The sequence below is a fragment of the Ambystoma mexicanum genome, chromosome 3q, assembly GCF_040938575.1.
Source record: "Ambystoma mexicanum isolate Mex_15411 chromosome 3q, UKY_AmexF1_1, whole genome shotgun sequence".
In the NCBI taxonomy this organism is placed as follows: Eukaryota; Metazoa; Chordata; class Amphibia; order Caudata; family Ambystomatidae; genus Ambystoma; species Ambystoma mexicanum.
The window spans coordinates 330,911,156-330,983,244 of NC_090926.1; positions in this window are offsets into that span (position 1 = coordinate 330,911,156).

Genomic DNA, 72,089 nt, shown 5'->3' on the forward strand with positions numbered 1-72,089 from the left:
ACATGTTCTTCAAATCATATTGAAGAACAAGGTGCATTCCTTTGTCAAACAAGGCAAGTGACCTCACAAGCAGTATATTTTGTTCTGCATTATAAAGTCTCAAAAATAAATTTCCAATACGCAGAGGAAATTATTTAGGCTCACATTACTTGACATGTTGGTATTCCCATTCAAAAGGGGTAAGATACAACTACAGTTCTATTCTTTTTCTGTAGCATATTTCTATAAGGATTTATATATTTGTCAGATTGGTTTATTATGTGAATGTTGTACTTTACCAGTACTCTCTACAACACAAAGTAGTCTTGAAAGCCAAACACTATCATATTTTGACCTACTATATGTACAAAGGCCTACATAGATATGTGGTCAAGCACCTGTTTGTTTGTTTGTTTATTTTATTTCTATAGCGCTCCGGACCCGGGAGTATAAGGGCGCTTAGTACAAGTTACAAGGCACAGTACATGGTAATAAGCAGTAATAGTAGAGCAGCAGATATATACAGAATATACAGACAATAGAGATGATAGCAACCAATAATGACAAAATGAGACATGTGCAATATGTACAGTTTATAGCTAGGTCTAACTTAAAGGTTGACTTTTTGTCAGAAGCCACCCAATGGCAAGTTTCCTGAACGACTGGAAGGATTTGGAAGACTTAATATTCAGAGGCAGGGTGTTCCAGAGTTGGGAGGCAAGGACAGTGAAGCTCGAGCCTCTGGCTCTTTTAGAGGTAAATCTAGGTACTGTAAAACATAAGGTATTGGAAGATCTTGTGGTTCTGATGGAAGATTTCATACTGAATTTGTTAATAAGGTAGGGGGGGCTAGATGGTTGAGAGCTTTGTAAGTAAGGCAGAGGGTTTTTAGATCAATTTTATGTTGGATGGTGAGCCATTTGCATGTAGTTCTAGTGGCAGAGATGTGCTCACGCCTGGGAATGTTTAGAGCTGCCCGTAGCGCATTATTTTGAAGGACTTGGAGTTTGCTAATTATCGCTTGGTTGGCACCTAAGTAGAGGTTATTGCAGTAGTCTAACTTAGATTGTATAAGAGCTCTGGCTAGCGTGATACAGCTGTTAGAGGAAAGAAATGGTCTACAGGCTCTGATTAGTTTTCCTGTATAGGCAGTGGCTGAAGAGGTTGAGTTGACTTGTTTAATGAGGTTAATATTGGCATTGAGATAGAAGCCAAGTGTTTTTCACGTTTTTGGCGACCGGGATAGTATTGCCATCAATTATGATGTTGGAGTAGTTGGGACTTAGTTTTTGTAAATTGTTCGGTGAGCCAACAATGAGCAGTTCAGTCTTCTCGTCATTCAAGCAGAGGCCATGTGTAGCCATCCATGCCTGAATGACAGAGAAGATTTCATTGATCCTGGCTACATCAGTATTGTAATTGCCCAAGATGGTGAGGAGTATATGGGTGTCATCCACGTAGTTTGTGTAGGTGACACCCAGACGGTCCAGTTTATCAAAGAGGGGCTTTGTAAAGATATTGTATAGGGTCGGTGAAACACATGAGCCTTGTGGGACACCGCAAGTGATAGGGATGGGGTCTGCTGCTGCCACCGGAGAGAAGACTCTCATGGTTCTATTGGCCAGGAAGGACTGTATCCACGAGACAGCAGAGGGGGAAAAGTGGGCGGCAGAGGAGAGGTGGTTGCAGAGTATCTTATGGTCAACGAGGTTGAGGGCTGCTGAGAGATCTAAGAGAAGTAGGATGGCAGCCTTACCCTTATCTTTAATTTCATCAATCTGACTTTTAAGATCAATAAGGGCAGTTTCTGTTCCATGTTGAGGCCGGAAGCCAGACTGACGCAATCCGAGTAATTGGTTGGACTCTAGGTAATGCTGAATTTGCAAGTAAGCAACTCTGTCAAGGATTTTTAACAGGAAGGGAACGGTTGGGATAGGCCTGTAATTTGTAGGGATGGCTGGGTCCAAGGTCTGTTTTTTTAGTAGCGGAAGGACCCATGACTGTTTCAAATTATTGGGTACCGAATTGGTGGAGAATGACACGTTTATGAGCTTAGAAATGAAGGGGGCGAGGTCTCTTGCTGCATCTTTTATAATCTGTGCAGGGCAACTGTCCCCTTTGCAGTTTGATGGTTTGAGGGAGGTTATGATTTGTTGCACTTCTAGTACGGTTACTTTTTTGAAGGTGAAGCCATGGTTAGTGTTAGGGGTGGTGGGTGGGCTAGGGATAAGGGGGCTATGGGTGGGGCACTATTGGAAAGTTGTAGTCTTTTATTTTCAATTTTTGTTTGTAGGCCAGTGATTTTGTTCGCAAGGGCATCTTGGATACTAGTGCACCAGAGTTGGTCCTTCACGGACATGTCCGGAGGTGGATTGGGGTTTTCTAACTCCTTCAGGATGGTGAATAATTCTTTGGTACTGGAACTACATTACTTATTCTTATATTATAGGCTTCCTTTTTTGTGCGAATTATTTATTTTTTATAAAGGGAGGATGCATTTTTTGAGATTGAGTTTGTGTTCCTCTGACGGGTTCATTTCCCAAAGGGTTTCCATTTTGGACTTTTTATTTCTTAGTATTTTAAGTTCTGGTGTGTACCAGGAGTTAAGATGTTTTTGGGTTTACCTTTACGTAGTTTTAGAGGGGCAACAAGGTCGATAGCTTTGGTCATGGCGTTATTGTAGGTGTCTACTAGTAAGTTAAGGTCCGATGAGTTGGGGACCATATTTAGAGTGGGTAGAACCAGTGGGATGAGGGCTTCAGAGGTGATGTTCCGCTTATTTCTCGTCAGACATGCTGGTGCAGGTGGGCACTGTATATGGTGTGGGTTATTAGTGCTAATGTCAAATGAAAGTAGGAAGTGGTCGGTCCATATAAGTGGTTGGGGGTCCTTGCAGATAATGTTGCAGTTGTAGGCAGCGAGCCAGTCTAAGGTTCTGTCATTCTGATGTGTGGGTAGGGTGTTAAGTTGAATGTAGTTCTGTTCACAAAGTGCAATATCAAGGGAGGATGCTGGAGTGTCGTGAGGATCGTTGTATCCCAAGTTAGTCACCTAGAATAATATTCTGTGATAAAGGTTTAGATTTTTCAGCTATGAGGGAAGTTATATCTTCCTCGAAGGAACCTATGGGACCAGGGGGTCTGTATATAAGTTCCAGGGTAATGGTGTTCTTCGGGGTGGTTTGAATTTTAATGGATAGGTGTTCACAGGAATTTAGAGGAAGGGAGGTCACAGATATAATGTCAAGCGAGGATTTGAATATAAGTGCTACACCTCCTCCACGGGCATTAGGTATGTCGGCCCTGAGGATGGAGTAGTTGTCTGGAACCGTGAGGGTTAGAGAGGGACCTGCTGCGGCATGAAGCCAGGTTTCTGTGGTGGCGAGGAAATCCAGGTTTGCTGAACGGATGATGTTGGCAATTTCCGTAGGGTGGGCCACAAGAGATTTAACATTAATTAAGGCTCCTTTTGAGAGGCACAGTGTTTGCAATGATGTTTTTCTTAGTGGCTTTAGTTGTAGGATTGTTGGACATTTTGTTAAGTAAAGTGGGGAGTCTATAGCCTAGTCTGTCATTACGGGTCATGAGGTTAGGGTAGGCTGTAGGGCGATCTTCTAGCATATTGCGTGAGTTCTGGACATTGTCAGAATGGTCATCTGTGATGAGGTTAGGTGGAGGGTTACCTAAAGTAATGCTGATTTTAGTACTGTGGTCTGTAGGTGCCCTGTGGGGGAAAGGAGGCCGGGAGGGCAGGAAGGGTGTGGGGCAGGGAACGGAGTGGTGTCTGGGACATCCAAGCTTGGCGAGTCCATTACTAAATGGGATATAACTATTTCTGCTACATGGCGTGCAATCGGGCATAATGCAGAAAGGGAACATGATGAGTACTAGCCAGGCTGGCATAGTTCAGATATGGATTCGGGGCGGGATACTAGAGGGATGGTGGATGTTATTGGCTATGCTAATGCTTGTAAGCCCTGGGGCAGACAGGCTAGTTAGAGGTAGCGCTAGATTCGGAATTGAAGCACACTTGCAAAGTTTGATGCTTGCTCGTGGCACAATCAGATGTGGTCTGTTAGCGACCATAAGGCACAACACAATCAAATGTGGTCTGTTAGCGACCATAAGGCATAACACAATCAAATGTGGTCTGTTAGCGGCCATAAGGCACAACACAATCAAATGTGGTCTGTTAGCGACCATGAGACACACAAAGATTGGGCTCTACAGGTACACTGGCGCTTGCCTCAAATGTAGGCGGAGCAGGTAAGGAGCAAGGCAACGTGGATAGGGTGAGACATGGCAGTCTGAGTATTGCACGGCGCACATGGCAATGTAACATGCGGTGGGTCACTAGAACAACTAAATTCGAAAATCACAGTGAGTGCTGGAAAAGCATTTTTCAACAGATGCGGTGGGCCACTAGAACACCTGAGTTCGAAAATCTCAATGGGGGCACTAGAACATCTAGATTTGAAGATCACCATGGGTGCAGGGAGAGCATTTTACAAACAGATGCAAATAGCCTACTAGAGAGCAAATGGGGCAGTGTGGTGTGTTAGTGCAACAAGGGAGACACATCAAATTATACGTGGTAGGCATCAATCAGGCAAGAGGGGGAGATAATGATACTAGTGTCAACAATGTAGACATGCAGTCAATGTATAACTATATATAGGTGATAGATAGCAATATGAAAATATTGAGGTGCAAGTAGACTTCACCACGTTGTACACGAGAGCCAAATACAGGAATCAACAGCATCATCAAGGGTGTGTATTAGCAGGCTGAAGTGTATCTATTAGCTTAAATGCAGGATGAGGGTAGATGCATCAGAGTTCAGAAAATGTTGTGAAGAGGCTAAAGAGTAGTAGTCTCAGCAGTGCAACGGGCGCAAAAAGTTACCTTAGCAGGCATCTGTGGAGGGCCAGGGGTTCTGGCAGACGGCAGAGTTTGAGGAGGGCCGGCTGTGCCTGCCGGCAGCCAATCCGGCTGAAGAAGGGCAGGGCAGCCAATGGGCGGTGAGCAGAAGCTGATGTGGGCCTGGCTAGGCTCCGAAGGCTTCCAAATTCGTGCGGGAGTCCATCTTTGAATAGGAAGGTACCTTGTGTACCTTGATGGCGTCTGCAGTGATCAGGGCAATAATAATTCAGTTGTGAGGGCAACGGCAGGGGAATTTCGTCCGCAGCATCAGGGATGAAATATCAAGGCTGTGGGGTGCTTCAGGGCGCCGATGCGGGGGCGGGCGCTGCGCTTACAGCGCTTCGTAGAAATTATGCGGGGGTCAGCTAGGCTTCGTGTCGGCCGCCGAACTGCTCCTGCAGTGGCCGATCCCGATGGAGGAGCTCTAGCTCCTAGGCATCTTGCAGTATGAAAGACCACAGGCTGAGAACAGGCATCAGCCTTATTCTCGTGGGCCTTGTTTGAGGAGGGCCGGCTGTTCCTGTCGGCAGCCAATCCGGCTGAAGAAGGGCAGGACAGCCAATGGGTGGTGAGCAGAAGCTGATGTGGGCCTGGCTAGGCTCCGAAGGCTTCCAAATTCGTGCGGGCGGCCATCTTTGAATAGGAAGGCACCTCGTGTACCTTGATGGCGTCTGCAGTGATCAGGGCAATAATAATTCAGTTGTGAGGGCAACGGCATGGGAATTTCATCCGCAGCATCAGGGATGAAATATCAAGGCTGTGGGGTGCTTCAGGGCGCCGATGCGGGGGCGGGCGCTGTGCTTACCGCGCTTCGTAAAAATTATGTCTATAACCTAAGTTGCAGACTTGATTCAAATCCCAGCTTCGCCACTTAACTAAATAGTGAGTTCATAGGAACATGTTTTTGACTCACTGTACCCATTCTGCCAAAATTTGAAGTCACTAGAAGAGATTCAATTGACATTGTATGCTATTCAAGAGAGTCTTTGCCCCTGATATTGATCAGGTTACATTAATATGACTGACCATCTCTATTTTGCAGATCCCAAAGTTATTTGCCTCTTGTTTACTCGACACATCTTCTTGTAATTAAACTTTCCATTATTCCCTCGAGTATCAAAGACTAATGTCATTCCCTGCGACTTCGTTTTATGGGATGTCACATCTGTTGAGGAATATATATAAATGCCAATTAGGGGACCCCGACCGACCGTAGTTTATTTCCTTGATTGCCCATGTTAGCCCCCACCCACAAACCTGCCGTTTCTGAATAGGATATGAACCTGCAACTTATACTACAGCAGATCAGTGTCCTGCAGGGGTTCCCTAGTCAGCTGACTAAAGAGGGGCCATTTTCCAGGTCCCACGGATGGGAAAACTGTCAGTACATCTTTGCTACTTTGCTAGTACTTTTTCTGGCCCGCAGGATTTTGTTTCGCTTGACAGGCAGAGCTGCAGAGCAGATCGAACTTAACACGTCCACCTGCTCTTCCCTCTCGGGCTGCCAAATCCACCAGGTTTCCCACAAGCATGAATTCTCATGCTGGCGGAAAACTATTGCACTCCTATGGACTCTTCCTGACCTTTATACTTGCCAAATGCAGGCAGTGTCCATTGGAATCCATTGTAAATGCCTTCTGCACTTGTTTATTGTGGGAGGCATTTACACTTTTCCATAAAAATGTAGTGAAAAAGTGAAGAGTAAAGGCGACTTAGTCTGTGTACTACACTTTACTTTTCCACTAAGTGATGGAAAAAAAGTAGAAACTTGCATGGAGGGGACCTTCTGCACCGAAGTGCAAACCACTGGGATTCCTCCTGTCTACCCCCATAGTAACATCTTTAATGTGTGGCTCTATCAGTTATTGCACTCTTGTTATTCTACACAACTCACATCTAATGGCACGATTTTCCCTGGGCCTCTGTATTACATTTTTGACAAGGGTAAACTTTCCGTCCAAACCTCCCACACCACTACTACCATCCCCATGAAGCTCCTAGCAGGCCTCAGTAACTTCCAGGCATCACCTTGCTCTCAGAGGAGCCAAAGCAAAATCCACTCTCATTTAAGAGTGCTGGTAACTCGTCCCCGCTTTCCTGTGTATAGAACCTGGTGGCTGTTTGGGGCCTAGGCAGTAAGTAGAGGAGTGTGTGCTCTCCTGTTCCTTAAGGAAGGAACTTTGATACCATTGACCGCCACGGGTGTTGCTAGGTCTGGAAAAGATCCGGGGCTACGCTAATTTTGGGACTGTCGGGACTGGGGGCTAGCTAGCCTTTTTGGTTGTAACCCCTGAGCTTTTATCCGGGGCTACAACCAAGCGACCTGGGCCTACAGCCCCCTCAGCAACCCCCTAGCAACGCTTCTGTTGACCGCACAATACTCACAAACAGGTTTCTCACCCTATGTGTCAAAGATTCTGCCCTTAAATGGATCACCTCTTTTATTTCCAATCGCTCGCAAATCATTCTCCTCCCACCTTTCTCCTCTGCTCCTTCACAAAAGGGGTGCCATAAGCAGCCCCCCTTTCTCCCCTCCTCTTCAACCTCTACCTAAGCCCACTGCCAGCTCTCATCTGCTCACACCACCTTACCTGCTACAACTGCGCACATTACAACCAGATCATTTTCAAAATTCCCAAGACTCCAGCCTCCCCACTTCACGACCTTGCCTCTTGCCTTTCGGATATCGACCTATGGATGATGACCAACCAACTAATCCTAAACCTGGGCAAATCAGAAATCCTAATATACCGCAACCCCAAACCTTTACCTTGGGCAATTGCCCTGGGAGCTCCACCTGCCACCTCCACCTCCTTGGATGCCCCATGGACGCAGAACTGTCTCTCTCCAAACACATCAACTCTATATCCAGAACCTGCCACTTCCACTTACCGATCCTAAAACAAATCTCTCCCTACCTCTCCTACCCTCAAAAAAATCCCACAATACTGGCCATCATCATCTCCCACCTAGACGATGCCAACTGTCTCTATCTCAGCGTCCCAGCACGCCAGCTCAGGAAAGTGAAACAAGTCAAAACACAGCAGCCAACCTATTCCTTGTCCTCTCGCCCAGAGAACGCAACTGGTTTCCCACAAGCACCACCAGCTGAATCACAGCCCTTCATATATGAAATGTCACAGAATTGATTAGTCACCACACCTGGCATGTAGGGGAGGAGAGGCAAAACGCACACAAAGTGATTGTGATAGAATCACCGCCATCGCAGTGGGACAGATTGGGATGCACTGCAGGGAATTCTCATGGGAAGGCGTGTGCCATGGCCATGTCTCACGCCAGTAGGCCCTGTGTGGGTCCCTCGTGCATCACTCCCAGAGGGCAATCAAGAACTAGTCCCAGAATCTCTCTGGAAGGATTTGATGGATGGGCAGGTATTGTGCATGTATCTACTATAGGACGGCACATCCATGGTAAAGGTAACAACTGAAAAGGTTCAATAAGCGCATAATATCAGGGTAGACTCGACACGCTATCCTCCTAGAAGAACCGGAAGTACAAACTGTGCTCCCTTTGTTGCAAATAGTTGGAGCAAAGACTCTCGCTGTCACTAACTGTTTTGTTGCAGCCACAAGAATCGACAGAAGAAGCCAATACCTGAGTGGGATCACAAACTACAAATCGCCACCAAATCTGCTAGGTACGTATAACGCACCACTCCGTTGGACACTGGCATCTGGACTTGGTCCACTGTGGGCGGTGCCACTACCAGCGCGTTGAGACTATAAAAATGGTAAAAGACGCTATACAAATGTCACGTACAATACAATACACCAGCTGAACACCCCTATACAGTGCGGGAACAGCCTCAAAGCCTATCCCTAATGTGCCAGATGGCCTGTTTACAGGCCTTTAATGGCCATTTACCCTCGTGGAGTGTCATCTTTATTGTGAGTGTTTCCTTGGACCTAGCTAGCTTGACATGCATACTTTTACAAAATTGCCCCTAATTTATATCTCACTGCCTTCCCTTGGCTTATTTAGTAATTCACTACATATAAGGGTACAGGCCATTCAGTCTGCTCTGGCCGAGGCCACTCTACATTTTGTTCCCCATGACTCATTCTGTACACAGCCAATTCCTGTCTCTGACACCTCCATCAGCAGTATGGGATGCAAAATGATCACATGGTTAGTAGGCCCCATAACTCCCAGGCTCTCTTGAGCACAGCTCAAGGCCATCACTCATCCACAACATGACTTAACATAATAACTATATCACATTAGTAATTACCTCCAAGAAAGTTCTACTGGCCAATAAGGGAAGCTCTCGCTCCATCTCTTGTTGACATTTTCTTCTGGTCAAAATAGCAAAAACCATACATTTAACCCAACAATCACTATCACTCGGCCTTATGTTTTCTTTAGTTCCGTACGTTTTCATCTCTCTGGCTTTTCCCACTCTTCCCCTTTCCCGCTCTCCTTGACCCCTGTTTGCATTTCACGCCACAGACCATGGTCTGGCTGCCACATTGAACAGGGTCACAATTTGTCTCCATAAGGCTTGCCACTTTACGGGCACTAGGGTGGTGAGGTGGACAGTGTAAGAGACACATAACCTTTGCATTAGTGTCAAATTTTAGTCTCACGCCAAACTGTCAAAAATGCACCTTTGAGGCAGTGAAATGCACAATCAAGAGCATTGAGTTGCACCACCTCACTTCCTAACTACGCGCCTCAGGAGACAATTGACACTTGACGGTGCAGCTGCTCAAAAGGATGTTGTACTAAGATTGTCTTTACCAGAAGCCACCTAAATATCTTGGTAATCAGACACTTTTGTACAGCACCTTGGAAGTTACCGTACATGGGAGTAGCATATGGGCTTTGTTGGGGAGTTGGGATATACCGGCCGTTCCACCACATAGCGCAGTGGTTTACCCCAACTTTGCTATGAAGGTAGCCATAGAATGAGCAGGAGTTGCAGGTTGTTTCTTTGTGATAGTTTAGGGCACGTGTGACTGAGGAGCAAAACTGACTGCGCGCACACCCCACAAGCGTTGCCACAGTACTGCCGTAGCACTGTGCAAGCCCTGAGTATGTTTAATAGACCAATTCCGATTAATGAATACTGCTAGCACTGGTCTTCAAACTGAGTGGACCCGGAGTGTGTCCAGGTATTGGAGGGTGATCTCTTTAACAAGGAAGCATGGTGACTGCTTTTAATAGAAAATATAAGGACGTCTACCATACCTGCAGGCCCCTGTAACTCTGACAAAGCTTGGCTGACTGCCTTAAGGTGTCATTGAGGGTTTCAGCTCTCCTGTGGGGAGCCTTTCTTTGTTCTGTTGTGCAGAGGGCAATACATTTGACTTGATAATCTGCAAGCCACAGACGCTACATAATCCAGCATTCTGCACCAGACGCAAGGCACAAGTTGGGGATGGTGGCATATCACGGGGGAAGCCCAGTAGAAAGACTGCAAAATTGTGTTCATAGAGAGTCAACAAGTGAACACAACCACATATGTTTAGCATTTTGTCGATCTAAAACAGGGCTGCAAGCGGGCCAGGGCTAGCCAGAGCTCAGTCCCAACAGGGCCTAAAATGTACCCTCGAGCAGGATCTCTGCCAGAACGACTTGATTTCTGCATGCTAAAAGTCAACAAAATGATGAGTCAGTATCTATCGCTATCACTCATTTTAGAATCACCTCATCAATTTTCGCCATTTGGAGTTAGATCATTTGTTTCTAGTAACATCATCAAAAAATAAGAATAAACAATTTCCTATAAAAGGACTAAGGTCCTATAATTGACTTTTTGTAAATTTCATTTTTATATAAAAATTGTGTTATTATTGGAGATTATTTGACTGCCAAATAATTACATTATATTTATCACACCTTTCAAAATAAATGTTGCTCTCCTTCACAAATGAAGTGGTGCAAACTGTTTACATCTATTAGACTTCGACTTTATTTACAAAAGCCATAGGACTTCTAAAGGTTCCTTATGATATATGATATGATACTTATAACGCGGCTATAAACAAGTTAGCTACTGTGATTCGCAGTCACGCCAGATACTTCTTAGGCGCTGCCAAAATACATAGGGCCTCATTACACGGTAGGCGGTAAACCATGGCGCTATTAGCACCATTGTTCATGCCGGTAATTTACCAGTACCGCCTTGGAGGAAAGGGGAATTACCGCCCTATTCCAAGGTTGGTGGGGCGGTAATTCCTCCTTCCTCCATTGCCCTTCCCCATTCCAATTTTTGCCCCACAGGGCATAATGGGAATGGGGAAGGCGCTAATTATGGTACCGCAAGTTGCGGTACCGTAATTAGCACCCTGGTCCCTTTGCGGGTTGGATTTTTAACGCCTGCAAAAAGCAGGCGTTAAATTCCCCAACCCACAAAGGGACCTCGTAGTAAGGCGGTAAGGATTTACTGGTACCGGTAAAATACCGGTACCGGTAAACCCTTATCGCCTACCGTGTAATGAGGCCCATTGTTTTGCAAATTATTAGGGCCCCAACTCCGTTTCCTATCCCACTTAAAGCACTGATGTAGGGAACACAGAACTAGGGAGATGTTCCAGTCTGCGAAACAAATCAGAAATTTTTGAAAGCAGTCCTACCTGTATTAATAATTGGTTAGTGTGTGAACATATGTGCGCACTAGGAATACAAAGGATATTGTACCAAAACATCAAACACTTTTACTGCAAAATACCAATAACATGGGATTTTTAACATCGAATGTAACCGAAATTAGAACACCCTAGCGGGTGTTTCACAATCCTGATTGATCAACCTGCGAGCAGATTGAATACAAACCGCAAGTAGTGTTTTAATTTAATTACTTACCTGTTACAGCTGCCGGCGCCCACATAAGCCTGGAAAGTTGCTGCCTTGGTCTCAATGTAATGTCGCAACAGAAAGCGTTAACTTTCCGTTCCGAATTACACATTGCAAGACCAACGTGTGCAATGGAGCCACTGCAATCAAGGCGGAAGAAACACTTTGTGCTTTCCCTTCACCAGGAAAGCATTTAAACAAATGTCAAATTGCAGAGGAGGATGAGCGGCATGTTTGTTTGAAAGGAAACGTGGCATGTATGATTGTTCAGCGCAATGATGTGAGGGGCAACCTTGCCCTCACCTCTTCACGAGATTTGCTTGTTTCCTGCACCTTACTATGGGACGGCTAATGGAATAGGAGAGAAGAGAAATGTACATTGAGAGTAATTATACATGCTGTGTTTGTTTGCGATTGTTTTGTTGGTGTGTTGAAGTGTGCAGTAATTGGAAATGTAAATTTTTGTAGGGTGAAAAGACAAAAAAACAGAATTTACCTTAAGTGAAACACTGGCCAGGCATACCCACACCTGATTTCTATTGAATAGCACACCTGTAAGTGCCCGGTAAGTGCAAAGCTGTTTGGCTGGGATATTGTGTCAACGAATGCTATACACACTTAGGGGGAAATCAGGTATACTGTAGGTAATCGGGGAGCAAACCTGACATATCTTATTAGAAAACAATAGACCATAAAGGCTCCCGTACCTAATCTGGGTTTGGACATTCAATTAACTGGTTGAACACAAATTATCACACTAAAACATGATTCAGGACAATAGTGCTTAGAAGTTCATGGAAAATACAACCTAACTTCATTGCTAATTCTGCTAAAAACAATTTTAATATAAAGCATATAAAGTTAAAAAACATACACATAAAAATTAGTCAATGAGTTGACAATAAAGTGACCAGTGCTGTTGAATAAAGTGCTGTGTGCTAATCACCAACAAGTGCTAATAAAGTACAAAATACATAGTATAGCTAGACACTTACAAGCATACACTTACAAGCATATTCGAGTTCTAAATTAACAGATACTTAATTACAATTTTGGTATTGAAGCTTGTAAGAGAAGGCAACCTTTGACGTGTTACAGTAAACAAAAAAGAGCCACACGAAATACAACAATTGAGACCTATCTTTTTCAAATGTCTCATCAAATGGTGATTTGGTTACAAAATACTTAAAATACACCTTGGCGGGTTTTAAATCTTTGCTGAGGTACGTAGTGTTAGTATCCACATTAGCCCTACATGTTTCGTTCCTGTAGTCCTTGGGATTGGTTTTAGGAACTTCTTCAGGGGAGTGTGGAAGCTGAGAATGAACACGTCCTCAGCTTAAGTCAAGATGAAAGCTTGATAGAGCAGAACTTGTTCAGGCTGTTACAGCAGCGTAGAGTCCTTGTTCGTATTTATAGAGGATAAGTCTAGATTGATAACTGTTCAGAAACTCTTGTTCTTAATACTTGTTAAATGTACCAGGCCAAACCGTCTCTTTAGTATTGGTAAATAGTGCTTAGGTACTGCCCAGATTCATAGTGTTGCAGTCCCCAGGGATGTCCTTAAGACTTCATCTTGTGGCAGAATCGTGTTTCCTCTGTCTTCTGATGTAGTGATGGTGTAGACCAGTTTGGACAGACTGGAAATTTTGAGGACTAGTAATATTCTAGAGTTAGGCAGTAGCAAGGCTCTGCGTCTACAGTTCAGCTGGTTCGGACAGCGTTGTGGTTTCTATGTGTCTCTTGTTAACGAACGCCGTCTGCAAGGTGAAGATGCAACAGTCACCCTGCATGCTATTGGACTCTCATTCAATCAAATCTGCCTCTTCTCTCCGTCCACCCCCTGCAGCTCTGCCTACATCTTTGCCGTCCACGCACACCGCGCACGTGCACCCAGAAGTGCCCCGTAAGTGCAAGGCTGTTTGGTTGGGTTATTGTGTCAACTAATGCTAACCTCGCCGTCTGCAAGGTGAAGACCTTGCATTGCCGTAACAGTCACCCTGCGTGCTATTGGACTCTCATTCAATCAAGTAATTACTGGTGGACTTTCAACTCTGTTACCTGCTTCCTCTGTTTCCTGCTGATAGTTCACGAATTTACTTTTCCCTTTGCCTCCGTTCACGCTCTCGTTCTAGATCTGCCTCTTCGCTCCACCCACCCCCTGCAGCTCTGCCTACATCTTTGCCATGCACGGGCACCGCGTGCGCGCATCTAGAAGTGGCCCGTAAGTGCGAGGCTGTTTGGCTGTTCGGGTGGGCGGTGTGGGCAGCGTAGAAGCGTATCTGGTATTGTAAGCCATATATTGACTCGAACAAGGAAGGAAAGTAAGTTATAGCCAGTGTATCACTGTACATTATCTCTACACACAAGCCTAATCCACTATGACCACCAGTACGTTGAGCAATGGAAAATGTTTGTCTAATGTTCCCTTAAAAACTCGAGCATCCTCTAACGCCATGATTAACACGGTTCCACATACTCCTTCAAACATGTTAACAACTGCCGAAATCCCGCTCCTACCACAGGTTTCTTTTGTCTTAGAGGGCGATGTTGTGACCATTCATAATGTCGACTCATTAGACAGCATTACATCGAATGCACCTCTGACCACAGATGCAATGAACTCACATAAACAGCATTTAATTTTGCTACCTCAAACGCACAATCTCCATAACATCCCAATTACTGACAACTCGTTGCTGGGTGCAGAGTGTGACTGCAATGCTTTACCGGCTGCAGACACCTAACTAGTGGCTCCAGCAATTATGGCCGAATTACACAAGTGAGTATGCTTGTCAAATGGACCTTCAACACCGGTATTCAAATCCCAAGTTTTTCGTGAACAGGTTCACTTCCACCAAACTCCTATAACGAATCATCCAATACCAAGTCCAAAATAGGAGGATGCCATTCTCAAGGACAAGAATTACAAGCAGATCAATGCTAGTTCTCCAACCTTAGAGGCTGCATCTTTGATCTTAGAACCGCTACCCTTACATTCGCCGGTTGATCTAACTAATTCCACCTCTGAACATGTTGTGGGGCCCTCTTCTCATCCCTCTCATTCTAATCTGCCATTTTATCCATTGGAGGATTCTTTAATTGATTTGAATGAACATGAAATACAAAACTTTCCTGTCCTCACTTGCATACTAAACTTTTTGGACAGGGGGCATGAACACACGCATCTAGCCATCAACTCGCTCAACTCTTCTACTTCTGATATTCTAAGTAAGTTGAGTCGAATTGAGGGCTTCATGCTGGCACGTGAAAATCTTCAGGTAGCTTCATCACTTCAATTTTGTAATCATACACATGCCATTGCTCATGAGCAGGTGTCGGCTCCCAAAAACTATAGAACACAAGAATCGCAAACTTGTACTGAACTAGAGCACCTGGCGATTCAGCCAAAATTGTTTACAGAAATACTCAAACAATCATTGACCACCATCAATGGTGATCATGCGTCACCGGCCATCGATTACATGATGGTGGCAAAGTTGCAACACAATATAATTGTAGTTATTGAAAACATTCTTCTACAAGCAAATCTTGTTCCCAGTGACCCCAGCCATGAGGTTTACTTGACACATGATATCAAGGTACTCTCTGAGGCTGTCACCCACTCACCAGATAGTCCTTCGGCACTAACGGCAATCTTAGAAGTCTGAGGAGACACGTTTGACAAATGGTGATAGCAATAATTGTAAAGAAAACCAACAAAATGTATTCATCATGTCACGTAAAGTCAAAAATCATATGTAAGAGCAGTTAAAAGGAGAAGACAAGCGCTGGCTAGAGCGACAACTGAATCAAACACAGAAGGTATCACAGTTTGCAAATCCAAGAATCAGCCCTTGAAAAAATAAAAGGTCATAACTCCATAGTCAAAAAACTTGCCAACATGACTCATGAGGATGCTAGTATTGACCTTAATCAACTTGATGTGGAAAGTAAATTGCATCTTGACCTAAAGAATCATGAAATACCATTGACAACTAAGATGAGCTCTAATTCAATTGATACCTGTACTTCGTCTGATATAAATATGACGAATGATGGTAATCCACCCTTGCCGCAGACCAAGGACTCTCTGTCTAAATTAACAGCTGTAAGTACTCCTTTAACTCAAACGCAGTTGATTAAATACTTTCAAGCAACTGTAAATAAGAAGACATGTTCGTCTTCTCAGGCCTGTCTTCCAACTAATTCCAGTATTAAATCTCCTAGTCAGGAGATTATAACTGAAATATGTAATGTTCTACCATTTGGCATAATAGGAGCTGTTCCTAAACCCAATCACTTATTAAGTATCGAAGTCCTGCCATCCAAAGAGCTACATTCGACTTCCCTTATCTTGTTTGGGCATGACCAAAGGGTGTTTACCTCTACAGGTCAGTCTGTGAATATTGACGATGGGGCTGTGGGAACTTGCCCAAATCTGCAGGCTGGAGCACAAGTCATAGCTACTAAGTTTGAAGATGTCTCAACCGACATGAAATTATTGTTGGGTTGGCAATTCAATCTGGGTACAAATGGCCCAGCTAGCCTTAATCGATCAGCGCTGATGAAAACTTTCCATCTAATTCCATCTCTTCATAGTTTGATTTCAGAGGATGTTGAATTGATTTAACCTCCGGTCTCAAGGAACAATCACATGCTATGTAAAGTAGAAATGTATATTATAGCAAAATTAATATGGGATCACAAAATAGATCTGGCAGCACTTGGCTATTAACTTTTTGCTTTGAAGTCTGTAGAAGACAATGTGTTCTTCATTGAGTACCAACCTCCAGTGGCGTTAGCGCCTACTCAGGCAACTGCTCCTGACCACTAAGTCCAGGTAATCAATAACGACCAACTTGATTCATTTTCCAATATAATAAAGGGATTTCCATGGCTTGAGCCCTTGATCAAATCGTTAACCAACACCAATGTCCAGGTCTCCACCTCATAAAATTCAGATATTTAAATTTGTTCATGGAATTGCTGTGGTTTTAATAATTATTATAAATGGTTCAAGTCTTTAGCTCTGGACGAATATCCATCAATTATAATCCTTCAGGAAACAATGGACCTAAAAGACATCACTTCAGATGTATTCACAGCGTATACTCAACGTGCTGAAAGAGGGTGGGGAGACCATTTGGGGGGCATGCCGTGCTGATTCAGAATAAACTACAAGTCTCATTCAAGTCATTCATTCGTCACCACAACTTTTAGTCATAGAAATGTCCCTGTCTTCAAGTCCGGCTATGACAACTTTGATCATTTCATTCTACTGGAATCCTGTTTCCACCCCCATTGAAATTATAATATTTAACTTGAATGCAGTATTAATTGATGCTTTTCTTTTCAAACCTAATCTTGAGATTATTATTGGTGGCGATTTTAACTTGTCTTTTAACACATATTCCAATCATTCAATTCAGAACTCACAGTTTTCTGAATCCCAGGCAAGAGGACTGTCTCGGATTCACTTTTTCGAGGACTGGGACATTCAGATAATTCCTTCAGCTCAAAAAACTAAATGTTTTACTTGGCAGAGGGCACACATAGGTCTTGCATTGACTACCTTGTACTATCGACTGGCCTAGCCATGAAAGCAAGTCCACTCATGCTAGTCCATCCGGGGTTTAGTGATCATCTTCTGTTAAAGTGTACCTTATATATTCTTTGCTCAACACATGTTACTGATACCACACTTACTTTACCAGTGATTGATAGACATCTGCTATCTATCAGATGGCATGCATCAACTTGCAGGAAGTTGAACAGCTTGGTTAGCCGTGACCTATGGATACCAACAGATTCCTGCCTGGGGGGGTGCTAGTAGCTTGGAAATTGATACCTGGAATTTAAATATCATTCGCAAACATCTAATAGAACTTGCTAGATTAGACGGGACGAGCACCCCGCCCACTCATACTAATCAGTCTAATAACGTTATCAGAGCATTGAAAAATCACAAAAACTGCAATAAGATATTTGAACAGCTCAAATTGTGCTGATATCGATTATGCTGCCTTAAAAAAAATTTGCACAAGATATAAAAACAATATTAAAAGAATCTAATTTGAATCACATTTGAAGGACAACCAAAACATGATTAACTTGATTTGTAAAAAAAATACAAGAGACATTTGGGCTTTAATCAGAAACCCTAAATCAGGCCTAAACCCTCTAGAGATCAACAAATCAGCATTTTATGCCTTGATTTCTGGTGATACCTGGTCGCAGTACTACAAAGCCAAATATACTCTTCCACACGGATTTTGTGATTTCAATGCACAGGAATATTCTAAGCTTATGCTACCCTCCTGTCCATGGGTAATAAAAGACATTATTTGTGCCCTAACCAGGCTTAAATATTCCAGGGCAACTGAGCCCAATGGTCTTCCACCATGTGTTCTGAAGGATGACCCCCATTTCAGGGAACCAGTTCTCAAAAGGTGATATGACATTATATTTCAAATGAAGACTATCCCTGATTCATGGTTGACATCTATTATTATTACCTTGTATAAAAAATGACCGATGGATTTGCCATCTCACTATAGACCCATTGTAATAATAGATGTGGCTCCCAAAACTTTCGCTTCTCTAGTAATTCAAGAACTAAATCATTACATTACCGCGCACAGAATCCTCTCACGCTATCAGACTGGTTTCAGGGAAGCAGTGGGCACGCAATTAAAATGCAACCATTCTAGCACATTTGGTGCTATCCGCCCGGCAAGCCACAAATCGACCCATTTACGTGGCATTTTTAGATCTATCGTCGGCATTCAACAGTGTCATTAGAAGCATACTGTGGGCCAAAATGCAAAAATATAACATTCCGCCACATCTCAGAGCCACTATTGGCCTGTTACATCATAATATGAACTATCAAATCAGAGTTGACCAGACCGGTTTTCTAACTGACAAAATTCCAACAAAAATAGGAGCTAAGCAAGGTTGTAACCTTGCGTCAGTATTGTTCAACCTCTTTCTACCGGACGCTGACTCCTTATGGGTCAATCAGGACACATTTCCGGCAAGGTTAGGCGATTTGCGCATAAATTGGCTCGCCTTTGCGGATGATGTGATCTTATTTGATCGGACACCGTTTGGCCTCCAGAAAAAGTTGCCCATTTTTGCGGGATTTTGTATCCAACACAATTTGAGCTCCAATACTGAAAAATCACACATTCTTGTGTTCTCAAAAAAAACAAGAGGTGTTTTTTATAACTGGACCTTAGGGTGCAAATCGATTCAATGCAGGATAGGTTTAATCTATCTGGGTTATAACTTAAACATCACAAATTCATTGACGAGATGGTATAATTCTTTATCCATCAAAGCAGCTCCATTAATAGCACAAATGAGAATCATCTGTATTAACTTGTGCACATTTCTGCTCCTTCCCTTGATAGACTTCTACTTACTCAAAGTGGAATCCATCCTCCTTTAGGGATTAGATATCTGTCTATTGGACATAGGTGAACATCCAAATAGGATACAAGGAATAATCTGGAAAGCGGTATTACATCCCCCCAGAAGCCTGCCTAATGTTTGCATTAATCAATACAAGCACCGTCAAATTCACTTTATGAGGACTTGGCTGACATTTTGGATAAGGAGTCTGCTATTTCAATGGCACGATTCAAAACACAAATGATGTCTGTATTAGCCTTGCTGGGCGTGGCTGGATATGACCTACTTTCACATCCAGGAATAGTGAAGAAAAAACTCTTCCAGTTAGAATGGGCGTGTATCTCTGAGCAACTAGGAAACTATTCAAAACGTATTGAATATGCCAAATTTAGGCATAAGCAAAGTCCTCGATTATCCTATCTCAAACTCTGTCCTAGTAACCATGTTAGACAACTGTTCATGAGGTTCAGACTAAATCTCTTTTACACCAAGGAAGGAACCAAGCATTTGAAAAATACACAATCAAATGTAACAGATCAATCTTGTCGCTTTTGTCAGATGTCAAATGAAATAGAACCCCCCAACCTTAAAACATATAACCTTATACTGTCCGTTTTTTGGAAATCAAAGGTTGCTTGTTTTGGGTTGGTTTATGGCGAATAGTTCATCATTTTCCTTAGAACTATTGTGGATTTCTTGTATGTGGGTGGAAAGCAAATCCCTGCTTCTTGCACTAACACGTTTCTTAGGGCTCATCCAAATCAGTCTCACTGAAACATAGAAAGCAATAAAATGAAAAAGAACAAAATAAATGTTGTCAGGTGCGCACATATGCTGTAACTTGTGATATTATGTCTATTCATTAAACCTTCCTTCGTATGTATTCCTCAGAAACATAATCAATTGATCCAAACTGACAGCAATCAGACATGTGTCTTCTTATTTGGGCGTTAGGTGTTATATTTGTCAATTCTGTTAGTGTCAAGCTTTGGCACATCACGTGCATCTGTCTTTTGTTCTTGGGACTTGATTATATATTTGTGTTCATGTTTCAAATGGCTATATGTTTAACTAATTAAGTGATGGATTATTAGGTACATTGTATTGTTTTTATTCATTCTAATTGTTACTGTGTTATGACATGTTTTCTGCTGACTAGTCAAAAAATTGACTGTTTTATCTAAGAACTATAAGGCAAGATATGTACTTGTTTATTTTACAATGTTCAAACTAACTGTCTTCATTTATTGTAAAGGTGCTTGCATCAAACACAATTTTAATTTAAAAAAAAAGAAAAATAGCATACTCTTCCCACCCAATCACTTTCCACCACCCTATAAAAAAAATGGGACATGTTTAATTGAAGTACAAAAAATTGCAAAATGGTAGACAAATGTATGCAACATTTATTGATCATTTTGCAATTTTGTGCACTTCAATTGAACATGTCTCATTTATTCTACTTTAATTAAACACTGAGGGTGTTCTAATAGCTTAATAGACCTGCAGCTCAGGCCGTACTGGGCATTATGGTCCCTCATATCTTGTTAAAGGTATTAACTCGGTCTTCAGGGCCCATAACGCCCAGTATAGCCCTTACCCCTCCCCACCACTCCTCATGAACAATGGGGAAGTGGTAGTCATCATGGCTCTGCAAACCACACCCCAGTCTCCCGAATGTGTGGTGGAAGGGGCAATGTAATTGTATTGTAACCACCACATTCCGAAGCGCCTCTTCTTGAATCGCAGGTTCTTTCGTTTAAAATGATTTTATTGGCCTTGCAATAGAGGGTGCATGCTCCAACCCGGGGATGCTTTTGCCCAGGACGAGCCCTCTGGTGTCCCAGGTGGAGAGATGCTGAGCCAGCCCCATCAGTGCGGTTGGACTGGGACAAAGAGATACGCTGGGGCACCAACAACAAGCAATGACAATGCTAACTGTTTGGGCTTTTGTGTAGGCTTGAGAAAGGCACTTGCCAGGCACAACCATAGTGGTATTTATTGGCCATTGATGGTAGCAGGTGCAGAATGGTGTGAGTACCTGGGCATCTAATAGCAGAGACTGGCAAATGCCTAATACTTATGCACGAACCAAAACGGTTGGCTTTGCTAATGCTTGTTTTTAGCAGGACTTCAGTGAAGGACACCCGAGTGCTTATAAATTGAGTGGCTGAATGCAGACCTGGTTAAGACATTTTTATTACACCAGTAGTGGTTTTACAACTCCAATTAAGTCATTAAATCTCAGCAGACTTCTTTGAATAAACACTGGCAGGCACTTCAAGTGCAAAATGTTATGGTAAATAAAGCGAGCTCAAAGAGTTCCCATGAGGAGATGTTTTGGGCGGTGTGGAGTAGGAACTTGGTGGCATTGGCCATACCAATTAGTATGGCCATGGCAGTCAATGAGTGGGCAAATAACCAAACAACACCTACAAGCTGTGTGCCCCTCCTTATATGCCATTTCTCCCTAGCTATACTCTAATGCAATAGTTTTGGCTTATAGGTGTCGCAAGCAACATCTAATAGAGCAAACTGAAAATATGCCCCTGCCACGACCCGTGAATGGCAATTCAAGACTTCTTGAGCAGTAATTGGGTGCTATACTTGAGATAATAGATGGCAAATGGTGCATTTAAAAGCGCATCAACCAGTAACGGCCAAAACTACCAGCTGCACAGAACCTCATGTCATCAAACTGGACCACATTCTGGATTCTTGGGCACTGCCCTGTTCTCCTACAGGGCAATTGAAGACTACCCAAGGCCAGTGGTCAAAGTAGATGGGAGCGGTTGGGAGCAGTGCTGCTCTACTTTTTTAAATTAAGTTTTACTGTTCCTATACTTTTATTTTGAAAAGAAACAGTTCTGGAATTGTTTCGTTTTAAAATGAAAGTGTAGGAAAAAGTAGAAATTTGCACTTCAGGGCACTGCATTGAACATTCCCTTAAACAGCAGCGCGTTGGTTTGGTTGCTTGTATTGCGTGTGGAAGGAGCTTGGCGATGGGGTTTGTGGTGGTCGGGGTCAGGCTAGCAGGGAACATAGTTCTACTACTTCTTTTCGCACACTTCGACCATTGCCCAAGGCTGGCAGCCAGGCACATCAGAGGATATATCCCAAGTCACACGCAGTGCAGTATTTAGGCTTTGTGCTACCCTAGGACCAAATAAGTGCATGCGCCCCCCCAACTTTACTCCACCTCTGCCACACTCGGCACCTTCACCAGATTCCGCCCCTTCAACAAACTCTGTCCGCGTTGTCCAAAATATGCCCCTTTACCCCGATGTTGTCCTCCATTTTGGCTCCATAACATCATATGGACGTTTTTAAGGTTGCAGGGATTAGAAAATAATTGCTTCTGCTCTATTAATTCAAGCCTGTCATCTTCTATGATATGTTAGTTGAAGGTGTGTTTTCAGATCTCTTCTGCTCAAGATTTGGAGAAGGCACTGTGTTCTAAAGTTGAGTGCACTAGAGGTAATTGTTACGGCTTATTGTCTACTTTCGGTTAGATCCGAATACAATCTTTTAGAGGAAGCAATAAGAACGTAAGCTGTCTGCCAACTGGACACAAGTGAGAGAAGGTTGGAATGAGGAATTTTGGTTTCAATGCTAATATGTGTTTTCTTTCACAAATTGCCTGCTGTCACTCTAAGAGAAGCACCTAGACTGGTCTGTAATATTAATGCAACATAAGTACATTTCTGCATCCGTTCTTGTCAAAGAGTAATGTTTACATCCAAAATATAGGTAAGTGTTAGAGGAACAGCTTATAAAAATGTGGAATAAAAATAACTCAACCCCCTTCTCATGGTTACAGCTCGGGCGTTAGCAAGGGGCAAAATGGGAATAAAGTAAGTTCTCTGCTGCAGCCGATGTACAGGGTCGGACTGGGACAAGAAATAGGTCCGGTCCCCCCCATAAAAGTGGCCCACCCCTCGCCTCACGACCCTTGAGCCCACCCCAAAGTGACATCCCGGGAAGCTATGAAACATGACCTTTCACCCCTTGGCAAAACAGGAAGTGGCATCAAATAGCATTGGCCCTAAGTACACTAAATCACTGTGAATCCAAGCAGACGTCCAAGGCCAAATGATAATATGTTATTGTATAGCACTTACGCTTAAGCTCTTTTTTTATAGAAGAAATATGCATACAATATCACCCAACCTGTGTTGGTACTCATTTATTGACCTAAGAAGGATGAAAAGCTTTTTGAAGAAAAAACAAATTTGAAAAGAATATATATATTTTTTTCCATTTTATTTTCTTTCAAACTGGCCCATGCATGGCCAGAAACCGGCCCCCACTCCGCAGGGGCAATTTCGGCCCCGCCGATGTACCTCCAAACCCTTGGGCTGGAACACCATTGTTTGTAAACTCTGCCTTGGCATAAACACCTCAGAAGAGTAAAGACAGTTGGAGAAGGTTCTTGGAATCTTTGGCTGTGCATTCTCACAATGGAGTAATGGAGTAATGGATAAGGGCAACCATGAACATTCTTGTGTGGGAAGCAACAGCATTCTTTGTAGCTGCACAATGCAGGCCCCTTTTATAACAAATGAAGCAGTACATACCGTTTACATCATTGCTGTTTGTTCAAATGTTCACAATACCCAACACTCCAAGAGTAAAATTGAGCAATGGATCGGTTCCAGCACAATATTACATTTTTGGGTGTGGTTTAGGCTATGGGTCTTGCCAGCTTGCGTTTAAGGTCATTTAAAATGTTTGTTATCTCCATAGAGTTGATTGGACTGTACAATGCATGGGAACATTTTGAGATGTGTGGGTATAGATAAAGATGTCCTGCTGTTGTTTGAAGTACTGTTTCACAGTACAAATCCTTCCTTGTATTTAAAATATAATGAATGTAAAGATTGCTTATACCCATCACACTTAAGCATTGTGTGACATACTTTGCAGCTGGTTCTCCTGGTAGTACTGAGTACAGCAGAATGTCACCAAAGACCCACGATAAACCCAGCACAGATGTCATTTGTCTGCTTCTTTAAAGATGGTTGAGTATATCTTTATGCGGCACCTTTACAGCTGTGAAACAGTGTGTACCTTTGGCACATAGTTTTTGTTTTCACCCTTCTATGGCTTTGGGTATCCTTTCACAGGTTTCTTGATGCACTTGCACATTCAATGGAAATTGAAGAGTTTTATATTATTTGGGTAGGGTACGGGAGTCTATGGGCCTCATTACATGGACGGCGGTAAGGGTTAACGGTCACCGTTAATGGCAACGGTGACCGTTAAGCCTTACCGCCGTACTACGAGGTCCCTTTGCGGGTTGGAGGATTTAACGCCTGCTTCTTGCAGGCGTTAAAATCCAACCCGCTAAGGGACCTCGGAGCTAATTACGGCACCGCAAAATTGCAGTGCCGTAATTAGCGCCTTCCCCATTTCCATAGAGCCCTATGGGGCAGAAATAGGAATGGGGAAGGGCAATGGCGGAAAGGGGATTTACCGCCCCTCCAACCTTGGAATGGGGCGGTAAATCCCCTTTCCGCCAAGGCGGTGCCGGTATTTTACCGGCATGAGCCATGGCGCTAATAGCGCCATGGCTCACCGCCTACCGTGTAATGAGGCCCTATGTTATTTTCTTCGCATTACACCCCTTCCCATTATGCGCTTCTGATCGGTTCTCTATTGGCATTGAAAGGGTTTGATGCACTATCGAGGTGCACTACTGTCTGTTGTGTTCTTCCAGTTTATCAGTGTCATTAGGCCTCTTTACAAGTTTGCCAGTATCCTGGCGGTAAATCCGCCAGGATACCGGCAAACGGAAATACTGTTACCGGCACTCAGTCCGGCAATGTTACTGCCAGATTACAAGTGCTGGTAAGTAGGATTCCATGGGGAGATTTGCCAGTACGGTGGCGGAATCACCTCCAGCCCGTAGCTGTAGGTAATTCTTCCACCCCACCGGTGCGGAAACATGTCGGTATACAGTAATACCGGCGCGTTAATTCCACACTGGCAAAGTTGTAATGAGGCCCATTGGCATTAACGTACTGTATGTTTTGATCATTAGCGCTCCCACTTCTGCCAGTGCTGGACATCTTCTTGGGCGAGGCATTGTCACTGAAAGACACCATCAAGGGGGAGAAAGTGCAAGGGTCAGACCAACCTACGTACGATGAGGGTGGAGGTGCAAGGAGTGGATCTTGATGATGAGAATGATTTTCCGCAATTGTCGACATGCAAGTCATGTGAAGAAGGACTTTTGAGTGCCTGAAAAGAAGAATCCTGGCTCTGGCAGGGAGGACTGTCCCCCTGTGCTCCTGGATGCAGCTGATGGCCTCATGACGTTGGGTCACTTAAGGAATAATCTGCAGAAGCCAAGGAGGATGCAACAAAAGGAGCACGTGGTCTGGCTGCTTAGCACCATCATATACAGGGCTCACTGTCTATGATAGATTTGCAGTACATCAATGAGAAACGGTCCCAGAATAAAGAGCCCATGACCATGATGTGCACCCCACCTTTCCATGAGTTGAATAAAAGAACTCTCGATTGGCATGGCCACACTGCCACCCCCTCCCCATACATGCCAATCATGTTAGAGCCCCATCCTCCCCTCAACACCCTGCCCACCCAGCCTGACTTGTGCCCACTTATACCACTCCTCATGACAAGCCTTATGACACCTATCTTATTAACAGCATCCCCCATTGCAGTTTCATGCACCGCAGTCCTGTCTATGATGCATCAGCACCTCATTATCCCCAATCCCTCCTTGGAACCCGTGGCCTGTTCGCTCTATGGTGTAGCACCGATCCCTCGCCCCGCAACAGGGTTCCAAGGAAGAAGAGCACTGGTGCGCAGTTTCCCAGCTACCCACTCCAGAGGATGAACATCCCTTGAGCAAAAGGCCAGCATGTTGTTCAAGCATCTGGTCGCCTTTCAGCAGTTTTAAGAATGGTATAAAAAAAAAGTCACCTTTGATGGTTCAGACTGCAAGTCATCCCTGCTCTTCATGTGAGGACTGCAATGTTGCCCTCTGTGAATGCAAGCTTCACGGGGCATCACAACCAGCACATTAAGCATAAATACATTCTTGTGCACTCCTCACTGATACGACTGTCAAGTTGTGTCTGCCCACTCACTTTCCTCCCCCCTTTCACCTTTAGTTAGGCAAGGGTCTCCCACATCCACTTCAGGCGAATATGATTACCCTCCCTGACACCCCACTCCTCTCCACCAGCCTCACCCCCCCAGATGAGATGAGAACTGACTGATTTCTTCATGTACTCGGTTATTTATTTATGCATTCCTGTTGAATCAATAGCTATAAATATAGAAGTCGAAAAAACAAACTTAGTTTCTTTACATTTCTGTCAACTGGGGTGGGGTGCTGACCGTCAGGAAATGAAAAAGTAATGCTAATCCCTACACATCAGCAGCATGATACAGTACTGGTATGCGCGGGTATACGCATACCAGTGGAGGTTGTGGGAAGCATACATGTATTTTACATTACAACTCCAATCAGCCCTCCCCACTGAATATCCTTGGAGGTGTTGATTGGGGTTGTATTATAAAAAGAAATTTGGCAAGTAGTGAAAAAATGTGGGCATCGCTTAGCTAAATGCCTGCAACTCGGGGGAAATCAGGAAATAAAAAAGTAATGTCAATTAACATTACTGAACATCAGAGGCACAGTACATTTCATGTGTGTGTTAGTGTTAAGGCGTATTTCTGTCAACTCTGCTGATAGATTTACAAGAACTAACCTTAAGCTGGGCCAAGTACACCTAACCCAGAAAGGAAGCCACCCCTTCCTTAAAGTTAGTGGCAAGGAAGAGCAGTCAGGCTGAACTCACACAAGGGGGAATAGGCTAACAAAAACCACAATCAGGTCACATAATTATCCATAGAAAATAAACCACACTTGTATACTGAGAAATATACACCATACAGTTTAGGTACACATAACACAAAGCAAAAATACCAAGTGTATGTATTACTTATTTATGTATTTTATATAGCGCACCAAGCCCGAGGCATCTGGGTGCATTTCTTACAAAAGACATGTGTTACACAGTTACAAGCAGAAGGGTGCAATATGTACAATACATAATTACACACATGTATGCATAAAAACAGTAAATTGGCATAAAGGACAGCCAACTCCTATACTCTATTGAAGGTCCACTATTTGGTTTTAGTGACAGGGATATTACATATAGAGAAAGGGGACAGGAAGAGAAGAGAACCAGAAATTAGAACACACACCAATGATGGTCAAATAGAATCCCAGATGTCAACGCCATCAAAGTCAGAGTATTTCTAGACTTCTCGGATATAGTATTTGGAAAATACAAGTGTGCACCTCACAGTCAACGTAAGGTCTAATGGGGGCATTTCTAGAGGACAGCCAGGGGTCACCAAAAGACAATGTACACTTAGTCTGGTCGCACCAGGCCATTACACTTCACAGGGAAAAATAGATACAGTGTCACTAGTAAGAGGTACATTGAAATCAGGCATTCACATTAGCAGAATTGGAAAGCAAGACTTTAAAATACATATACAAATCACAGGTACAAGCCACATTTCTAATCTTTGGCTTAAACCTCACTCGACTCAAAATGAATGCAAAGAATCCATGTCCAGGGGCAGATAAGAGACCCCAAAGTCACTTTAGAAGAGTTTTAATTGAGAAAAATATTCCCCATAGAAATCAAAGGGACAAATTAAATAGGGAATCCGTGTGTACAAGGAAAAGCCAGGTAAGTCCCAATTCTACCCACAGGTGCTTATTCAATGCAACAAAAGCCCAGGGAATACCAGAGGAGACCCCAATGACGAGCTCCTTGGTTAGGGTCACACACTGTTAGCCCCAGGAGAAGACGAGGTACAGCAGGAAGAGCCCCACTAGAAGTAAACATGGGAACTGCGGTTGAGACACGCATGCAAAAAGCCTCGACCACGGACCAGGGGGAACATTGGGGGCAAGTATAATAAATAACCCACCACCTCAGGGTACGTATGTAAGTACTCGCTGTGCTGGTTCCTGCATTCGCTTCCAGAAAGGGGAAACAGCCTGGTGAGTACAAAGTGTGTTTTCCAGGTGCGGTTCACAGGATCCGAACACCAGGGACACGAACCTCGGACTAATGACAACCCAGATGGCAGGAAAGAAGAACAAGTGCTCTTCCTAGGAGAGAGGCCCTTGTATGGGAGGACAGGTCAAAGAGACCCCCTCCCCTGCAGTCCCCTCCTTGGGATGTCCATGGCTCGTCAGGGGACCCCCTGCCACCAGGGCCCAGGTGGTGGGTGGACCACTGGCCGACACATTGACCAAACGTACTGTAATAGACTAGGCCCAGGAAACCATTTTGAAAACCAGAACGCCATCTTAAGACATGACTCCATGTGCGTTGCAGCACGGCCCCCACCTCCAGAGAATCCTCGCCTACCCTGTTGCCCTCGCTCCTTGGCAGATCCTCTGAAAGCCCGTTCCCACGAGCAGTCGGACATGAGCTAGTGTTAGAGCAAACACTGTATCTTTCACCTTCCGCAGTGCATCATTATCCCCAGCGTGACCCGGGCAGCAGGGCTGGCTTGGCAAATAACTGTAAACTGTCCGCGATGAAACAAAAGCCTTAAACCCAACACCAAGAAACTGCTCATACATATATACATATATATATATATATATATTACATTTCAATGGTATCCCTTCTGCACGACCCCCGTGGCAAAAATATACAAACACTGTACGAACTGCAGAATGTGTCATTGTGTGACCACATGGTCACGATACTCAAACCCCCTCAGTATGCGCACACACTTAGGACCCCTGGCCTCCTACTATGTGCTTCTCCAGGGGCAATGTAAAAAGAGTGATACGGAGTCCTGATGCCATGACTACCCTGATGCTGCTAGAGTGCACAGGAACACAAGCGTGACAGTATTGTGAGCTCTTATAAATTGTTTAATGAGATACATAGAATGCCATCAAATGTGAATGTACGAGTTGAACGTGTAATATTGCTGTCATCCGTATTGGTCTGTTGCTCCTGCGTGCTCCACCAACCCAAATGCTACCTCACGTATCGTGTTAACAATGTGATGCTAAAACTGCTAATCTTGCAAATACTTACCCTGTGGTGCCTAATGGAGCTGTAGATATAGTTAACGAATTCTGAAATGAATATGTACTGATGTAAATACTATACATGTGTAACCCCTTAGCCATTTTTACATTATACATTATACATTATTACATTATAGGAATCCCTTCATCTTCAATGCAATTCAATACAATGTGCAGCTTGCGAGAAGACTATCATCGCGGGCATATCCAAGGCCACCTCCCCTCCCTTCCCATTGTAGCCTGCCACAGAAAGCAAAAGCCGAGCTAAACCGCTTCACCTCCCCCAATTCGGCTGGAGCCGCTTCAAGCATTTATGATTCCCCCGCAGCTCACATGGCCACAAACAGCCACCTGAATTATTTAGAGCCCAGCAGCAAAATCCGGCCATAACCAGAGGCCAGAGGTGCCCCCTCACAGGTCCCACGACCCACCAGTTCACCCCAAATTAATGACGCTTGTAAAAGAAGACACCTAATATTGCACCAACATTGTGTAAAAGCATACGTCATGACTTCTAAAGAGGCCCAAAGCTCGGACAGCTTACCCCGTGCCCTGAGACCCGACCCCGTGGCCTATGATACCTCGTCAACAGGATAACAGCATCCCTGTATTGATGTATCACCTAAGTACCCCACCTAATGCGCATTCCTCCTGTGTTGTATTAACCTGTAGAATAACCTATTGTAGGATTTACAGGGCAACTGACATTGCAGCATTGAATGAATGGGGTGTGCCTGGCCCTTAGGGCAGAAAGCCAAGAAAGACGTCCATCAATGACACTGACCACGCCTGACCAGACAGCACCTCCCGGATGAGCCCAGCTGACCTGCCCACCCCACGTTGACACCCGGCAGTGTCCACCAACCACGGAGCGACGCATCACAGCTGCACATATAGTAAGTCGATGCCACCCAATCCCCATGTCTATGTGCCCCCTATAGTGTGTAGGTGCCTATGACACTTTTTGTAAATATAAACGCCTGTCTTTGCGATTGTCAGACAGAGCGCTCTCGGAGTTTGCAGAGTCCTTTGCATGCCCTATTTTGACTTAGATAAAGCCTCCCTTAAGCTCACCCGCACTTGGTCCTAGCTTTATTCCCATTCGTGGGAGAGTCCATTCTTGCCTCTCATTGCAGGGGAGGGTCGTGCTATTTGGGGACGCGCGCCTTCACCCTCAAGCCATAAGCAAAAGTAGTGGCCAGGATGGCTGAGAAAAGGCGGGAGAACCCAGTAACCCCCAGTAGGTCTACATCTGCTCTGAATAAAGGGCGGCAATGGTCACATTGCTTTTAGATGTATTGTGAGATCCATTTTGTGTAGATGGGGACAGTCCTCTCCCTCTTTCCTGTTAGACAGGCGGCGAACCACCAATGACAGCAGTACTGCATCCATTCATTTATTGCATGAAAAATATCTTGTGTCCTTATGTGTGCTCCATATCTGTTTCTGTGTGTTACAAGATATCATTGGTACAGCGGAGGCGTGCTTACCCGTAGAGGGTTCCACAAATTGTTCTAGTCCCTGACTGTACAGCCAATTAATAATGAATAGGGTTTTATAGCACATGCCATAGCATGCAGCTGATCACAGAACCAAGGGCAGCAGCACATTGTGCAGCAGGGGGTTGGACCCGCATGATATGTGGGAGCCTGCAACAAATGTGCAGTTCTGCATAATAGTATTGAATCTAGCCACTTGTTCAATGTGCACCTGTCCTTGCCTGTGGCAAAGTAATGCTGCGATAACGTTTCCTTGGGCACACTACACCCTGGACGCGTTCATCACGCTGAATATGGGAGGTGCAAGGCAAAATGAGTGAGTCTCATAACAAACTGCTAGGCATAAACAGTCATTATCCATGTGGCACAAACTAACCTTGCATACCGGATGGACAAGAATTGTAAATTAAAAGGGTGTGTAATCACAACTTTGCAAGAGAAATAAAGCCAAACAGCACAAGACCACAAAAACTGGGTACTTTGCAGGGGGTTAACACATGGCTCTACATAAGCCGAGAGCCCGAAGTCTGTCCTACTATAGTATGCAAAGCATGAAACACATCATATTCTAAGACACAAAACACACACTGACATATCATGTGCATGGCAGTGGGTGAGTGAAGAGAAGAGAGTTGAGAACAGAAGAGATAACCTGGTCAATAGAAGATGTTAGATAGCACTGTTGCTCGTCTTGGGAATGGCCAAGCCCCAGGTTTCAATTCAACAAATGATTTGTATTTTTCATGTAACATCATAAACAGTGCTGGTTGATAAGGGGTTAAGAACATAGACACGTTGATCAATGGAAGGACTACCTTCCCCTGTTAAAGGAGTGCACAAAACCCCTTGGCTACCCAGCCGTGAGGCTAATTGCTGCCACAAGCAAACAAAAGGTTAAACTCTATTTTGCATATGTTTTGTGCTACTGTACTAGTCAGTGGGTAAACAAAAGCAACACATTAAAATAAAGAGGCAATTTAAAAGACATTAAAGGAGGTCAGATTTGAATCCACCACCCACTGATGTTCCCTTTTTCAGAGGTGAGCATCCAAACCCCTTTGCAGCTAACTTTGAAGCATGTGGAAGCATGCATAATCTTTAACAAAGCTGGACATGTCACTGCATGTCACCATGCACTTGGCTGGGCCAAAACCTTCTATATGCGTATCGTTGTTTCATTTTGCGCCACACTGTTGAGAGGGTGGAAAGATGCGAATAGATTAGAGAGGCACATTTTGAAAAGAAGACGGGAGGTGACCAAGAAAAAAACAAGGAAGCCCCCCCTAGTATTTGTGAGTACATTTAGTAATTTATCATATAAGGTGAAAAACATTGTCAAAAAGAACTTGAGGAAGGTTATGAGCATGCCAGCCCCATTGTTAGCCTTTAGAAAAGTACTAACATACGCAATATCATCATGTAAAATGATATCAAAAGAGATCGAAGAGGTACACAGACACAATGTACCCTATGGGCGCTGCCACAAGTGGGAGGGCATCACCCTTGTGGCAACTGTGTAATGTGTCCTCAGACCAAGAAGGTGTTATCAGTGGACCTGGGCCTACAACATGAGTGGGTGTTGAAAGAGCACACTAACTGCAATACAGAAAAAGTTATTTGTATGGTTACTTGCCCTTGTCCTTGCATTTATATTGGGAAGACTAATAGAAAATGCAAGACAAGAATGATTGAACACAGGAGTTGCCTTAAAAATGAAATCGAATTGGCACACTTAGTTAAGCATTTTATGGAGAAGAAATATGCCTTTACTGAATTTGAGTGGATCATTCTAAAAAGAGTGAAAGGGAAATCTCAGGAAGATGTTAACAGAAAATTGTCAAATCTTGAACAGAAACCTATTTTTCTGACCCAGAGCCACATAGAATACTGAGGGCTCAATGAGAATACTGAGTAGAATACACTTGGGTGAGATGGGGAGACATTCATGGATTTTTTCTATCTGTATTATGAGGTGCTAATTACAGCCTTATTATTGAAATGATTAAGAATTCTTGAGGATTATAGCCATGAATTGTTAAATGGTATTGCGCTATATTACTTGTATTAAGACCTCAGTCAAATGTACTGTAGGCTGAATGGGGTACAATGCTTTGGAATGTATTGCCAATTATTGCACTTCGAAAAATGTCATTTTAACCATGTAGAATTGTGGATGAGAGCGCAGATCAGTTGAATATTTCTACTTTGAGAGTATTGCCGCGAAGGCATGTTTTAAAATCTTTTCCATTTACATGTCCACATGTGTCATTGGTGGGAGGAATTGATGGATTGAATGTAGAAACAAGAGAAATTGTATCTCATGTTGCCATTAAATCAAATAGAGACACAGACTTCTATGGAATATGGGAAACAAAGAAGTCCCTTAAGCCTTCCCCATAATTTGGGTGTTTTTTCATGCATACTGCCAATTGAAGCGGCTACAAAATTGCCAGCTTCCAGGCCGCGATGCAACGGCAATGACCTCATTGCGCAGCGTGATGATGTCATTGTGCATAAACTGGACACGGAAGAAAATGTTTTCTCCCGTGCTTTCAGTGAGGATTAGGTCCAATGTGGAGAGGATAAGATTTCCTAGCATCCAATAGGGAAATATAAATCCATATTGTTCAATGGGCACAGGCACAGTTGCCACTGTGCCTGTGCCCATTGAACTGCCTGCACCTATTGTTGTTGCCACTGTGCCTGTGCCCACTGAACTGCCTGCACCTATTGTTGTTGCCACCGTGCCTGTGCCCATTGAACTGCCTGCACCTTTTGTTGTTGCCACTGTGCCTGTGCCCACTGAACTGCCTACACCTATTGTTGTTGCCACCGTGCCTGTGCCCATTGAATTGTCTGCACCTTTTGTTGTTGCCACTGTGCCCACTGAAGTGCCTGCACCATTTGTTGCTGCCACTGTGCCCACTGAACTGCCTGCACTTATGGCTATGCCTGTGCCCATTGAACTGCCTGCACCTATTGTTGTTGCCACTGTGCCTGTGCCCACTGAACTGCCTGTACCTATTGTTGTTGCCACCGTGCCTGTGCCCACTGAACTGCCTGCACCTATTGTTGTTGCCACCGTGCCTGTGCCCATTGAACTGCCTGCACCTCGCACCACACCACAACCCACCCCACAGCTCTATACCCATACGCTAAAGTGCGCACTAGTTAATGCTCGCTCTATCCCTGCGCATCCCTTCGACATTCACGATCTGATCACCAATGAGAATCTAGACATACTAGCAATCACAGAAACTTGGTTAAACAATAGCTCAGTTGCAGCAATCTCCCTAGCCATCCCCGCAGACTATGCTATCTTCAGGAGAGACCGCACTAACCAGAAAGGAGGTGTCGCCCTCATAGCCAAGAACTCCCTTAGCATTAGGGAATCACCAGGACACCAGGGACTAACTGGACTCAACTGTGACTACCTCCCACTTAAAATCAATGTATCACACACCTGCACCATCAATATGCATATTGTTTACCGACCACCTGGCCCTTGCACTGACTTCCAAGATTCCCTTGTCCACGCTCTATCGGACAATAAAAAAAAAAACGTCCCAAACCATCCTCCTGGGTGACCTCAACCTCAATGACCCTAAAGACCAGCACGCCAAAGCGCTTAACAAAGCCCTCACCAATCTCGGCTTCGCTCCCACCATTACTGAACCCACCCACATCAAAGGACGCACCCTGGATTGGATTAGCCAGCACAATTGCTCCATCCTGGTCACCGCCAATACCCCCATCCCATGGTCCGACCACCACTATATCCAATTTATCCTCGCCACTAAAAAAGACTCTGCACCCACTCAGACCCCCTGCCCAGCCGCACTCGCTAGAAGTTCACGTAAACCTACAGTAGAAAATCTGGCGCCGTTCCTAATGGTCCCCGCGCTACAAACGCCCACCTTCAACAACCAAGAAACTCTCGCAAGTACCTTCAAAATTATCATCACCAAAGCTATAGACGCCATTGCTCCCCTGACCCTCATGAAAGCCAAGAAAATTAAGCACTCTAATTCCTGGTTCTCCAATGAGCTACTCAAGCAACGCTCAGAAAAAAGATCTGCCCTCTCTACTTGGAAAGCCATCCCCTCAGAAACAAATAGGGAGGCCTTCAAAATCATCTCCAGGTCATATAAAAACAATGTCATCAAAGCCAAAGCCCTTTCATTTAACACCAGGATCAATGACGCCAAATCCAACTCCAAAGAAATATTCTCCATCTTCAGAGAACTGGAAAAACCCTCCACTCCTCCACCCACACTTATCAAAGATGCCAAATGGTGCAACAGCATTCAATCAGCAATGCTGGACAAACTCAACACCCTGCAGGACAAAATCATTGGCCACCAAAAAATACTAGAAAAACTAATTGCTACCCAGCATAGTAAAGTGCCTACCTCACCTGCACCAAAATCCTCTCCCCCCCATTTGAATTCAGAGACATCACTGAATCAGAGACCATTACCCCTTCCTCACTGCCTTCATCAATGCCTCCTTCAGATCAGGCCTTGTCCCGAAGGATCTCAAAGAAGCTTGAGTACGCCCATTAATCAAAAAGCCAACACTCGACCCCACTGTCCCTGGTAACTACAGGCCAATCACCACAGTCCCATTCCTGCTACAAAATTCTCGACAAAGCTGCGTATATACAAGTCCAAAAACACCTCGAGGAGAACCAACTCTTAGGCCTGCGCCAATCAGGTTTCCGCCCAAGACATGGCACGGAATCTGCCCTCCTCAACTTAAAAAACCAAATGGATGACCTGAGAGACTCAGGCAAACCTGCACTGCTCCTACTCCTTGACTTATCCGATGCGTTCAACTTGGTCGACCACAACACGCTCTGCCGTCACCTTGCCTCTGCGGCTAATTTCTCTCCCAAAGCACGAGACTGGATCACCTTCTTTCTCCAAGACAGGGCTATGCAAGTCTTCTCGGACTCAGCCACTGCCACCCCAAGCCTACTTAAATGTGGAGTCCCACAAGGGTCTTGCATAGCACCTACACTTTATAACCTTTTCACTAGGCCACTGTTCAGCATCCTCGATGCCATGGGCATATCATACACCAATTATGCGGATGATACGTAGGTGTTAATCCCTCTCACAGGTGACTACAAGACTGACATGACTAATCTTACAGACATATACTCTACAATCATGGATGGCTGACAACTGGCTCTGCTTAAATAGTGAAAAAACAGGACTCCTACTCATCGGCTCACCCACCACCCTGGGTAACCTCAGCCAGGAATACTCCTCCTTTACTATCGACAATACACCTATCAAAGTGTCTGACCACGGTAAAACACTGGGCGTCTACCTAGACTCAAACCTCACCATGGACAGACAAGTAAATGCCATCTCTACCTCATCAGCTTACTACGCCAAAATCATTAATGCAGCCAGACCATTCCTCTCACAACAAGACTGCCTCACCATAGCCAGAGCCATCATTGACTCTAGACTAGACTATTGCAACGCCCTTCTGTTAAGACGGATTTCTGAACTCTGTCCTGGTGGCGCAGAAGTTCAGAAGGCCAACCTAATTACTTGGAACAGGGTAACCTCTGGACAAGCCAGACCAATCAAGGTAGCGATCGCGGCGGTCAAGACTAGGTCTCAAGAGGGGTGAGGGTGACTGAAGGCCCGCAATGAGCACACAAAGCAAGAGCACTAACAAACTACTCCAAACAGTTGTTATATCAAAAATAGATACACATTTATTTTAAGGCCTTTAAAATAATGACTGTAGCGAGAAAATCACAATATTACAATATTAAACCAACACATACCATATCAACACAATATATATACAAATACACAGTCGCAAGCGTTTAAAGCACGAAATATGTAGTCCACCTGCCAGGGAAGGAAAACAGGCAGTGCGATAATGCTTTCGACTCAGTTCGCCTTCATAGGCACCTAACTAGATGGAAGTCCGAGCCCTGCGAAGAGTGGAGCCTTGTGCTCAAAGTACCTGCCACGCCGGTGCCGACGGGCACAAGGGGAAGCTCTTCGGAGGAAGTCAGGCGGTTCACGTTAGTGCACAGCAGAAGAAGAACAGGTTCCGCAACTCAAGCGCAGCCTCCACAGCGGGCAGAAGCAGAGCGCGAGCGCGGCAAAAGGGTGCTGTTTTTACACAGCAGGGAAAAGCAATGGGATACTGCAGGAGGGCGACCAGATCCTAGATATACTACTCACCGGTCCCCGAAGCAAGCAGACCCAGGCTTCTCCACGATAGTTTCAGCAGCTGGCAGGTTCAGAAGAGCAGGGAACGCTTTGTAGTCGTGTAGAGCAAAAAGACGTCCCAATCGACGAAACCGGCACAGTTTTGTTGCCGCACAGGACAACGGAGCGGCCGTGTGTATTCGAGCCAAATGAACCCTCCTCCCTTCAGACCTGGGAACGCCAAGTGCACGAAGCGTGGGAGAGGGACAAGGACTCGCAATACAACACAACCTGGCGGCGGTTGCAGAGCCAAACTCCTTTGTAAGCTGGTCAGTCAACTGGATGGCCCAGAGACGCTTCCGAAGGCTTACTTGGCAGGGGATGGTTGAAGATGCCGGGAATAGCTGTTCCTGCTATTCCAAAGGTCGAAGCACCAGTACAGGCCTTCTGGTTCGATCAAAGGAGGACAGGGGCGCTCCGGACGACAGCAGTGCAAAGGAGGATTCCTTCAGCGGGTCACCAGCGATTCCTCGGTCCAGCCTCGTAGTTGCAGGATACTTGGCTCCTGTATTCCTTCGTTCGTGAGAACTCAGGAGATCGACATGGTAGTGGTGTTTCCAGCTCCCTCTTATCCACGGTTCCCTTCGCGCCAAAACGGAGGGGAGCCAATGGGAGATCCGCTCATCAACACACATACCATACGTGGACCAATCACGGACCACGGTGGTCCCAGGCATTCACACCACCCCAGACTCTCTGGCACCCAGGATGTGTATTGGGACCAGACATCCCAGCCCACACCCTGGAGGCACACAAACGACATGTAGAAGCCCGCGAAAGCAACCACGTTTCGCGGGAAAGTACATGCCCAAATAAGGAAGGCCCCGGGTCGCCCGACATGGGGAAGGTGAAGGGAGCAAGACGGTCAGTGGACAGGACAAAGGAGCCTCGTGGACTGGCCATTTTGGGAGCCAGGCCACCATTTTGGGTTCAGTGCGAAAAACGTGCTCAGAACGCCAAAAGGAGCTCAAAATAAACAAAACGATCGCTGCCACCATTCGAGTCCCTGAATGACTTGCACCGATCAAATACCATCCTACGAGAGTATCTAGGGTCTGTAGAAGGCTAGAGACCCAAGAGAGCTGTAACTTAGCTTACAGTGCCCTCTTGTGTCATGTTGCACTAAAGCCGCAACATGATAAAGGAAACTACGGGAAACAGCGTTCCCCGGTACTGACTGTCTTAAGGGCATGTCAGTTTCCCTGTAAGAAAGGAGCGAAAGCCCAGAGAAGTGCGGCAGAAGGCTGTACTTCTCTGGCAAAGTCAAGAACAAGGTTAAAAACAATAGCAAAAAGTTTAGGGGTTGCCACATGGAAGGAAAATTACCTGCAATCATGAAATCTTTCCTAACACTCGCCCCTCCCAGACTATGGACAGGGGGAACTAATCCACCCCTGGATGAGTCTCTTGTTCAGGTCGGTTAAACATTCTGGACAACCCATCAGCATTGCTATGTTGGACACCTGGCCTATGCTCAATAGTGAAGTCGAAGCCTTGTAGACTTATGGACCACCTAAGCAACTTTGGATTCTCCCCCTTCATGTTCATTAGCCACTTTAACGGCTTATGGTCAGTCTGCACAGTGAAGTGGGTCCCATAGAGGTAGGGCCTCAGCTTCCTTAGGGCCCACACAACAGAGAAACATTCTTTCTCTACCGTGGACCATCTGAGCTCTCTGTCCTTAAGCTGGCGACTAATAAAACCGATAGGGTGTTCCTTACCCTTCTCATCTACTTGTGATAGTACAGCTCCTATCCCAGTGTCAGAGGCATCCGTCTGCACGATAAAAGGTCTTTGATAATCAGGGGCCCTGAGCACAGGGGCCTGGCACAAGGAGTCTTTCAAGCCATTGAAGGCCTTCTCACACTCGTCGGTCCAAGTTACCTTCTTGGGTTTCTTCGGAGTTGTGAGGGCAGTCAGAGGAGCAGCTATGGTGCCATAGTCTGCCACAAAATTGCGATAATACCCCGTGAGTCCTAAGAAGGCTCTCACTTGGGTTTGCGTAGTGGGGGTAGGCCAGTCTTGTACTGCTTGTACTTTACTGGGTAGAGGCTGTATCCTCCCTCCACCTACTTCATGTCCAAGGTAAACCACTGAGCCTTGTCCAATCTGGCATTTACTAGCCTTTATGGTCAAGTGGGCTTTCTGAAGAGCCTGGAGCACAATCCTGAGGTGTTTCACATGGTCTTCCCAGGTGGCACTGAAAACTGCTATATCGTCCAGATATGCAAGGCAGAATTCGTCCAACCCATTTAACACATGATTCACAAGCCTCTGGAAAGTGGCAGGTGCATTCTTCAACCCGAACGGCATTACCCGGAATTGGTAAAGGCCGTCTGGAGTAGAAAATGCTGTCTTCTCCTTGGCATGTTCTGCTAAAGCTATTTGCCAATAGCCAGCAGTGAGGTCAAACGTGCTGAGGTACTTGGAGGCACCCAAAGTATCCACCAGCTCATCTGTTCGAGGCAAGGGGTGTGCATCTGTCTTGGTGACAGCATTCAGAGCCCTGTAATCCACGCAGAACCTCAATTCAGAAGTGCCTGCCTTTGGAACCAACACCACAGGACTGGACCAAGGACTACTAGAGGGTTCAATCACCCCAAGATCTAACATCTTGTTGACCTCGGTCTTAATATAAGACCGTACTTTATCTGACATCCTGTATCCCCTACTTTTGGTAGGTACACTGTCTCCTGTGTCAATGTTATGTTTGCACCAAGGTGTCAAACCAGGGGACTGTGAAAACAGGGGGGAAAACTGCCTAAGCAAACTTTTCACCTCAGCCTGCTGATCAGAAGTCAGGTGAGGGGCCACTCGGACACCCTCAACGGAGCTATCTGAAGGACCGCTCTGGAACAGGTCGGGGAGAGGTTCAGACTCCTCTTCCTCAACGTCTGACGCCAGTAGCAGTGCTGCGATTTCGACTCTTGGGACGAAAGCCTTCAGCCTATTCACGTGAAACACTTTTGGAGCCTGTCCAGGCCTTCCAAGGTCCACTAAATAGTTCACCTCACCCAGGGGCTCCACCACTGTGTAAGGGCCTGACCATTTGTCCTGTAAAGCGCGAGGCCTTATTGGATTCATGATCAGGACTTGCTGACCAGGTGTAAAGTTGATGAGGGAAGCTTTCTGGTCGTACCAATGTTTCACCAGCGCTTGCCCTGCCTTCAATTTATCACTAGCCAAGCCCATCAGAAGTACCATCCGTTTTCTGAGCCCTAGCACATAATCAACTACATTGGTAGTAACAGGGGGAGTGGGCATCTCCCATCCCTCTTTGACGATGGCTAAGGGTCCCCGTACGGGATGACCGAACAGAAGTTCGAAGGGGCTGAAGCCAACACCCTCCTGTGGTACCTCTCGGTAGGCAAACAGTAAGCATGGTAACAGAAGATCCCATTTTCTTCTCTGAGGCTCCTCCAGAGCCCCAATCATGCTCTTTAACGTTCTGTTGAAACGTTCCACCAGACCACTGGTCTGGGGGTGGTATGCAGAAGAGAACTTGTAGGTGACCCCACATTCTTTCCACATAGCCTGCATATACTTCGACATAAAGTTGCTGCCACGATCTGACACAACTTCTTTAGGGAAGCCAACCCTAGTAAATATGCCGAGTAAAGCTTTTGCAACTGACTTGGCAGTTACAGTTTTCAATGGGATGGCCTCAGGATACCTGGTTGCATGGTCGACCAGCACCAGGATAAACCTATTGCCCGAGGATGTTTGCGGGTCAAGGGGACCGACGATGTCGATCCCTACCCTTTCAAATGGTACCCCCACAACTGGGAGCGGTACCAACGGAGCTTGGATTGTCGCGCCAACCTTACCAGACAACTGGCAGGAGGCGCAACTCCTGCAGTGACTTTCTACTTGCACCCCCATCTTGGGCCAGTAGAAGTGCATGGATAACCTTTGCTTGGTCCTCTTCATACCAAGGTGACCAGCAAGGGGAACTTCATGCGCCAACTGCAGGAGGAAGGGTCTAACAGCAAGGGGAACCACCAACCTCCTATGGTCTCCTTCTGTAGACTCTGTGGGCTCACTATACAGGAGTCCACCTTCCCAATAAATCCTATGCTTCCCAGGAGGTTCACCCTCAAGCTGGGAGCAGGCCTGTCTCCTTAGGCCTTCCAGAGATGGGCACTCACGTTGGCCTTTACTGAATTCGTCCCTATCAGGACCTCCTTCAACTAACAAGTCTTTTAGTTCAGGATGATCGTTGGGGTCGAATACTTCAGGCATCGCCACCTCCTCGTCAGGCCCGGGCGATTGACCAACTTCCTCCACCGCAGTGGTAGGCGAGCTCGGGGGAATATTCTCTTTCCCTCGTCTTGACTTGTAGACTCCTTTCGCCTTGGGTTTCCCCTTCGGCTGGGACGGCGTATTGGACTTGGCCAATGCTGCCCGTGCTTGAGACCGTGTGTAGGGTCTTTCGGCAGTGTCTCCTACGAGCCCTAAAGCTCTGAGATCATTACCCAACAAGACCTTTCCCGGGACGTTTCTCTGAATGCTCACTGGAATCCTGACTGCTTTACCATTTAAAGTAAGATTTACAGGGATCACGGGAAACATACGGAGGGGGCCGTCAGCCAACTTAGTGGCATCAGAGTAGCTCTGGCAACTTCCTCTGAGTCTACCAAGGTAGAATCCACTACAGTGCGACTGCACCCACTATCCCTAAGAGCTGGAGTATCCACTCCATTGATCAGCACACTGTCTTTAAAGTAGTGCTTGGTATTATCCGGAATCCTAGCATAAGCCTCTGCGACTTTAGGCTCCCAGGAACCCAGGGACACTAAAACTACCTCAGCCTCTATTCCGTTGGGAAATGAGTCTGAGGAGAAGGATGCTCCTGTAATCTCTTCTTCCTCGTAGGAGGAGAAGGCCAGATTAGCGGAGTGGACCCCCCAAAGGTCTAACCTTACAACGGGGATCCCCCTTCACATGGTCAGTTGCTCCACAAGAAAAACAAGCCCCAGTGGGTCTGTTTACGTAGGGAGGCTTATTGTAACCAGAGTTCTGTTTCGGAGGCGCACCTCCACTACCCTGTGAGTTCTCTTGTGTCTTACCCTTGTTTTTCTTTTTGTGGCCCTTTTGGGAAGAAGATTTAGCAGATTCCCCACCCTCCATATCTTTGGACTTTTTCCCCTCCTCCTGCTTACCAGGATGAGTTTTGTCCTTATGGGACACTCGATGTGACACCCATAAGTCTGCTGCAATGGCCAGCTTCTTAGGATCTATCTCCTTCGAATCGGCCAAATGCTGCTTAAGCTCCGGGGAAGAAGAAGCAAAAATGTGTTCCAGCATGACAAGATTTATCATGCCGTCGAAGGTAGAAACCTTATAGCCTTCGACCCAGCCAGTTAAGTTTTTCAAAGATTCAGCGACATAAGATACCCAAGTACCACCTTCCTTTTTCTTATACTCTCGAAAACGCTTTAAATATTGGGCCGGAGTCTTCCCAAACTTTAAAATGAGAGTCTGCTTTAACATTGCGAAATCAGCCCGCTCAGCCTTCGACATTTCCATAATGGCACTACAGCCAGAATGGGGCAGTCTACTGAGCAACCACGCAATCTTATCAGCATTGTCAACTTCCTGGACCTCGCAGGCATACTCAAACGCATTCAGCCAGTCCATAATGTCATTCCTCTCTTCATACACACTGAGCAGATCTTTTGGAAACCGTGGATGAGAGGAGGCCCCAGACCCATGTCCAGGACCCTTGGATCCATTTGCAACCTGAAGCTTGGCCAGTTCCAACTGGTGATCCCTGTCTTTCTGTTTTTCTGCCTGTTCGATTTTTAGTTTGGCTATGCTGAATTCAAGCTCCTGCTGCCTAAACCGCAGCTCTTGCTTCTTGAATTCAAGCATAGCCTCCCCATCAACACTGGCAGAGGAAACATTAGACAGCTCGTCCTCCCTGTCCTCGTGGTCGCGATGGATCAGTGCAGCGGCAGAACCGTCGGTTCTGCCAGTGAGAGCAGCCCCACCACCTTCTGCACTGTCCTCGGAAGTTATAGCGTCAAGCTGCGCTTCCTGCCATGCCACGATTCTCTGGATCATTTCCAATTTAGTGCCTTGAGAGGAAACACCTCTCTCCGCACACATCTTTTTCAGCGTTTCTGATTTGGAAGCATTTAAAGTTAACAACGTATTTGTTTCCATACTGTTTGATAGGACTATGGCCTTTTTAAAGTTATATTACAACAATTCACTACGTGCACTGTTTGGAATAACCCGAAATGCCTTAGTTCGAGCGCAACACTGGATACCTTCAGTCGTATCCCACCGCTGTACACCAATTTGTTAAGACGGATTTCTGAACTCTGTCCTGGTGGCGCAGAAGTTCAGAAGGCCAACCTAATTACTTGGAACAGGGTAACCTCTGGACAAGCCAGACCAATCAAGGTAGCGATCGCGGCGGTCAAGACTAGGTCTCAAGAGGGGTGAGGGTGACTGAAGGCCCGCAATGAGCACACAAAGCAAGAGCGCTAACAAACTACTCCAAACAGTTGTTATATCAAAAATAGATACACATTTATTTTAAGGCCTTTAAAATAATGACCGTAGCGAGAAAATCACAATATTACAATATTAAACCAACACATACCATATCAACACAATATATATACAAATACACAGTCGCAAGCGTTTAAAGCACGAAATATGTAGTCCACCTGCCAGGGAAGGAAAACAGGCAGTGCGATAATGCTTTCGACTCAGTTCGCCTTCATAGGCACCTAACTAGATGGAAGTCCGAGCCCTGCGAAGAGTGGAGCCTTGTGCTCAAAGTACCTGCCACGCCGGTGCCGACGGGCACAAGGGGAAGCTCTTCGGAGGAAGTCAGGCGGTTCATGTTAGTGCACAGCAGAAGAAGAACAGGTTCCGCAACTCAAGCGCAGCCTCCACAGCGGGCAGAAGCAGAGCGCGAGCGCGGCAAAAGGGTGCTGTTTTTACACAGCAGGGAAAAGCAATGGGATACTGCAGGAGGGCGACCAGATCCTAGATATACTACTCACCGGTCCCCGAAGCAAGCAGACCCAGGCTTCTCCACGATAGTTTCAGCAGCTGGCAGGTTCAGAAGAGCAGGGAACGCTTTGTAGTCGTGTAGAGCAAAAAGACGTCCCAATCGACGAAACCGGCACAGTTTTGTTGCCGCACAGGACAACGGAGCGGCCGTGTGTATTCGAGCCAAATGAACCCTCCTCCCTTCAGACCTGGGAACGCCAAGTGCACGAAGCGTGGGAGAGGGACAAGGACTCGCAATACAACACAACCTGGCGGCGGTTGCAGAGCCAAACTCCTTTGTAAGCTGGTCAGTGAACTGGATGGCCCAGAGATGCTTCCGAAGGCTTACTTGGCAGGGGATGGTTGAAGATGCCGGGAATAGCTGTTCCTGCTATTCCAAAGGTCGAAGCACCAGTACAGGCCTTCTGGTTCGATCAAAGGAGGACAGGGGCGCTCCGGACGACAGCAGTGCAAAGGAGGATTCCTTCAGCGGGTCACCAGCGATTCCTCGGTCCAGCCTCGTAGTTGCAGGATACTTGGCTCCTGTATTCCTTCGTTCGTGAGAACTCAGGAGATCGACATGGTAGTGGTGTTTCCAGCTCCCTCTTATCCACGGTTCCCTTCGCGCCAAAACGGAGGGGAGCCAATGGGAGATCCGCTCATCAACACACATACCATACGTGGACCAATCACGGACCACGGTGGTCCCAGGCATTCACACCACCCCAGACTCTCTGGCACCCAGGATGTGTATTGGGACCAGACATCCCAGCCCACACCCTGGAGGCACACAAACGACATGTAGAAGCCCGCGAAAGCAACCACGTTTCGCGGGAAAGTACATGCCCAAATAAGGAAGGCCCCGGGTCGCCCGACCTGGGGAAGGTGAAGGGAGCAAGACGGTCAGTGGACAGGACAAAGGAGCCTTGTGGACTGGCCATTTTGGGAGCCAGGCCACCATTTTGGGTTCAGTGCGAAAAACGTGCTCAGAACGCCAAAAGGAGCTCAAAATAAACAAAACGATCGCTGCCACCATTCGAGTCCCTGAATGACTTGCACCGATCAAATACCATCCTACGAGAGTATCTAGGGTCTGTAGAAGGCTAGAGACCCAAGAGAGCTGTAACTTAGCTTACAGTGCCCTCTTGTGTCATGTTGCACTAAAGCCGCAACATGATAAAGGAAACTACGGGAAACAGCGTTCCCCGGTACTGACTGTCTTAAGGGCATGTCAGTTTCCCTGTAAGAAAGGAGCGAAAGCCCAGAGAAGTGCGGCAGAAGGCTGTACTTCTCTGGCAAAGTCAAGAACAAGGTTAAAAACAATAGCAAAAAGTTTAGGGGTTGCCACATGGAAGGAAAATTACCTGCAATCATGAAATCTTTCCTAACACCTTCTATCCGGGATGTCTTGCAAAAACCTTTCTAAACTACAAATAGCACAAAACAATGCCCTCAGGGCAGCCACGGGGACCTCAAGGAAAGAACACATCTCAGAAATCAGGAGACAAGTCCATTGGCTCCCGGTCAAACAGAGAATCACTTTCAAACCTCTCTCTCTGGCACACAAATGCCTCCATGATACTGCCCCTCCAAACCTTGTACAGAGGATTGTCAAACAAACAGCTACAAGACCCCTTAGGGAGGGTTACTCTAACCTTATCCAGATTCCCATAACCAAAAAGGCCCGTGCAGGAGGATCCAGCTTCCCCACGATAGCTGCCACACAGTGGAATGCCCTACCGCCTAACCTCAGAATGATTCAGTCACACCTTGCTTTCCGCAAAGCACTCAAAACACTACTCTTCATCTAACCAACATAACTTGCTGTGTTTTTTGTATGCCAAATGAAAAAGTTATTATTACTGTACATGTTACTAAGAGACCTGTCTGTCCTACCTACAGAAAATTATTCCTTGCAAACTCTTGAAACAAGCGCTACGATGCCCCTGGGCTGCAGGTGCGCTATACAAATGTGAATAAATGGAAAAATAAATAAATAAATAAATATAGGTGTTATTCCCATGGGCTTTCACCTAAATTATTGACTTATGGATGTTTGCAGGTCTCCTAAGGAAAGACGCTGTGGCATTGGGTACTTGACCTGTGACTTTGAGCTTGTGCCCATGGTGCTAGTAATGGGGTGTTACAACCAGAGGTGGTTCTACCAGTATACTGCGACTTAAAAGCAGTGCTATTCTACAGATTCCTTCGCTCATTATGAGGTAAGATGATAGATTCCTTTTTGCCTATCAAGATAGGAATAAGAGTGGGTACAAACAAATTTTATACACTATTGTAGTGCAAGTGGGTGTTTGTTGTTATCCCTCTAGGTGAGGCCTAACAAGACAAGTTGATATCAATCCTGACATAGGAAAGTCAGCAACACAAAAGGTTGCAGTGTGGTCGGAAGTGGCATAAACAGCCTTACTACGGGTGGGGGTAGATCTAATTATAAAACAAGTCACTTAAAAAGTATTGTGCCTTTTCTCCAACAGGAATCCTCAGGATTACACAAGAATTTAATTTGAGATGCACACAGGTTTTCCCCTGATGAATGTCCGGCAAACTCAAGTGACACAGGACAGAAACGTATAAGTTGGGCTACGAAAAAGATAGCATTACTTAGGAGTCGATGTGGCCGACTCTGTGCAGTACCAGGTCATATTGACTTGCAAATAAATGGGCAAAAGTACATAATTTGTGCATCAATTATTTTATATGAATTGAGTTTTTGATATGAATTGATGTTTAAAGCTGTCATATGGACTTTTAATAATTGCACTTTTGTAAAGTATGGTGTGTATTATGTTTGTGTAACAATTCTGTTTTTCAATTGTATAATAAAATTGATTTTTGTATTTTGTAAGGAATTAGATCCCAATTGGAAGAGTTATCATTTGGTTGAAACTCTTCTAAGAGGGTTGAGTACACGAGTAGTGTCATTTGTCCGATGATCTTTTTTGGTGTATTGATAATAGTTTTAAGGCCCATAAGCAAAGGAAAAGGGAAAGACACACAACCACAGACCACCCGTCAAAACATCATGTCCTGTGTCTGGCCAAAAGGTGTACTGCATGCCAGCCGATATTACAAAGGTCAATGCCAAAGGTCAATGCCAGGTGCTGTGGGGCTCACATTGGAGGGTTTGTCACTGCCACAGAAGTAAAAATGCAGGGGAAGGTTAAGGAAGCTGGATGGGTTCAGGGACTCTGCCTGGGGATTTACCTCCAGCATCCTAAATCATTTGGCCTTGAACTGGAGGATTTACCTCCAGCATTAGGCTTAAGGTAAATCCTCCACTTCAAGGCCACACTCTGAAATTCGGTGGTGCAGTAAAAGTGGCGGTAATTCTGTTCCTGACCAAACAAGGGTGGTGACAGCATTATTGCCATCTTTTACCACACCGCCAAACTCATAATGAGGCTCTGTGTCTTGCAGGTAGGCTTAGCATATATCCTGAAGGTATATATTTAAGATACTTAAGCTTGTTCTTCAAGCTACATGCCTGTCATCTCCTATAGTGTGTACTTATTTCACACCTGATCTCTCAATTGGTTGTCTCTCTCTGAGTCATCATTCGGTTTAGCTTCTCGTTGTCAAGTGCCTGTCTCACTTGCCAAGCTCCAGTGCTGGTAAGTGTCAGCATGGATATGGGTGGCACAAGCAGGGCAGCATTGACACTTGCACCCATAATGTGCCTAAGGATAAGCCGCAGCATGCAGTAGACAGTAGTACAGTCGCACCCCAATGTGCTCAAGGATGTCCACAAGAATAAGAGCTAGACCACGAGTTAAACCACATTCTCCAGAACTTGCATGAATTCTTTCCCTCAATTGAGTCAAAACTAGATGCATGTAAATATAAGCCATGCCTGATTATGGCAAGGTGGCTACTAGTGTCACACAATTATACACCCACAGCATTTGATGTCATATTAGTGTTAGCTTGGTGAGCAGTGCTCAGCTACAATAGAGCTGATATTTATTAGCCGCCTAGCCAGGGTGTCTGACCAACAGCAATGTGAGGCAATGGCCAGGAAACTGCCTTTTGATTGTCTCGGATAGGCCAATGCCTTCCGCACAGGGCACAGGAACGCCCCCAGCCAGGTTCCCTGGGAATCAGTACCTCAAAGACCATTCCGACAAACCAATGCCACATTCACACCACAGTGCTGATCACTGGAGCCCCTTTGAGGTCAGCTGTCCTGGAAAAGGGGTGGTTTATGGAAGCCAGAGGACAGGGATAGGCTGAGAAAGGGGCACGACCATAGTACTTTCTGCTAAGGTTCTCTTCAACCTCCTGCTCACTCACTTTCTGCAGACAAATCATTCTGGGTATGATGTCAGAAGGCAAAGGACACTTGCATCTTGGGTCGGACCCCTAACAACATGCTTGCTTTGGACAAATTCCCTGATGCACTATGCCTTTTAGGTAGATGAACCCCTTTCCTTAGTTCATTCATCTTTGAACTTCGACACAAGAAGGATTCACCTGCAACTCTGTAGGGTATAGTCTATTCCAAGGTACTCTGCCATGCCATAGAGGTGAAGACAGAAGTTCACAACAAAGAGGATTGCTCTTCTCCATATCTATCACAAGGGGACGTTTGGGATGAAACTGCTGTGTGGACATGTCCTACTGCAACAGAGTGTCTGGTACCCATGACCCTGCTGCTGTATGTGGCAGGACCCCTGCATGTGCCCTCTACAAACCCTACCTATTTCGGATGAGCAGGCACAATGACTCACCTTGCCCCTGGAAGCTTAGGTCTGGGCCTCCCAGAAACCCATAAATCAAGAGATAGCCCTGGGCCCTGGTTTCTGCCTCAATCTGCGTGTGAGCTACAGAGACCCGGACTTCACCTGCCTGTCCCAAGCTTTTTTGTGCCACATGCCATTGCTGCGTGGACCGGAGTGTACGTTGGACAAGAAAATACAATTCTTTGAAGAGGCCATGCCCCCCTGGTCTGCCTTAAAGCATCTTACTGACTTTTGAGCCCCTTTCTTTGCCCTTTAAAAGACATATCCTTGAACAATGGCATTTGCAGCGCAAATCATGTCTGTGCCCCGGTCATCACCCTTTAGCCTCAAGGCCTGCATTCTGTGTGTTTCTCGTACAGGTAGGGTCTTTAGGGTTTTAAATGAGTTGCATAAATTACTAGTTTTATAAAAAAATTCCTGTTTCTATCGAACCTTGGTTATACATTCTTTCATTCTGGTACCAGCTGTATCAGCTCACACCCCTCCCGAAGAGTATAGCATGTCCTTGGAATTGGATGTTTACACATGAATAGAGAGGTAACATTATGCTTCATTATGCTTCATTATCCATTGTAGGGGAACAGAAGAACATGTTAGCATAGATTACTAGGATGAAAGACAACTCAAAGCTCTGAAGATTTGATATTACATTTCCGAAACGCGTTGGCTATTGAAACAACTGAATTTGGGTTGATTGTGAATAAGGCATCAGAGTTCTATGAGAAGGAAAAGTGATGTGATACTTTCCTTTGGATTTGAAAAGGTTTCTCGTCAAGTTTATGATGTAATATTAGTCAAACAACTAGAAATTGGTTGTAACAGGACTGATGTAATAAAGAAAAGATTAGATTTTTTGAAGCTATTCTTTGAAGTTCTTTTTTAAGTTTCGTGATAAATGCTTGTGGCAAGTATAATTTATTGATGAAAGTACATTGGAGTTAAATTGTAAAGGGACATTGTCCTTAAAGAGTGCACATGGATTACCTGTTGGCGACACCAGGCTGTTGTGTACAATTATAGCTTGCCCTTAGCCCACTTTATCAAAATCACCGATGGAAGCATTCCTTCTGGGCTGTGCTGGTTTCACCTTTATGATTGGGATCACTGCTGGTCTAGTTGTAGTGTTTAGACACTTCTCCTCCCTGTACTCCTGCAGAGCAGTACTCATTGTATCAGAAAAACTCACCCTTTTCTGTCAGAGCTCAAGAATCTCGAGATTGAATTAGACATTGTTGTTTGGGCCTGTCTTTTCCTCCCAGTCTTTGGTGTTGTCTGGGAATGGAGGGGTTTAAGTAAATGATGAGTAATGTCCCTTTATCCCCTTTAATAAATACGTATCTGTCGCTGCATATTTTTACAACATCTGGAGGGGGGGTTGTTTGGCCTAAATGCCCAATTCACAGGACCAAAACACGCTGGCAGTGGTCTTCTGAAAGCCATGCCATGGATTGGTGTCATTCCTGGGCATGTTTTGCCAATGGGCTGTTGTCTGTTGGGGTCGTTGATTAAGGTCTCTTTGCACTGCTGTGTTTTGGATAACAGCAAAGCTGCTTGCTGTGGGGATGAAGCGGAGGGGATCAGCAGAGTTAGTCCAGGGCAATGGGTACTTCACATGCCCTTCACATAATTATCTCTGTCCTGCACGTCCAAAATGTTGATGGCTGTCATTGTTAATTCAATCGATGTCTACTTTCAAAACGCAAGCTTTTTACATGTTGCAATTGAAACTATTTTTGTACTTGTGTACTTATGCAGAGAGAAAGTGCTTTATTATTCCAACTGTACAAATAGGGCAGGCCACGCTTCTTTTGAAAAATGGCATCTACTTGCAGTTGTTGCAACCTGCCCCAAACCAGCATGATAAGCAGCCAGGCTAAGAGCACTAACAACCAGCACTTCTATTCACCTTGCATAAGTACACAAATACAAAAATAAATGTATTTGCAGCAAGTAAAAAGATTGCTTTTCACAGCGGTACTTGAATAACAATCGTGCTCACCAATATTTTAGCAGCCTGGGAGTCACAAATTGGTTCATCCACCGGTCAGTTTCCTGGACCTCCCTTCCAGCTCCTTGGTGTCACCCTTGGCATTTGGGGTATTACTTCGTAATATTAATTTGGAATTCAAGAGAGGGAGTAGATCATAGCAGGGTGAAGGATAAGAACGGTTTGGAAAGGCATTTGGAGAAGAAGAAGGAAGGAATATTTGACGTCTTGGATATACTAGAAGTTTAATATAATTAATTGAAATACATGTGTAAAGCGAGAGAAAACAAGGGAGACTACATTAAGGAAGACAGATCAGACGTTATCCTGAAGAAGGACACTTGATCCGAAACACAGTGATAAAAGGAACTGAATAGAAAATTGATACATTCTACAGCTTTTTTGATCTGTGGATATCAACTAAAGAAATCGAAGAAACACGGAACTGCAGAGACTTAATAATTGATATATTTTTTGAGAAAACGAGGAGGAGGATTGATTTGGAAACATTTTATGTGCAAATAAGTAATTGAGAAAGAAAACTATTTGTAGTTGATATAATACATTAAGTTGTTAAGAAATTTCAATGAATATACAAATGATTTTTTTGGGAGATATTTAGAATTAGTTTAGGTATTTTATGTAAATGTCAAGGAAGGATTTCTCTCACAGTAGAGTGTGGCAGGGGATCCCATAGAGATCATGGGATACATTTACTGTACTTTCAAAACACAGTCATGTGTCAAAGCTAACAAGCAATCTGTTTACACATTGCAATTGAATCTATGCTTGTACTTGTGTACTTATGCAGAGATAATGTGCCTTATTTATTCCAACTGTACAAATAGGGAGGCCAACGCTTGTTTTGCATAATGACATCTACTTACAGTTGTTGCAAGCTGCCACCAAATCAGCATGATAAGCAGCCAGGCCAATGGCAGTAACAACCAGTACTACTATTCGCCTTGCATAGGTACACAAGTACAAAAATAAATGTTACTGCAGCTAGTAGAAAGATTGCTTTCCAACCCGATACTTGAATACCATCTGTGCTCATCAATATTTTAGCAGGATAGGTGGTGTCACTTATTGCTTCATCCAATGATCATTTTGCTGGACCTCCCGTTCAGCTTCTTGGTGTCTCCCTTGGCATTTGGGGCATTACTGTTCCTAGTGGGACCACATAACCTGCAATCGTCTGCCCATGTTGATGCCCTTCCATCCTACACATCGACCACCAATGGCAAACTGACCCCTAGCAGATGCTTGTGAATCCGGGCATAGAGCACATGCAACATTATCCACAGTGTATCCAAACCATTGGTTCGAGCCCTTCATATTGTGTGAGTGGCATCTTTCCTGTTCTTCTTCACCCTGTACTTGCCATTGTCTTCCTGTATTTTCTGACCTTGGCCTGCATATTCTGACCTAGCCTTGATCATCTTTTGGATCGACTTTGGCATTTTGCGTATCTCTTGATCAAGGTTTGTGATTACTGGACTGCTTTGATGTTTGACCACAGATGTGCCACCAAGGACCTTTTGCCTGTAGTCTGTTTGTTGTGTTATCTAGCCTTTCCCTCTCTTCCATCATTTTCCCAGCCTCCCTTCACTGTAACATTCAGCTCTTAAACATTTTCTTCCTGTCCCTGGTGTTGTTCTCTCTGCATCACTGCCTGCTTCTGGTATCAGCCGTTCAGCTACCCTTATCAAGAGACTGGTTCACTCCATCCTGCTCTTCGCTTCCACCGGCTGGATTCCTAGATCTCTTGGACTTGAGTTGTATCATTGCGCCTTTGTGCTCTTGTGCCACTTGAATTAGGACCCCTGTGGACATTAATTGCGCAGTCAATATTTCTGTGTGTCATTATGCCAATGGGAGGTGCATCTGTCCTATGGACTTTGGCCTCTTCTTCGGGAGTTAGTGATGCTTAGGTCTAACGTTGTGTATCACTCTCTCTAAAGTGTTCCTTGGTGTTCAGTGGTGAGAAGAAGGAAAGGGATTTGTGTCTGCTAAAGGGATTTGGCTCAATCTGTTTATCATGTATTCTCCATACCCAGGGAAAGAGCCTTGCAGATGTCCTCTCACCTTTTTTGGCCGAACTCATGTTGCAGGAGTTGTTCCATAGCTCCTGTGTAAAAAGACTTGTTGTCCTCCTGGGGCCAGCACCAGCATGCGTGTGTGGCCTGACAATGATACAGAGACATTTTGCTGCAGAGTTTGTATTTGGATCCTTTATCATTATACAGGATAGGAGGGTGCCTCTCTCCAATCTCCCTGACCCAGCACATTTTAACACAAAGCATAAACAAGCTACAAAGATGCCCGAGCTGGCATACACTGCTTCAGATTAGCCTATTAATGACCTTCTTGCCCAATTTGTCGATGGACCAAGCTGCTTCAATCAGCATGCCGCTTTTACTCTGGTCATTAGTTTTAATATTTCTTGATAAAGCACCACATTTAAAATTATGCCAAACCCCTTAGGGCTTCATTCAAGAGGCTCACAATCAGATGTGGTATGCAGGGGTATTACACTGCTTACTCATCTCAGGTCAGGGAGGTCTCACTTTGGTTTATTGTCCTCTGGGCTTCTGGAGCGTTTAGGCTACATCTGACAAGGTAATCATTCTTAGTTCTCAATGTGGACAAATAATGTTGTTTGCTCATTCGGACTGAACACCCATGGTCCCAAATTCTTTAAGGTCCTTAGGAAATACCTTGAGGAAACAGGTGCCCTGGTGACCCAGGATGTGATTTTAATACTATAGTAGAAAGTCTTTTCTTTTTCTCCTATCAAACAAGAGGTCAGTGTTGTAGAGTGAAAGCGGATGATCCTCCTTAAGTGTGGGTCTACCTTAAGGGGAGGAGGAAGGACGCTGGACCGGAAAGAGAGGAAGGAGCGGAGGGGCTAGTAGAGCTCGTGAGAAAAAAGTGGAGAGGAGGATAAAGAAGGTTGCACACATCTTTGGCTCTGTATCCCTTTATATATATCTTGTTAAAATAATGAGACGTGGTGAGGAAACGGGGCTGCATAGTCCGAAGAAAGGACATAACAACTGGCGACTAGGTGAAACGTTTCCCTGCGTGAAGAAGAGCGGCGGCAGCAATCCACCGCAGTGCAGAGAGGGTCTGTGCCCTCTGCCAGGACGCCACTGAGGTTCGAGCCCCACAGCCAGAAAGCCGTCACACGGCCTAACCGACAACCCGCCGCACAGGAAGAGGAACTCCGCCTTGCCACGACGCCAGTCCGCTGTGTGGATGTCACGGCAGTCTGACTTGCAATAGGAGGGCTATCCGCCCAGGAAAGGAAGGGCACTCCGCCCCACTGAGAGGTTGATCCCAGCCCGGAGGCAGAAGAGGTGCCATCCCCCCATTAAAGTCACTGATCCCAGCTCTACACAAAAGAAAATGAACAAAGGTCGTCAATCCGCCCATAAATGTAGCTGAGCAATGGACCCATGGTGTGAGGGCACTCCGCCCCATCTGCTGAAGAGGGAAATCCACCCACTGAACGGTAATAAGGCAATCTGACCGTATTGGGAGGGAACTCTACTCACAGTCACAAAGAAGGACAATCCGCCTGCAGGGAGAGGAGGAGGCGATCCTCACGGTCGGAGGAGGGCCATTTGCCCAGAGGACAGAAAACAGTTGGAGGCACAGCGGCAAAAAGAGACTGAGCCACCTGTGTCCACTGAAAGGTGTACAACGACACACAGTGAAGGGGTGGATGAAAGGCCCATGCACTGCCACCAGAGAGAGCAAGGGGCTAAGGGGTGTGAACGTGCACTATGAAGGAGACAGGGAAAGTCAGGAAGAACATCGCAGAGGAGGCACCTGAGGGTGACCATGAAAAAAGGGGGAAGCAATACAGTGAGGACGCGTCGCAGACCAGGTGTCGGACGACAGTACAGAATGGTGGAAGAACAGAGAATTCCAAGAATGGACAGCAGGGAGAGTACAGCAAGAGCAGCATTTCTCAGACGACTGCAACCATTCCAACTGCAGCCACAGCAGGACCAAGTGCCCAGAGTGGATGGACGACTTCACTGACTACATGAAAGCACTGTGGGAAGATGATCCCACCACACTCCTGGGGTATTAACAAACATCGTGGGGAGAGAGATTAAGGGGATCCTCAAGAGGATCCCACCACATGAGAGAGCAACCTATGGGATAGCACTCAACAAGAGGTTACTCGCCATGCCGAACAAAGATTTCAAAAGGTATGCGTTCAATAAGTGTCAGCAGCTACCTCAGGAAACAATAGGTAGTTTTGTCAGGCTGCAAAAGATGAGTTCACATTGCAACTTCTTAAACTTCACAGACGAGGAGGCCATACATCTACGAGTAAGGGAAGGGTGCATCTCACCCATATTTCGGGAGCATCTCCTGAAGTATCCCCTCCCGCTTGCGGACATCCTTGTACTGGCCCAGGTCTATGAGAGGTTCGACAACCAAGCCATTGAAATGGAAAAGCTGAAAGGAAGTGAGCAGGTAGCTGCCATACACACACATCGCACAAGGTGGCCACGAGAACAATACAGCTGCAGCAGGACACCGCAAAACACAATGCCGCAGGAGGGTAGCCAAGAGAGTATATGCTATAGGTGTGGGAAGCAGTTTCCCCACAGCGGATTATGCCCGGCGATAGAGCACCCATGGACACCGGGCGCGAAGAGAGGGATGAGAAAGCATGGCACTAAAGAAAGAAACCCTGGCCAGCAGAGGTTTGCAACACCTCCAGGCGACATTAGAAAACATCAAAAGCCTCCGACCCAAAAAGATGATAAGCAGGGGGGGAGATGTTGTAGAGTGAAAGTGGGTGATATTCCTTAAGTGTGGGTCTACCTTAAGCCGATGGAGGAAGGACGCTGGACAGGGAAGAGGGGAGGAAGAGGAGGAGCTACTAGAGCTGGGGGGGGGTGAAGAGGAGAATAAAGAAGGTCGCCCACATCGTTGGCTCTGTGTCCCTTTATATATAGAGATCTTGTTAAAATACTGTGACGTGGTGAGGAAACGGGGCTGCATACTACTAAGAAAGGACAAAACAGCCAGGACCACAATGCAGTCAGAGCCAACATTTTGTAGTAACACCCTAGTGAACTGTCGAAAGATACTTTTCATTGGCTGCTTATCAGTCATAGACTACTAGAAAGGAGATTTTGATATTTTTTAATGAATTCGTTTTTAATATTGATTTTTTTTCAAATATAATCTAGCCACTTTTTTGTGAAGTAAATGATTGAGAAAATTGAGCAGAGAAAAAAAAAAAGACCTAACCACTCCATGACTGAAATCCTACAAGGGGGAAACAAGCTACAATGGCTGACCCTGGTGATTTTGAAATAAGTGTATGCGTATCCGGAAATACTTCACTTTCCAGTCCCTGGCATATTCTGATGTTCCTTTCACCTATGTTTGTTGGTGATGATATCATTTTTTCGGATACTGGAATATTAATGAATGTGTTCCAACGTTTGACAAGTGCCCTTGTGTTTTTCCATTCTTTCATAATACAGATTCTAGCCTTAATAATGATAGTGTTAATGGCTGCTGGGGGCAAGGGCAGGGAGTTTTCCCATCCGGTAATGGGTGATAAAAAGCCAACACCACAGCTAACTTCACATGACAACCGGGCCAGCTTCCATAAACAACTACTCCCAACATAAAAGCCACAGCATGGGCCACGACTGGTGCATACACAGGGGCTGGATTCATGTATCAAAGACCAAACAACACTAAATGCCACTGCCTCTTAAATAGGATTGACCAACAAGTAATACTCTTAACAATTCAGTAGCATGAGCAGCGTTCCCATCTAGCACAGTGCATGACTTTCATCCAAAAAGCCACCATAGTCAATCTTGCTAACTTCATCAACCATCTAAAGCCCAGAAGAAGCTGTTATCAGTACTTCACATGTTGGCTCAACTGTCATTAACAACATGCAAAGGTCTGACTAAAACAATGACAGAACCACATCTCAAACAGTCTATCAACAAGTCTGACCCGATAGCACAATCATTATACAATAGTCCACAATGTAAGTGATAATTTAACAACCTTTAGAAAAACAATCAAGTCATAACTGAACCTAAAATAAATGTGTCTTCTTTTATTAATACTTTATGGGTAAAAAAACACCATATGCTTTGATACTTGTCCACAACTCGTGTTACACATGAGCGTGCAGGTATTGTTCTCCCACAGCTGATTGACATTTGTCATGTATTCAATGTCTCATTTTTGATTGTTGCTTTGTGCATTTGAAGTTTTGTGAAATGAAGTAAAAAAAAACGCTTCATACTAATGCTATTCTGCTTTTTGTTCAGATTAACTGTACATTGGAATGCATTTTTCAAATTGATTACTTCTGACCATCTTACCTGACTGGTTCTTCTGCTTTACCCCCTCCGCACACCCACATATCCTTATTTCCATAGGCTATTGTGTACATCACAGAGACTGCAAAAGAAAGATGGAAGCAGGTCTTGCAGGCATCCACAAGACCACATGGACTTGACCCTTCCTGGAATCATCACGTGCCGATCCCATGGAACTTCCAGGCTGTCATTGCTAAATCTCTCTTTTTCTCCCCCTCTCCACATCCTTCCATCTGATCTACTGGCCATCTCTGGGATACTACAACTTCCTCGATGAAATCACAGAAGCTATTATGACTACTAGTGTCAGCCACTTCACCACCAAAGTCTTTCTCAGAGAGCTGAACAAGTCTGTCATACAAGAAAACCGAGAAACAGTCCTCAACTCCCTGACCAATCAAATAACTAGTCACGCAACCCACTCAACACATTTATATTCATTTCATCACCAGCTAGCGTATGCCTACCATTCCTCTTACTGGGCTGAACAGACCAATGCACAATACCTATTAAACTCCACCTCTCACCATCCAACAGCCATGCACTCCACCAGTTCATACAACACAAAAGTGAATGGTTTAGAACACATGCCTAATCCCTTTTGGCCCTCTCCAACTGCTCAACAAACATCAACACACTACTGAACACAGCCAACCACACCCTGATGTACACTGTCAACAACCATTTGCCACTGATACAACACCATAACACCATAAGTCAACAGACAAAAATACACCGCACCCTTTTATCCGAGGGAACACATGGACGGCCAACGTAAACTGCCCACAAGAAAAGACCTGGTAAAAATCCCAAACACAGAAAGGCCTGGTGACCCTGAAAAGCCCCAGGTCAACTCACTAGGACCTCATACCCGCTGCCATGGCAACGTCTACCCAGCAAACACAATAGAAGCATCCATCAAGAATGTAGCCCTATCCAAAGCCACCAAGCACAATATTGACACTATGCCTCAACCTGCCAGAGCTCACACTCCAGACAAATGCAACAGCATCAATGAGTTCTTCGCAGGCAAAATAGATGAGATCAGGCTTCAATCACACAACAAGCATACCCCTATCCTCAAACTAAGTGATGGTCTAAGAAAAAGCTACACTACCTCTAATCCCAGGGCTACAACTCAATAACAAATGGTGTGCTGCCTATCTACAAGGGGTGGGAAAGGTAAGAAAAGGTGTGTGAGGTCTCAGGGTGTCCACCAAACCACTAGGAGAAGGTTTATACTCACTTTTTAATCTCAAAATACACCTGTACACACGAACAGAAGCTTATCAATACAGTTGGAAACAAATGAAATATTTCTTTTCAAATAGTTAACATTGGTAGTGGTGCATACCGCACTCCACAAACTCACAATTTCCCAATGACCCTAGTGTCTACCTTTTTCTTACACCCTATGAAGATACTATCATTTTGTTTGAACTCTTGTATGTCTGTGTTAATATATTTTGAACCAAGGTATAATTAGCAGACAAGTTAAGAACCATCCCTGTTAGTGTTTCAACCCCTCACCCCATCCTGCCATGTGACACCCCACGTAGAGCAGGAGCAGGAAAATAACTCGGGAACCCCTGGACATCATCATCACCGCCAATAAAGCCCCTCCCCCCGGAGACATGCTCCATGCCCACATAAAAGAAGCCATCACAGGGAAAAGCAGCCAAAACATTCGTGCATACAATCAACACCATTTGCACTCCAGAAATCTTCTGTGATGCAGGACAGTCCGGATCATCCCCTTCTGTAGAAAGCCACACTCAACCCTGATGACCCAGCGAGCTTGATACGCTCTCTTTCCACACCTAGACTACACTGAGAAGGTCATCTGGAAAACCACCACCTTTCACCTACACAAAGACACCGTCCAGCAAAGGCCCAACACTGACTCACATGGTTCACAGCTCATCTAACCCACAATGCAAAGCCTCTCATATCTACCATCGATAGGCTGCTCTTCCTTAAGTCTCATATCACCAAGAAAATGCAGATAGCGTGGCATATGCTGTAGCTTCTCTGCGGAAGCAAACACCTCACCCGCACCTCAAACTTCAGAACAATTATCCAAGTATTCTCTCATCTAGATTGTCCCATTGCACATGTCTCTGGTGCCATAGCCACAGCAGACGACAGACTAAATGCAACCACATCACTGACCCTCAAGGAGGGACCGTGGCTATCCCTCCAGACCTGCACAAAGTATCTTCAAGGCCGCCTGCATTGCCTACAAGGCCTTGACCACCAGTGCACCATCCAACCCAGCAGTTCACATTAAAACCCACAACATAGCCAGACTGGAAACAAAGAAGCCCCTCCTAATATATTTCAGGGGGGCTAGTAGCTAATAGAAGGTTATGTTCTACTGTCTCATGTGTCGCTCAGGATCAGGACGCCACGTTGGCCTACATTCAGGAATGTAATATGGTCTTCCCTGGAAATTGCCACTTTGGTCTCTGTGCCTCTATTTCAAATTGATGATCAAGGAGGATAGCATGGGATCTCACGAAGAGCCACGGTTTTCCAGTGACCACAACGTCTCTTATATTGCTGAGCAAAGGGTCAGGAGAGGATGGTAGTGGGGCAGTAGTTAGGCAACACTTTGGGATCCAGTCTGGTATTTTCAAGCCTGGGGGCTACGGTGGCATGTTTTAATGTTCCTGGGTGTTGACTTCGCCTAAAAGATGTCTTCAGCGCATTCATGATGTATGCGGCTCTGATGAACATGCATTCCACAGAAAGGCAGGATGGGCATGGCTTGACTGGCAGAAACACTGATGCTTCGATCCACCTGTAAAGGTAGCAGGAGTTCATAGGTTCAGATGCCGAGAGGCCCACAGGAGGCACAGTGGGCAGGATTTGGTTGAAAATAGGTTCTTCCAAACGGTTTATTAGTACTATGGATTTTTAAACTGTTGTCTTCAAACTAGAAATATCCATGCTGTGCCAGTTATTGGCACAGTACTCCTTCTAGGTGGCTTCAGGTGCAGCAACCTCCTGTACAACGATGTACAGTTTGTTTGTTTGTTTGGTGCCTGGTTGATGTGGTTGCGGCACAATGATGTTTTTCTTCTGTGGAGTAACATGTCATATTCCTTCATATGGATTTTTGAATCAGGGTTTGTAGGGTTGCATAATCATTTTCCCCCTGTCACCATTCCAGCTTCTGGCTGGTTCATGATTGACAGGAACTGATTAATTACTTATTGGCGCTTTGACTCCAGTCTTAGGATGAACTCAATCAACATCCTCTAGAGCTCTCGATATGGGTCTGTACTGGTTTGTAATTAGGTGGAGGTGGCGCTTGCATTGCTGAGGTAATTTGGGAACCCAGCCTGTCATTCATTGCTGGGTAATCTAGCAGAGATTGTGTTTTCTGGCTTAGCTGTGATGATGTGAGAGTGGACAGTATAGTTCGCTGTATACACCTCAATTACGAAATGGTCTGGCTATGACAAGCTAGACCTGTGTGTCCAGGATTCCTGGGCCATTGATGGAAAATGATTCCAGTATGTGACTGGCTGTCTGTGTGGTAGCTATGACTCTCTCAGAAAAAGCGTGTGGTTCTAGGCTCTCAGTACTCACTGCATGAGCACAGTTAAAAGAGTGGCATGTCAAACGGCAGTGCTGGTAAATGTCATATTCATAAGAACATCATAGCAACAAAGAAACCTGTTCCCTTTCGCAGAAAGCCTGACATGGAGTTCGGCGTATGTACCATGTTTTACTCAGAACCTGTGTCCGAAGATCTAAGTGCCAGAGAAATTATTTTAAGACAGGACCTCCTCCCACCTATGCTGTGTAGCCAACATGTACAAACAGAGGTATAGGGTCACTGACAATCTAGACCCATGTGGACCTCAAAAACATCCCAGTAAGTCTAGGAAACCTGTTCAGTCGGTCAGTGCCACTGGGTGAGCCCCAGTGATGGGGCCTTGCATTCCCTTCTCTAGTGGAATGACTCATTGCAAAACTGTGTGCTATGATCCATTTGGATGGAAAAACTACTCTGATCTGATTGACAGAAGTTGGAATGCAAGTATCATGTGTGAGCAAGTTAAGAGAGATCACACCTGTGCTAGATTCCAGATTTGGGTCTTTTCAGCACGGGGGCATATCCTGCTGTTTAGCAGTAGCATGTTGTGGCAATTTAATGATAACGGATAGGATTATCAGAAAAACATCCCACAGACCGACCAGATTAGCTAATTCCAACTGTCTACTTGTACCACGCTTTAAACTTTCCACCATTGGGGGATCCAGCTTCCCAGTTAATGCAGCTCAACTGTGGAACTCCTTGCCCCCTCTCTTAAGAGAAGACCAAACACTTACTAAATTCAGACAGAACATGACCAACTGGTTGAAAGAGAACGACAAGTAATTTACTTTGACACAGCAGCCATCATCACGCAGATGACAACTTAAATATTCATGTTACATCTTGTACTTGATATGCTGCATCTGGCGGATTTCCTGCTCCTTCTCATTGTATACTTTCGTGTATTTTCGAACTCTCATTACTATGTATATGGGGAGTTTTTGTAATTAGTCCTGCATGTAGATATGTTTGTCTTATATGATCCTACTATGTACTTCTTGTGCCCCTCTGTAACCAAGTTTAACATATTCTTATGCCTTGCACCCTGATACCCGTGGTTCTTGCGCGCACTATAAATAAATAAACAAACAAACAAACATGTTTTCTATCCAGGGGACAACAAACATGCTAGTGCCACTTTGCTCTCAGATGGAAACAGCAGGGGAGAAGAGAGGAAGGAACACTCCACTTCTAGGTTCTAGATAGTGGAAGGCACCAGGAGGCTAGTTCTGTGTGTCCATCAGTACTGTCTGGGTTAAACTGAATGAATAAAGTTAATGTCTTCTGTGCACACCAGAAGCAGAACCCACCAGCTGGCGATGACAGGAGAGGATGGGGCGCACGCCACCACTCCTGCACTATGCCTATCATCACCGCTCTGCCGCATGCACCTTGAATGCAGCCTGCTACTATGCTTAGTGGTTGATGGCATGCACATGTGGGGATAAAGACCAAGTTTGGATACATGCCACTTTTCTTTCTGTGAAAGGGGCTGCATGTACATGAAAGGGTATTACCCAAATTGACCTTTTACAATTGACCTATTGCACAATTGACCTAATTATAGTGGTCTTAATTGACCTTCTGCACAATTGACCTTTATATTATTTTAGTTATTTTATATATGTATTGGGTTGGTTTTGGATTATAAATAATATAAGGGGATTGGGTTAGGGGTTGCAGGGTGTGTTGGATTGGATGAGGGGTTGCTGGGGGTTTCCCCCCACATATATGTCCTAATTGACCTTCTAAATTAGGTCAATTCTCCCGAGGTCAATTCTCCCGAGGTCAATTGCGAAAAGGTCAATTAGTAAACAACCCATGAAAGCACGTGCCTTTACTAAGGTTCGGTTGGCACAGAGTGAAGACGCCTGCCTGCCTTACACCCATGAAGTGGGTGCCATCTAGGTGAATGCTTTGCCATTTATGGCAAAGTATATATCCCCAATCATGCTGTTGCTCCAGAAGAGTTCTAAACATCAAAGTCACTAAGTTGGTCTCACTGCACCTATTTCGCCACCTTTGCATCTAAGATGCTCTCATTTAGATGCCCTTTCTGAACTGGGATGCTCCTCTTTTTGGCACAAGTGAGGAGATATGTTAGTGCATCTCATCACTTGCTCCAAGAAAGGTTTTGAGAATCTGGCCCACAACAGGCTTTAAGAGTGGGTCAGGCATTTCGAGAACTACTCAGAGTTTCAGCAGGAATGTTCCTGTGACACTTGCGGTAAATGGGTTTCCCTCCATTGTGTTGGTGATGAGGATGAAGATGTATTACCAACATTCCCAGCGACAACAGAAGTCCAACAGTAGTATCAAGGAGTGGTGGACCACATTTTGACCCTCAAACAAACCTTGACTTCGACCATACATGTTCAACCAGGCATGCTAATTGACTGGTGAGCACATTAATATGTTTGCCGTGTGGCAGAAAAAGTTATTTATTTATTGGGATTTTCACATCTTCAGCAATGATCAAGCAATTACACTCAGGCACCTGCGAAAATGAGTACTTAAAGGACAAGTTACGCTTGGGTTTATCCTTGTTATGTCCCAAACGGAAGCAAGAGCTGATGCTCAGGCAACTCACATTGGGGCATGCAAAGCCCACAAAGATTAACTAATGTGCTAGATGTTGGAGTGGCACAAAAAACAAAGCAAACAAATGCAATGAGGCTGGGGATACAGCCTTCGCCAAATCAAACAAGGGTGGCAAAACGTGTAACTAGTATGGATTGGTTCTTCCACGCGCTGATAAATGCCTAGCAGAATGTCATGAATGCAGCAAATATGGCAAGCAAAACCATTTCTCAAGAGTTTGTAGATCAGCACAGTGACAGCAACAAGGAGGGTACAACAGGGACCCCTTGATTTGGTAGACTGTACACTGTGTCCTCCATCTCTTCTTCAAGAGTATGCACCTCGCGAACCAGTTCATCAATGGAAGGTGATTTCTGGTTACATACTCTGCATAATAGCTGCCAAAGCATCAGCAGCAGTTTTCTTGCTCTGCGCATTACTCGTTGCAGCCTGAGAAAACCTCTTATGCTTGACAGCCAGCCGTAGAATCGGCTGGGCCTGTAGCCAGGTACTCTAAGAGCCTCTCCCCCTTTATGCAGCCATGTGGCGTAATATTTAACCACCAACTCTGCACTTAATTCAGTGGCACCAAACACGCCATCCAGCATGTAAATGGTGTCCTTTGCTGTGGGGTCTGGATGCGTTGCACTGAGCGCCTGGATGACTCTCATTACAGGACATTGCAGGCTCTTGAAAACGCCTAGCCTCTTCTCCTCATCTGGAGCTCTCCAGTCATGTTTCATCTGGTTTGTCTGGTCCTCCCATATTTGATATTCCTATTCACCTCTCGGGGATGGTTGCTTCCCTGAGAAGGGTCTCAGCCAAACATAGACACCATACTTGGATGGTGTGGCGATGGCCTAATGCAATACGTCTATGAAAGTTTCTGCCATGGGGGAAGCGATCCATCTAGCGCCTCTGCTATCTGGTAGTGCACTGGCGTGCGTGCAATGACAATATTGGGCTCCCCCGTGAGTAGTAAGGGGCAATGTCTCAGGGTTGACTTCCTTAGGCATGTAGCAGACCAGGATACTGGTCCTTGTTCGGCCAGGAGCTTTACCCGAGCACTAGACCATTTTTCTGGTAAGGAACCCTAGGGACTCCATCAACTTGAGCACCTGATGGAGGAGTGCACTCCATGGGATGCTACCTATAATGAAGCAGTGCTTAAGCCTAATCCCCTCACCCTCAGCCCAGCTAACAACCTGAAGCCGATCCACGAGGATGGTGCCTGTCTCTCAAGTGTATGGCAATCTGGTAAAATCAAAAACAATAATTCTAACTATGTATACAAATTCCTATCCACACATTTGCACACAAAAAACGTATTTACAAAAACGGATTTTAAAACGATAATGAAATGTATGCTAGAAATCTGTACACTAGCCGTGGGAAGGAAAAGGGTAGGTATGACTAGATAAGCAGATAAGTAGAGCATAAGCATATCAAAGGTGATCTCAACAGTGCCTCCAAAAATTGTTTATTGGGGGATGGTTTCTAAGCACTTATTAGGAGACAGGTGTAGGTGGGCCCAAAATTACTTTTTATGACACTCAACTGTAACACTTGACCTGCCTCCTTCCTGTCTCCAAACCCTGCTTACCTGGGCTCAAGATCACCATGCTGGACCTATGTGGGAAGTTGACGTGGGACGAACAGGTAAAGGATGGGATAGGATTCCCCATAATCCCTGAGGAAGAAAACACTGGGTTATAACAACTGGGCACACAAAAGGAAAGGCAGACAGCAAAATACTGGTGTACTGTATCTTAAGTTGATTTTTTGATTACTTATCTCGTTTCCGAGTACACCAGCCATTTTTAACAGTTTTATATAAAAAGGAGGAAATCAGGCGTCGCTATTTACAATCTTTAGACAAAGAATGAGGAACCTTTGGGGTGGGTATTCCTTTAGTTGGACCTCAGCGCCCTTGAGTATCTTTTTGTGTGAATTGCCTTAAATATGGTCGCATGGAATAGTAACAACGGAGTACTAGGTTCCTCTACTCCGTTAAGTTGATAGACAAATATTTTGCAGTTAATTAAACATTGAGCCCATGCGCCCACGTCTTTCTGAGAGTGAAAGAATCACATAACTCCTTTCTCCATTTTCCAATGTAGTTTTTGGAAGTTTTTATTATTACAACAGTGCCCTCTGTGATAACACGTGTTTCGACGGGTTCTCAGTCTTTCTCAAATCAGGGCTTATTATTTTTGCAAGTTCACAAAATCAAAATATATTTATGTAATTTTCAAACAGTCATTACACAAACAAGAAAAATCCATTCAAAGAGATTGGCCATTGAGGGAGGGGGAAAAGGGTAGGAGTGTTTAGGAATGGTAGAAAAAACATCAAAAAAGAAAGAAATTATAAAAATGAAAAATGAAAACATTAGTTACTTTGGTATGTATTTTATCATTGTAGACATTCATCAATCACTCTTTTCTTATTTTACTAAGTTTGCATTTACTTGACCATTTTGATAATAAAAGATTTGTATGGTATTGGGGTTTAGGAGCTTACCCAATGTTACTTGTTCTCGTTTCTATCTCTGTCTTGTGTTTCAAGTCACGGGTTAAATCCAAGCTAATTGAGAAAATACATAAATGTGATAAGTACAAACGTGTCCTGTTCGTGCACAAATCCCATTCTAACTTTTAAATTAATCTTACGGATTAAATGATGTGCGCTAAAGTCTGCAGGTTTTGTTGGTTTACTCCTAAAATCATATATAGGTCCTTTAACATTTCCCCGTATTAAATTACATCTAGATTGGTGTTAAGAAAAAACCCAAAAACTCGCTATGTTCTTTGTAATGCTCCCACAGAGTCATTCAGTATTCAACATGTTTCAGAATTTCTTTTTTTGTTACTGTTGGCATCGCTAGTGGAGCACAAGCAGAATCACGTGTTTGCTCGTGTGTTTATAATAAAGGTTTGCCTGGGGAGCCCCTCATGCACGCTTACCTTCTGTTCTCGTCCTCGTACGAATATGTCCTAGTTCGCTCCGCGTCCCTGCCAGTTTCTGTTCTATACATACAGCTGTTGCTTAGCAACCTGGCCCTACTTCCTGTTTCTTTAACGGCGGCCATACTTTGGGCTCAGTTCCTAGTTAAATATGTGAAAGTGTGTATTGTCGATTAATCGTGTTTTTGTGTTTGCCTCACATCGGTGTATTCGCGGTACATTTCAAATTGTTGAGACCTGATCAGGCTTTGTGAAAATTAAAATTAAAATAAATATAAAATGATACTTAAGACAAAGTCATGCCGTGTCATGTGATCGATTATTCTCATTAACCTTTGTCTACAAATTTGGCGGCCATGTTGTGAGCAACATAGTGATACGTGTTGTGTACTGTTGTAATCTCACTGGTATCGTTTCTATTGAAACTTTATTAGCTAGATTTGATTTTTGCTATATTTGACTTCTGATCAAGTAATAATTGTGCTAAATTTGCATATTATGTTTGAATGAGTAAAGCGTGGCAAGAAAGGGTGCCAGCTTGTACTTTACTGAAAAAATCTGTGAAGGTCATTAATTCTAAACAGTCATGCTGGCTGTTGCCCCTTGGGGGGTCTCCCAACACCCCATACCATACATTGCCATTTGTAATACATATCATCAAGTTACAAAAAAGAGGCCATTTCGTTGTCAGAGTTCAGGCCCCTCTCTACTGAACGAAATTTGCATATTAATTTTGCTTCTTCTTGTCTGAGCTTCATTTCCTGGTCTCCGCCTCTTGGTCCTAATAGCATTTGCTTCAGACCTACAAACCTCATCATTCTTTTATCATTTAACTGGTGGTACTTTTGCTAGTGTTGGGCCAGTGGAAAGTTTATATTCTGAATTCCAATACTTGATAAGTGTTCTCTTATTCTTATTCTTAGTTGTCTAATTGTGCTACCTATGTAGACTTCTTGATATTGGCAAATTATCGTATAGACCACATATTTTGTTTTGCAGTTGATCTGGTCTACAATCTGGTGTGTGATTCCATATTTGTCTTTAAAGATAGATATGTTATCTGATGCATATTTACACATTGAGCATGCATCACATTTCCAAAAGCCTTTAGGTGGCGGTGGTAGCCATGTTATTGGATTGACATTCTTGATCTCTGGAAGAAAAGAAGGACTTAAGATGTTCTTAATTGTTTTGGCTCTTTTTATAGATCAAAGATTGACTATCTTCAATGTATTTCTTCACGTTAGGGTCTAATAGTAGTAAATGCCAGTTCTTTTTAAGTATTCTCCGGAGGACCCATTATCATCACAATACGTGGTAATGAAGCTTATTTTCTCTTTGCCCGTTGTATCCTGTTTGTTGATGGTTAGGGTGCTGTCCCTGTTAAGTTGTTTAGCCTTCTCTTGCGCTTTCGCTATGGTTTTCTTTCCGTAGCCTCTTGCCCTGAACCTCCTTGTCAATAATTTGCATTCATTCTCAAAAGTTTCTGGTTCAGAGCAGTGTCTGCGAGCTCTAATAAATTCTTCCTTTGGTATGTTCTGGGTAATGATGGCAGCTGGTGGCAAATAAGGTTGAATTAGCTTCTGTACTTTTTCTGTAAGTTTTCCGCCGTTAAAGAAACAGGAAGTAGGACCAGGTTGCAAAGCAACAGCTGTATGTATAGAACAGAAACTGGCAGGGACGCGGAGCGAACTAGGACATATTCGTACGAGGACGAGAACAGAAGGTAATCGTGCATGAGGGGCTCCCCAGGCAAACCTTTATTATAAGCACACGAGCAAACACATGATTCTGCTCGTGCTTCACTAGCGATGCCAACAGTAACAAAAAAAGAAATTCTGAAACATGTTGAACACTGAATGACTCTGTGGGAGCATTACAAAGAACGTAGCAAGTTTTTTGTTTTTTTCTTAACACCAATCGAGATGTAATTTAATACGGGGAAATGTTAAAGGACCTATATATGATTTTAGGAGTAAACCAACAAAACCTGCAGACTTTAGCGCACATCATTTAATCCGTAAGATTAATTTAAAAGTTAGAATGGAATTTGTGCACGAACAGGACACGTTTGTACTTATCACATTTATGTATTTTCTCAATTAGCTTGGATTTAACCCGTGACTTGAAACACAAGACAGAGATAGAAACGAGAACAAGTAACATTGGGTAAGCTCCTAAACCCCAATAACATGCAAATCTTGTATTATCAAAATGGTCAAGTAAATGCAAACTTAGTAAAATAAGAAAAGAGTGATTGATGAATGTCTACAATGATAAAATACATACCAAAGTAACTAATGTTTTTATTTTTCATTTTTTATCATTTTCTATCTTTTTTGATGTTTTTTCTACCATTCCTAAACACTCCTACCCTTTCTCACCTCCCTCAATGGCCAATCTCTTTGAATGGATTTTTCTTGTGTGTGTAATGACTGTTTGAAAATTACATAAATATAGTTTGATTTTGTGAACTTGCAAAAATAATAAGCCCTGATTTGAGAATGGCGGAGAACCCGTCGAAACACGTGTTATCACAGAGGGCACTGTTGTAATAATAAAAACTTCCAAAAACTACATTGGAAAACGGAGAAAGGAGTTATGTGATTCTTTCATTCTCAGAAAGACGTGGGCGCCTGGGCTCAATTTTTAAGTAACTGCCAAATATTTACAATCGTTTCCTACCTAAGCAGCTGCATTCCTAAAAGACATATCAAAAATATTAAAAAGTCATTTTAAAAACATATAAAAAGCTCTTTAAGAATTAAATAACGTCTTTAAATATGTACATAAAAGTCTCTGTACAGTGCATTGTAAAACTATTTATAAAAGCCTTACTTGGCCGGGGCTGTCTCAAGGTCCTTGTCATTGCTGTTCTTTCTGGTCTCTGTTGTGATGTTCTCTGGCAGGTGGGATTTTCTTTTGACCAGCAGGCAGCAGCATGTTTTTTGGCTAGGCTGCGTATGCCATATGTAGCCAACCACTGTCAGCGGCATAGGGGATTCCATTTAATTATGATGGCCGGCTGCAAATGCAAGGAGCAGCTCGGCATTGATTGCAGTGTGTGGGGTCCCCATAACCTTGCTCAAACCTGGTCTGTGTCTGCCTGTAACGAACCGGGGAGTTCTTGTGGTCCATCTGGCAGGGGGCAGGCCCTTAACATATAACACTTCTTGCACTGGGGATCCTTTATTTTCTTTTTTCTTTCTTTGTCCCCCACACGGGATTACACTGGGACTCAAGAGTGAAGAGTCATGTTCATAGCATTGAGGCAAAATGCAACGATTCACAAACATTTGATTTGGCGGGCAACACCGTAGAAGAACAGAGACAGTGCTAGACACTGAGGGGAAAGTCGTGATGAAGATGTCTGACGATGGTCCCAGCATGACCAGTAGGTGGCAGGCTGGGGACCAGACAGCACTGTTGTGGAAAGAATTACCACTGACTATTCTGGTGGATTGGTGAAAAATGTATTAGTATTTATATGTAAAAAGCAAGCAAAAGAACAAAACAAACCAATGACAGTACCAGACTCCGACGCAAGTGAGAACCCCTCTCCCTCCATGCACCGTTCTTTTATACCCAAAGAAATATATGCATTTCAAAGGAAGGGGAGGTCAAGGCAGGGAAAGGAATAATTTGTTTAAACATGGCAGTTTGAAGTAGCTACTATAATGCAGCAGTATGCTACGGAAGTACATAACCTTTTGGATTCCAGACTTTCCCCCAACAATATTCTCCTATGAGACCTTCACTCCAGTCTCATTACATACATCTCTGGGGAACAAATATCACATCCAGGCATAATATAACATATTGGCCCTCATTACAACTCAGGCGTTAAGGGATTAACGGCGCCGTCGGCGCCGTTAACCCTTAACGCCTGATTACAAGTGTCCCTTTGCGGGTTGGTGTTTAACGCCTGCTTTTAGCAGGCGTTAAAAATCCAACCCGCAAAGGGACTTTGGAGCTAATTACGGCACCGTATGGGGGCAAAAATGGGAATGGGGAAGGGCAAATGGTGAATGGGGAATTACCGCCCCACTCACCTTGGAATGGGGTGGTAATTCCGCCATCCACCATGGCGGAATCGTAACCTTAGCGGCATGGACCATGGTGCTAATAGCACCATGGTCCTCCGCCAAGGTTGTAATGAGGGCCATTATTTCTTCCGTAGCATGACAGTAAAGCACTTGGGCAGTCTGAGAAACTTCAGAGCAGGTGGTGCAAGCTCAATAATAGAGACACAAACCACTAAAAAGCAGATTGAAGTAGGTTACACATTGATCTTCACACAGAGAATCATAAAAGTTCAACATAGACATTGGTGAATTATTGCTTATCATGTCCATTAGAAAATGTAACACAATGGGGTCAAAGGCTGCGTCTCTCCTGCGCTACGGATCTGATGATTGTCACAATTTCTCAGATGACCCACACCTCCTGTATTCAGAATGGGATGCACCTAGACGATACTCAAGAATGTCTGCAGTATATGAAAGGGAAAGTGCTAGACACTGAAGGTGAAGTTGTGATGAAAATGTCCCACGATGGTGCCGGCATGACCAGCAGATGAAAGGCTGGGGACAAGACAGCACTGTCGTGGAAGACACTAACACTGACTATTCCGGTGGATTGGGGAACAATTTATTCGTAAAAAGCAAGCAACAGGACAAAACAAACCAATGACAGTACAAGACTTCAATGAAGTGAGAAACCCCCACCCTCCATGCACCGTTCTCTTATACCCAAAGGAACACATGCATTTCAATGGAAGGGGAGGTCACGGCAGGGAAAGGATTTTACGAGCAGGGAACAAATACCTTCTGTCCAAGTCTTTGTTACCAGCTGCATTCTTATATGTAAGATTGTGTTATCAGGAAGGACAGCATAAAGTGATACATTTAGTGGAGCTGAATATACTCCTTAAAGATTAACACATGGGACCTCATTACGAGGTATGTGATAAGGGGTTAACGGCGCTGGTAAAGGTGCCGGAGTCATCGACCCCTTCCTGCCCCATTACGAGTCTGCTTGTGGGAACCCGCTAAGGTTGCCTGGTAAAACCTGGTAAAACCTGGTAAAACCAGGCGTCCTTAGCGGTTCCTGCGAGCAGACCAGGATGCTAACAACGGGCCCATTATTAATGGGCCCGTTGTTAGCATCCTTCCCATTCCCATTGAGCCCTATGGGGGCTCAAATGGGAATGGGGATGTACCGGGTCCGGGTTCCTTGAATGAGGAATTACCGGGCCCTCCAAGGTCGGAATGACCCAGTATGGTTACTTCCATACTCTGAATGACCCCCATGGTCTGAGGCAGGCAAGCATGCTTACAGTATGATGACTTCTGTCTACTAAAGCTGCTTTTCCTAAGAAAGCTGGAGCCTAAAACATTCTTACAAATGCCAAAAGGGAAACACATCAGAATCAAGAGATATGGAAGGAAAAATAGCTACACACTAGGCGAAGAGTCTTCATTGCAAGGACATGCGCAGTAAAGCCTAAAGCCTCATCTCGCGCAAGCAAGAAACAGTTGTTTGAACAAGACAGTTTGCAGAACACACGCAACCCTATAATGCAACAGTATGCTGCAGGAATACATAAAATGTTAAATTGCAGACTTACCCCCCACAATCCCCTCCTATGAGACTTTCACTCCAGTCTCATTACATGCATCTCTGGGGGAAGAAACATCACATCCAGGCATTTCATAACATAATATTTCTTCCATAGCATGGCAGTAAAGCACTTGGGCAGTTTGAGAAACCAGAGGGTGTCTCACCTGCTA